The sequence below is a fragment of the Nuphar pumila genome, chromosome 9, assembly GCF_984573655.1.
Source record: "Nuphar pumila chromosome 9, dmNupPumi1.hap1.1, whole genome shotgun sequence".
NCBI lineage: Eukaryota > Viridiplantae > Streptophyta > Magnoliopsida > Nymphaeales > Nymphaeaceae > Nuphar > Nuphar pumila.
This window is the reverse complement of record NC_143257.1, coordinates 16,067,099-16,139,187: the sequence shown is the minus strand read 5'-3', so window position 1 is coordinate 16,139,187 and position 72,089 is coordinate 16,067,099. Positions and strand designations below refer to the sequence as shown.

Here is a 72,089-nt window from a genome sequence, read left to right as displayed (position 1 = left end):
AGAAGGGGCAAGAGTTTTTGCCCCTCGCCCGAGACACCTGTCTCCTTTTAAGGATACAAGCTTCTCGAGAATTCGATAAGTCGGGTCCGGGCTCGGATCCAGGTCCAACTTGGATCTGATGCGATGGGCTGACCGCGACACGTGCCTAACATATGTCTAACACGTGTCCAGTTTTTTTTTACGGGCTTTTACATGAAGTATCATGTACGGCTTCATTGTCGTAACACCTAGCCCTTGGTCGACCATAGGAGGACATGGATAACCCTAGAGACCAGCTAATCAAGTTTGACCAAGTTGGGTGGTGGCATTGTGGTAATATAAGGTAAGACTTTTCTCAGAAATGATTCTGATTGGCCATGTGGGCGGTAGCCCATGGCACTTCTGAAAGAAATTAAGTAGCTCAAAAAGGGTGCAATTTGGTTGGTTCCATGGAGCGGCAGCCCTGGGATACTTTTTAAAAAGTTTTAAAGGCATAAGGGCATTAAAGACTTTTGTCAATGGCATTTTTGAAAAGATTTTAAAAGAATTCAAATAAAAGAATCCTATAGGGGGCGTGGGAGGCACACTTGAGGAATCTCAAGTATGCCATTACATGGGTGGGTGTGAAATGCATGCCAGCCATTCTTTTGTGGAGAATTAATCTGAACCGTCCATTTGATAGACCCTACCTACTTAAGCTTAGAGAAAGAAGGGGGGGCAATTTTTGCTCTCTCCCTTTCTCTCTCTTTCTCTCTTCACCCTTCCTCTCCTCTCTTCTCTCTCCCACCGAATTCATGAACTTCTATTAGAGCCTACCTTGAGCTTGTGTGTAGGGCTGGGTACCGAAAAAGGACTCCTCTCTACACTCTAAGCCAAGAGTAGAGTTCAGTTTCCTTCGTTGCACACATCAAATGTGAGTTTTCTTCCATCTTCTATTTGCAAATCTTTTGTTTTCTTTTCAAAGAAATATATGTGACTGTATCTTCTTCCTTCATGAAACCAGATTCCACAATGCATGAATATTGAGTTGCATGTAGATTCGGTAAATTAGATTTGTGTTTCTCCTTACTTTCATTTCGTAGCTCTAGATGTGATGCATTCTATGACACACACACACCCAAGGTTTCAAAAAAAAAGGAGAAATGCGTGTATAGGCTTTCAGCCAGTTTGTCTTTATTTTTCTTTCTGGTTATGGTTGTTTGCTGACCCTGTCCAGGGTCTGAACCATTCGGTTCTGGTTCGTTAGCCCAGTTCATACTCGGTATTTTTGTCTAGAACGAGCTTCCCGATTATAGAGTTGTCAGAGACACCTATAAAGAATCAACTGTACCTCACTAGATAATGGTTAGTGTTCAGTGTTCTTGGACATTATGGAAAGCTAAGACATAGTCTTCCAACTTTGTAGTTGAGGACTTTTCCTGATTCGGTCTGCATGGTCCTTCAAATCCTTTATCAAAATGTCAAACATTCAAATTTTTTTGTTAGTCCCTATTCAGTCCAGAACGTCGTAGACAGCATCCCGTATTTTCAAACTTTCTCCTGACTCCCTCAATGAAAATTAGATTGGTTTGATTTTGTGGAAAGCTAAGAGATAACACTACAACTTTTGTGCTTGAAGTTAGGGCTGAATCTTTGCTTAAACATCTCAAAAATATTGATCTTTCTACTGTCGTAGGAAGTCATTTTTTTTATCCTGTTGGATTTTTCTCATTTTTGGATGAGTTGCGTGCAGCCCAATTGAGGTCCCTAGCATCCCAACATGCTCGAGTCTTCTCCATTGTGATGTTACCTGCAAGTGCAAAGAAAAAAAAATGTATAGGTTAAAGTACGACAGCCCCGAGTCAAACCACTTCTTCAAATAACCATAGAAACCCATGCGCTTTCGGTAGTCACTTTTTCGTTGCTCCCAGACTTTAGGGTTCAGTTGGGAGGCATGGATTGAGGTCTGAACCATGTGGTTCAAACCCGATCAATCCATTGGACAAGCCCTATACTAGTCCAAACCCATTTGGTTCAGACCAGAGCGCTTAGGCAACCAGTTTGGGCAGTTGTCCCACAACGAGTACACCATTCGGCTAGACCGAGTTGGGTGCACCAGCTTGCTGCCCCGAAGTCAGCCAAACACTTTGGAGATGTGCTCAGTCCGAAGGTCCGTCAGTGGAAGTTGGTTGTAATTGAAGTTACAAAAATATATTTATAGAGTTATGTTGTTGCAAAATGTGAGGACAAGGGAAAAATCGGGTTCACTTTGTCAAATTGGTTTGCATGCAAACCGATTTGTAGCCTCCGAGTTTTGATATTTTGATTGCGTTGGATGAGTGGGTAAGCTCAGTCCAGTGGGTTAGAACAAGGAGAGGTCTGCCCCTCCTTGTTGCGACCACTGGGTTGGTACCAAGTTGTCCTTGTACGCTACATAGATGAAGTATCGATTGACCCTTTTCCCATCGCAGTGGTAGCACCATGATGGCTGCCATACGTTGGCATTTTACCTTAGCATTTAAGATATACATTTTATTCATGCCAAAGTTCTTATTTTAGCAACTCTATGGTTATTTGTGCCCTTAGATGGATGCTATGCTTCACTCCATATTTTGGCACGACCTTGATGCGAAATACGTATGGCATACTTAGTTGGCACGATTCATTGAATACGTAAGAAATATGTCAGTGGCATGTCGATGAAATTTAGACACTTACCCAAGCTCTCGATTCATGAAATGTGTAAATGGAATTAACGCTCTTTTTACATCACACACGATTATGCCACATCACTTGGGCACATCTTGACGCGGTTGTGAATTTCTATCATATGCATGATTATTCAAACATTGTAATTTTTGAATTATGCTTAATGACGCACCTTACATGGCATAGCTACTTTATAAGCATGATGTTCAAGTTCGTAAGTCATTTAACATGTTTTATAAATGATAGTGAATGACAACATGCTTATTGATAGTTCACGTGCAATTGTCACACATTCCAACATGTTTGCAAGTATACAAAAGAACATGATGTAACATGAAAATATTAATGTTATGGCATGAATGAATACGTTCCACTTGCATATCTTGTCACCGAACTTAGACATATTGAATTAATTATGTTGATGATTCAAGTTTCTTAGCATTTAATGAATGCTTGATTGTGTTTCGTGTACGGTTGCATTGATCACACGATTCACCTTTGGCACTTGATCTGTCCCGTAAGTACAAAGGGGACTTGAAGTGCATTGTAGAAATATACTTGTCCTTGAGGCTTGATTGTATGACATACACTCCGACGATGGACCCACCTCGTGAGTTGAGCTCACTTATGTTAGAAATGTGTGTTGTTACACATACCTTCCTTCTTAGTACATCTTATGTTATATGTTTGTAGAGGTGTCATATATTGGACATATATTTAATGAAATGTTTATTGTTGAATGCTAATGTTAATTCTATAGTCATGCTAGTCGCTTGATCACAATCTTACTGCTTATCTTAATCATGATGCTAGAGTTGCATCTTCCTTGCTCACTTGCTTCAATGATTGATGTACCTGCCTAAGTAGGTTAGTGCTTGACATTGTCGCTTATTACTTAGCATAATCCTTTACTTGTTGCAGTTACACTTGTCTAATCATTTCAAATATGCTAACTGTCACACCACGATGCACATATATGTTCACTTGTACATACACATTGTTTGAGATATTTTATCTGTTTCATCATGATAAATTCACTTGTGTTGTTACCTTGGTTATTTATGCATATCATGTTATAAATGTTGTATTTTTCGTAAATGGATTATCGTGAATGATTTCTCACCAACTCGCAAGAGTACTGACTCCATTTCATGGGGATACAGGTGGTGACTTCTAGTGGTGTGATGGAGCTCGATGTGTGGCAAAGGGCTGAACCCACACTCTGGAACCTTGAGATCTTGGTAGTTGACTTTTGAAAAAGGAAAATGATGTATATTCCTCCTGTATCATTTTGTAAAATTGTAATAGTAAAATGTTTCTTCTTGTTGTTCACTCTGTAACCCGCCCAGAACTTTCAACTGATTTTCTCTCATATTTTTTTGCTTTGGGCAATGTTTTCAAAAAAAAAAATCCTAAAAATCTAAAGGATTTTCCAAGTTGGAATTCTGGGGCGTTACAATTTGAGTCTTAGCTCATTAAATTTCAAAATTAATTAAGCTAGATAAGAAAGGTGGGGGCTTTTCACCCTAGTTTGAGTTCCAATGACAAGGTAACCTTTTGGGAGGCCTACAGACCTAAAGACTCAATAAAATTTGATGTTTAAATAGTTGTTTCGGTAACCTTTGAAATGTAGATCGTTGTTGTGTCTTAGATTTAATTGTATGCACACGGATCGGCTAGAAAAATAATCTAAGCTAGAAAATTCTGATTTTTTACCAATAATTAGGCATGAACTTTGACTAACTATAGAATACTCAAATCACCACCAATTCGGGCGTATATATAGTTGATCTTGATGCCCTAGAGACGAAGAACATCAAGGTTGACTTTGATTTAATAGGTGAGCCACTGATCGACCAAATTTTTTGCCGAAACAATCATGACATTGTTTGCAACGTCCCACATTATAGGTCCAATCTATTTGAGATTGGATCAAATGACCAAATCAAGTTCCATCCAAACTCCTTAATTAAGAGTTCATACCTAAAATCTAATTCAAACCCACATTAGATATAGTTCAATTAGAGCTCTTGAATTTTGCTCAAATTTAACCTAATTCTAACCCAAATTTAACTTGAATTTTGCTCAAATTTAAAAGTTAAAATAAACAAAATTCGGTGTTCTAATAAATCTCATGTGAAAATATCATTGACTGCCAAAGAAAAACTCGATAAAAGGTTGCTCTGTCACAACATTATATGGGACATCCTGACGTGTAGAGAACTGGCAAATGCAGTGACTTGGATAATAGATTTCTTTAAAAAGAGATCAGGAAGTACCAGGGGATGATGAATCGCTCTAGAGCCTATGTAGCAATGGCGACCCAGTGTGTCCCATTTCACCAAATCAAGGGTCAAGCACTCCAAGAGCCCTCGGTGAAATCAAAGTGAATTGAAGCCTTCATGGTCTCAAACTAGGCGGTACTGAGTCTCCACTGAATCCGAATAGAGGGTAGTATAAGGCTGTTCAAACCAAAAGTGCTCAAAGAACCACAACTTGATGAAGATTTTACAACCAAAGAACTTTGGGTTACCAAGAAAAGAGAACTTGCTCATGCCCCTGTAAGTCGTCGCCAAAACAACCATGCCAAGGGTGAATCATTGTCCATTAACATACCAACTCTTCAGTATGTGTATGTATCGTAGGTCCAAGATGGTCACCATTGTGAAAGAGCAAGAGCAACAACACAAAAGGAAAAAGCCCCCAACAATTGCTTCTTTGTGTGCAAACTAGTGGTTGTGAGAAAGCGAGGTTGAAATATAAAATCTGAGATTTTATTGATAATTAAAATGAATATATTATGGAGTATTGATGTGATTATTACTATAATTGTGCATTCTTGATTTTGTTGATCTTCTTAAAATTCTTGAAATTGTGATATTCTTGATTTCCTTGAGTTTCTTGATTTTTTTTATTTCGATTAATTATGAATCCTTGTCTCAAGATATGAATAATATTTCAAGAATAATCGAAAAAAATAAATTATGAAGATTTTATGAGTTTGGTGTGGTTTGGATCTTGAACTTCGGTCTGGATCCAAGATCGCTATTTGGATCTAAGTTGGATCTAGGGTGCAGTTTGATCTGGATCCAATTCAAAATGTTATTTAGATCCAATGGATATATTTTGGACCCTCATAGGGGATGTCCAATATGAATCCCTATTTGGATCCAAGAGTCCATATGGATTAAATTATCCTCTAGTTTTAAATTTTAAAAAAATATATAATTAAACTAAATAAAAAGGGGATAATTAAGACTTTTAAATTAAACATTTTTAAAGCAATAAATAAAGGAGATGTCTCACATCTCTAGAAGAGTCCATACGAGTTGTATGGGCTGGAATTAGTTATTGAAAAATCAAGCCTAATTATCTTACTAAAATAAAATTTGAAAAAAAAATCAATGTAGTTAAGAATTAGGAGTCTAGAAGTCAAGCCTAATTTCTCTAGAATGGACTTCTCACCCCTCCACACGATTTTGGAGAGGGATGTTCTAGATTTAATCAGCCTAGGGCTGGGAAGAGGATATAAACACCCCCCTCCCACACGCCCCTCATATATTTTGAGAAAAAAAAATATTTTCTCTCTCTCTCTTCTTCTTTCTCTCCTTTTCTTTTCCTTTTCGTTTTTGTTCTTTCTCTCCTCCAAAATGTCTAGGAAGTCTGGAAAAGTCTTGTGAAGCCAGTAAACCTGCACTTACCTTATTGGTGGCAGTGGAGTAGAAGTCAGTTCACTTGATTCCCTCGTTCTACTCTAAAGACCCATCGTTTGACTGGTAAGATTTACGTAGTCGGCGCTCCTTACACACATATGAAGCATGTATGTCTAGATTTTTTTTTTCAGCAGCATATTTACATATTTTGATTTGTTCTACACATTTTCTTAGTTGAATAAATCATTTCTTGAGTTTTAAAAAGATAAATAATAAGTTTTCTATACAAACAATTTTTAGAAAACATGCAAAATTAGGGTTTCATTGTTATTTCGTATTAGATTCAATCACAATGTGATTTTAATGGTATTATTCATGTGTTAATTCATATTAAGTCGGATCAAATCTAAAATAATAAGATTATAAAGGTTTTATGATCTTAAAAAGAGTTTTTACAAAAACGGTTTCTGAGAAACCCAAAATCTGTGATGTCTGATATACTATTCTCAATTAGTTTCGGAAATAAATCGATATCTTTATGAATTACAGTCAGAAAAATCTAAATAAAATCACCATGATGATTTACACATCTTGATCTTGAACTTAGAATCTTGTTTCATCCATTTTGGATTTGTATTGATGAAGATATACCTATTTTAACAGAGCCCCGGTTTTTGGCTCTGGTTACAGGATGGTTTTGACACATCTTTGATAAAAGATGTAAACGCCTTTGAAAAATGAGTTCAAATATTTTATAAAAAAATTGAATGAAACTTAATACATAATAACAGAACGTATAAAAAGGTTTTTGTCAAAAACGCTTTATATAAATTTCAAGAAATACGTTAATCTGATAAAAATATTATAGATTACAGATTCTGGTTCAAAACTCTGTTAGAATAAGGTTCCATAAAAGATTTTTAATTATTTTTGTATTTAGTATTTTTGAGATCTGTCTATTGGGTTGTATTCTTGACAGACACTAGTAACGACGGTAAACATATCGTGATTTTATCTTAGCTCTGTTATTCTTGATAGATTTTATAAAAACTTGTCAACAAAGATCCAATTTTTTCCTGGAGACTTATGTTTGGGTTTAATTAGTAACATGTTAGAGACTTATGGTTTAATATATTCTGACATGTATAGCATATTATTAGTGTTTATTAACCCTATTGCATCAAAATTAATGTGTGAGACATGTGAGAAGACCTGAATGAAGGTTTATGCGAATTATATGCGTAAGACATAGCTCAATTCTTATTGTCTCACAAATAAATTATTTTGATTGATTTTAATGGCATACTTAAATGAGATATGAATGTTTACAAGTTTGTACAACATGAATTGAGTTAAGAAATATGTATTTATCTTATTTAAGTATGATTACAATTGAACGTAATTAAAAATATGTAAGCCTTTTCGGTTTGGGCTTATGCGGGCATGAATCGGGGAAAAAGACTTATGTGTTTTTAGTTACGGGCCAGTTGTTGTCACGGGCCTATTTCCTTCAATGGGCCAGCGCGGCGCGACGGTCCTTCCTTACCGCCGCAAGCCTACTCGTCAGCTCGCTTGCCGGTCGCGGAAGCTTATGATCAGAGTGCAAGAGAGCAAGAGAGAATAGAGGGAGAGAAGTTGCAATCACAAGAAGCAATCACAACGAGGGTGAACAAAAGAAAGCTCAACGCATTTGATTCATTCACAATTTTGCCCGCAGGCTATTACAGTTCAAGTATACGGGCTGCCCCTTCGGGGTATTAATTCACCTGAACCGGGCAGCTTACAACAAAAGCAAAACAGACTCTAATTGCAACTGTACACTGTAAGTCGCAAGGGAACATGCTCCCCCCTTCAAATCATGCGCCGTCCTCGGCGCCATCTGTTTCGTGGTAAGCCCTGACTTCAGCCGGGTAGCGGCTGTTCATTCGAAATGCAGGCTCCCACGTTGGTTCCGCTGTTTCCTCCCACTGCACCAAGTATTTCTTCGCTTGCCCCAAGTAGTTGACCTTGTGGCGAAGGATCTGACTGAGGTGCTTTTCGGCCCGTTGTGCTGCCGGGGCCCTCTGCATGATGGGAGCGCGTTGCGGCACATTGCGTTCCGGGTCTCCATCATCTGGATGGAACTGCTTGAGGTTGCACACGTGGAACACCGGGTGCACCTTGAAGTCTGGGGGCAACTCCAGCTTATAGGCTAGCTTGCCCACCTTCTTTGTGATGGTGAAGGGTCCCTCATACTTTCTGAGTAGTCCGCGGTGCCGCCCGCGGAAGATGCCTGTGCGACCAGGATATAACTTCACCAACACTTGGTCCCCAACTTGGAACCCTGCGGGCCGACGGTGTTTGTCTGCCCACTTCTTCATTCTCTTTGCCGCTTTGTGTAAGAATGCCTTCGCTAACTCATTTTGCTCGTGCCAGTCGCGAACAAACTGATAGGCGAATGATGGCCTTCCCTTTTCCTGTGTGGCAAGAGTGTGCGGGGTCAGTGGCTGCTGCCCCGTGGCTATCTCGAACGGACTGTGGCCTGAAGACTCGCTCTTCTGCAGATTATAACAAAATTGTGCCACATCAAGGAGCTTCACCCAATTTTTCTGATTGGCACTAACAAAGTGCCTAAGGTACTGCTCCAGGATCCCGTTGATGTGCTCTGTCTGCCCATCTGTCTGCGGATGGAAGCTAGTTGAAAACAGCAACTCAGAGCCCAGTAGCCGAAATACTTCACGCCAGAACTTGCCCGTGAAGCGAGCATCACGATCACTCACAATGCTCTTTGGTATGCCCCAGTGCTTCACCACATGCTTTACGAACAACTCTGCAGTCTTCTCTGCAGGGCACTCCTTAGAAGCCGGGATGAAGGTGGCATACTTTGAAAAACGATCCACCACAACTAGAATAGAACTGAGGCCCTCTACCTTTGGCAGACTAACAATAAAGTCCATGGAGATGCTATCCCATGGACGTTCTGGAATTGGTAGAGGCTCAAGGAGACCGGCAGCCTTCTGATTTGTCCCCTTATCCTGCTGGCAGATGAGGCATGTCCGCACATACCCCTCAACGTCGTCTCTCATCTGCGGCCAATAGTAGCCGCGCTCAAGGAGTGCTAAGGTCCGCTCCTGACCAGGATGGTCGGCCCATAGTGTATCATGGCACTCCTTGAGTAGCTCTCGGCGAAGGCTTCCCCACCGTGGTACAAAGATGCGTCCCCCTTTTGTTATGAGGAGGCCATCTTGTAGCCAAAATCGCCGAGTCTTCCCTGCCTGCGCTAGAGAAACAAGGTGTTGTGCGGTCGGATCCTGCTGCATACCCTCGCGGATGCGGCTCAGCAGTGCACCCTCCAAATGCACTTCAGAAGACTCCGCACGCGCAGCTGCCAGTTCAGCCCTACGGCTCAGGGCATCTGCCACAACATTGGTCTTTCCAACCTTGTACTCTAAGGCAAAGTCGAACTCAGCCAAAAACATCTGCCATCGAGCTTGCTTGGGCGTCAACTTCTTTTGCGTCTGAAAATAGCTCGTGGCCACATTGTCCGTCTTGACGACGAACTCGGCACCCAAAAGGTAGTGCCGCCAGGTCCTGAGGCAATACACAATGGCGGTCATCTCACGTTCGTGCACTGTGTACCGCCTCTCTGCATCCTTCAGCTTACGACTCTCATATGCGATCGGATGCCCGTCTTGCATAATAACTCCGCCAATGGCAAAGTCTGAGGCATCAGTGTGGACTTCGAAGGGTCTCGAATGATCAGGCAGTCGCAGTACTGGCTCTCTCACTAAGGCTTTCTTCAAGCCCTCGAAGGCATCTTGGCACGCTCCTGTCCAGAGCCATACCCGATTTTTCTTTAACAAATCTGTGAGGGGCGCAGCAATGAGGGAATAACCTTCGATGAAATGCCGATAATAATTTGCCAAGCCGAGGAATGACCGCAATTCTGGCACTTTGCTTGGCGGAACCCATTTCTGGATGGCCCTTATCTTCTGCCCATCCATACGCAGCACACCACGCCCCACAACGTGGCCAAGGAAGCTGATCTCCTCCTGCCCGAAGAGACACTTCTCTCGTTTAACACAGAGGTCATTCTCCTTCAGCACCTGAAACACTGTTCGCAAGTGCCCGACATGTTCCTCCATGTTACTGCTGTAGATCACGATATCATCCAGATAGACTACCACAAACTTGTCTAAGTAAGGGTAGAAAATCTGGTTCATTAAAGTCGTGAATGTGGCTGGAGCATTTGTCAACCCGAATGGCATTACTAGAAATTCGTAAGCACCATAGCGGGTGACACAAGTTGTTTTCGGCTCATCACCTTCGACAATCCTCACCTGCCAGTAACCCGATCGCAGATCTAGCTTGGAAAAGATACGGGCACTGCCTAGCTGATCGAACAAGTCTGCTATCAATGGCAATGGGTACTTGTTCTTCACCGTAACCTTGTTCAAGGCCCGGTAATCCACACATAACCGTTTAGAGCCATCATGTTTCATCTGAAAAAGGACCGGGGCACCAAATGGGGCTTTTGATGGACGAACAATGCCTGCGTCCAACATCTCGTCTAGCTGCCTGCGCAGCTCCTTCAACTCTGCTGGCCCCATACGGTATGGAACCATTGCGGGAGGCTTTGCTCCCGGGGTCAACTCAATCTTGTGGTCGACCTCGCGTCTTGGCGGAAGACGCTTTGGCAATTCCGGAGGCATCACCCCCCGAAACTCCTCCAATAGAGGGGCTAGGGTCGGCGGCACTGCTGCTTCTACCTTCCCTTCATCTGCACGCACTGCAACTAGGAATGTCTGCTCCCCATGCTTGACACCCTTCTTCAGTTGCATTGCTGATAACACTGAAGACTTGCCTTTCTGCGTAAGGCACTGCACTGTGTGGGACAGGTCCGATCCCATGATCGTCAACGTGTTAAACTTTGGCAGCATCATCACATTCTGGCTTCGCAGAAACTCCATACCCAGAATCACCTTGAAATCGTCCAGGGGCACCACAGAGAAATTGGCTTTGCCGACCCAACTCCCCACTTGAGTAGCCACATCTCTTGCTTCACCAAGAATGGGCTTGGCCTCAGAGTTTACTGTTTTGATAGTCCTCTGCTTTGGCCCAGTTTTCAAGCCCAACCGCTCTGCCTCTTCCCGCGAGACAAAGTTGTGTGTGGCCCCGGAGTCTACCATTGCCGAAGTAGACTTTCCATTCATGATGACTTCTACGTACATAAGTTCCTTACTGACCTGCATGTTCTTAGCTGCGCAACTTCTAGCTGCGTTAATCGATCGCATGGCGCCCATCCTCGGTTGCATGGTCTCAGCGTCACTGCCTTCAGTATCGCTGCATTCTTCTTGTGCAGCATTGGCTTGCCCGTCGTCCTTTACAAGGCGCTTTGGGCATTGTCGGGCGATATGTCTATCACCACAGAACCAACATGTCACAACCGCACCCTTGTTGCTGTTGTTATGCTTCGTGTAGTTCTGTTTCTTTTCGGGTTGATGGCGTGTCGACGCCTCACCTTTATCGTTGCGCTGCTCATCCTTCTTGCCTCCGTGGTCAGGCTTCTTCCCAACTTTAGTTGATGGGGTGAAAGGTTTGCGCTGAGTATCAACTAAGCGCTCCGCCGCCACATATGCATCCTCCAAAATACGGGGGTTGCTCCTTTCCACTTCGGACTGTGCCCATGGTTGAAGTCCCACAATGAACCAGTTGAGCATGTCGTCTTCTGGCATGTTAGGTATCTCTAGCATAAGCTTCTGGAACGTTCGGACATAGTCTTGCAACGAACCAGTATGTTTGAGTTCACGAACCATCCGGTAAGCCTGTCTCTGCGCATTTCTTGGCATGAAGTAGTTGCGCAACTCTACTTTGAAGTCGTCAAAGGTGTCTATCACACATTGACCCCTCTCCATGTCATTGCGCTTCCGCCTCCACCAAGCGATAGCATCACCATCAAGTAAGGCCACTGCAGCCTTGATCCTCAGATCTTCAAGGGTCACATTTTGGATATCCAAGTAGTCTTCTACTTGGAACAAGAAGTTCTCAATGGCCTTGCTGTCGCGAGAACCATTGAATTTTGCGGGTCTAGGTACATCAATCCTTGACGATCTCTCACCATTTCCGCCATTCAGGGTCACCGTCCGCTGTAACATACGGTTTCTCAACTCAAGATCGGCCACTGTAGTCATCAACGAAGTGACCTGCCCCATTAGTAAGTTCACCTGCTCTTGCAGGCTCGCCACCACATCATTCAATCCATTGAATGAATCACATGCACGTGAAATCGCTTCATCATGCGAAGTCACATCTTCCACCAGCTTATTAACAGTTGCAGCCAACTCTTCTTGGCCCTGAGGTGAACCCATCTCCTCAGCTTCGGCAACTGCCTTGCCTCTGGTGTTGCGCAAGTGTTGATAAGGCGCCACGATGTCTTGCTCACAAATCGCAGCCTGTCGGCGTGTCTGTCGACACCGACTCCGGAGTCCCTTCCCCAGCACGAGAACGGGCTCTGGTACCACTTGTCACGGGCCTATTTCCTTCAATGGGCCAGCGCGGCGCGACGGTCCTTCCTTACCGCCGCAAGCCTACTCGTCAGCTCGCTTGCCGATCGCGGAAGCTTATGATCAGAGTGCAAGAGATCAAGAGAGAATAGAGGGAGAGAAGTTGCAATCACAAGAAGCAATCACAACGAGGGTGAACAAAAGAAAGCTCAACGCATTTGATTCATTCACAATTTTGCCCGCAGGCTATTACAGTTCAAGTATACGGGCTGCCCCTTCGGGGTATTAATTCACCTGAACCGGGCAGCTTACATCAGACTCAACAAAAGCAAAACAGACTCTAAGCGCAACTGTACACTGTAAGTCGCAAGGGAACAGTTGTAGTGAGTTCTTTAATGTACATGCTACCATATTTATTTTGTTTAGGTTTGATATGATTTGAGAACTGAAAGGTCAAGATATTAATTAGAGTCATATCTATTTGCTCGGTGAGGGTTTATGGGAGATCTTATCGGGATAGTCGAGTTTATGGCTTTAATTATGTTTTCATATTTTCTTTAAACTTTTCATAAATTCAGTTTTGAATCATATTAGATCTGATATAAATATATGTGATAGAGTTAATGGTGAGATTGATTTATTTTGATAAGTTATGATTATGGTGTAGGGATTCCCTGTTTCTAAGGAAAGATGCTCTTATATATGATGTGATTGAGATTTGTGAATTTGTTCAATTATGCAAATTTGATTATGTGATATTATGATACATTGATTATAAGTGTTTTTATGAATGCAAAGAATAAAAAAAAATGAATATGAGCATGTTAATGTTGTTACATATTGGCCATATGTGCAGATGCAGAATGATGTATATGTAATATTACTGCATGTTTATTCCTGAATATTGGAAATGATGTGATACTACATGAATGAATTGTTAAATAACATGTTGACATGATTTCTGATTGTGAGAATGTATGTTATGATTTGATATGTGGTATTTGAATATACATGTAGGATGATAAAAAATTCATAGGGTTTATGGGCACTTGGTGTGCTTGATGAAATTAAAAAATTTTATGGTTCCATAAGAGGGAACAATGAGATGGCAATGTACTAGCCTAAATGGTAGTTGCATTTACCAATGGCCTAATTTAAAGATAACCCTGTGATAGCCCTTTCGGGTATGCCTTTTTCAAGGTATGTTGAACCGAAAGTTTTGGCTGGGTCTACCTTAGAGAAGGTAGGCGGTATGAACTCTTTAAGCTATTTGGATCTAAGATCGCTATTTGGATCTAAGTTGGATCTGAGGTGCAGTTTGGTATGGATCTAATTCAAAATGTTATTTAGATCCAGTGGATATATTTTGGACCCTCATAGGGGATGTCCAATATGGATCCCTATTTGGATCCAAGAGTCCATATGGATTAAATTATCCTCTAGTTTTAAATTTTAAAAAAATATATAATTAAGCTAAATAAAAAGGGGATAATTAAGACTTTTAAATTAAACATTTTTAAAGCAATAAATAAAGGAGATATCCCACATCTCTAGAAGAGTCCATATGAGTTGTATAGGCTGGGATTAGTTATTGAAAAGTCAAGCCTAATTATCTTACTAAAATAAAATTTGAAAAAAAAATCAATGTAGTTAAGAATTAGGAGTCTAGAAGTCAAGCCTAATTTCTCTAGAATGGACTTCTCTACACCTCAACACAATTTTGGAGAGGGATGTTCTAGATTTAATTAGCCTAGGGCTGGGAAGAAGATATAAACACCCCCCTCTCACACACCCTTCATATATTTTGAGAAAAAATTTATTTTCTCTCTCTCGCTCTCTCTCCTTTTCTTTTCCTTTTCGTTTTTGTTCTTTCTCTCCTCTAAAATGTCTAGGAAGTCTGGAGAAGTCTTGTGAAGCCAGTAAACCTGCACTTACCTTATTAGTGGCGGTGGAGTAGAAGTCAGTTCACTTGATTCCCTCGTTCTACCCTAAAGATCTATCGTTTGACTGGTAAGATTTACGTAGTCGGCACTCCTTACACACATATGAAGCATGTATGTCTAGATTTTTTTTTCAGCAGCATATTTACATATTTTGATTTGTTCTACACATTTTCTTAGTTGAATAAATCATTTCTTGAGTTTGAAAAGGATAAATAATAAGTTTTCTATACAAACAATTTTGAGAAAACATGCAAAATTAGGGTTTCATTGTTATTTTGTATTAGATTCAATCACAACGTGATTTTTATGGTATTATTCATGTGTTAATTCATATTAAGTCTGATCAAATCTAAAATAATAAGATTCTAAAGGTTTTATGATCTTAAAAAGAGTTTTTACAAAAATGGTTTCTGAGAAACCCAAAATCTGTGATGTCTGATATATTATTCTCAACTAGTTTTGGAAATAAATTGATATCTTTATGAATATCAGTCAGAAAAAACTAAATAAAATCACCATGATGATTTACACATCTTGATCTTGAACTTAGAATCTTGTTTTATCCATTTTGGATCTGTATTGATGAAGATATACCTATTTTAACAAAGCCCCAGTTTTTTGCTCTGGTTACAGGATGGTTTTGACCCATCTTTGATAAAATATGTAAACGCCTTTGAAAAATGACTTCAAATATTTTATAAAAAAATTGGATGAAACTTAATACATAATAACAGAATGCATAAAAAGGGTTTTGTCAAAAATGCTCTATATAAATTTCAAGAAATACGTTAATCTGATAAAAATATTATAGATTACAGATTCTAGTTCAAAACTCTGTTAGAATAAGGTTCCATAAAAGATTTTTAATTATTTTTGTATTTATTGTTTTTGAGATCTGTCTATTGGGTTGTATTCTTGACAGGTACTAGTAACGACGGTAAACATATCGTGATTTTATCTAAGCTCTGTTATTCTTGATAGATTTTATAAAAACTTGTCAACAAAGATCCAATTTTTTCCTGGAGACTTATGTTTGGGTTTAATTAGTAACATATTAGAGACTTATGGTTTAATATATTCTGACATGTATTGCATATTATTAGTGTTTATTAACCCTATTGCATCAAAATTAATGTGTGAGACATGTGAGAAGACCTGAATGAAGGTTTATGCGAATTGTATGCGTAAGACATAGCTCAATTCTTATTGTCTCACAAATAAATTATTTTGCTTGATTTCAATGGCATACTTAAATGAGATATGAATGTTTACAAGTTTGTACAACATGAATTGAGTTAAGCAATATGTATTTATCTTATTTAAGTATGATTACAATTGAACGTAATTAAAAATATGTAAGCCTTTTCGGTTTGGGTTTATGCGGGCCTGAATCGGGGAAAAAGACTTATGTGTTTTTAGTTATGGGCCAGTTGTAGTGAGTTCTTTAATGTACATGCTACCATATTTATTTTGTTTAGGTTTGATATGATTTGAGAACTGAAAGGTCAAGATATTAATTAGAGTCATATCTATTTGCTCGGTGAGGGTTTATGGGAGATCTTATCGGGATAGTCGAGTTTATGGCTTTAATTATGTTTTCATATTTTCTTTAAACTTTTCATAAATTCAGTTTTGAATCATATTAGATCTGATATAAATATATGTGATAGAGTTAATGGTGAGATTGATTTCTTTTGATAAGTTATGATTATGGTGTAGGGATCCCCTGTTTCTGAGGAAAAATGCTCTTATATATGATGTGATTGAAATTTGTGAATCTGTTCAATTATGGTAATTTGATTATGTGATATTATGATACACTGATTATAAGCGTGTTTATGAATGCGAAGAATAAAAAAAAATGAATATGAGCATGTTAATGTTGTTACATATTGGCCATATGTGCAGATGCAGAATGATGTATATGTAATATTACTGCATGTTTATTCCTGAATATTGGAAATGATGTGATACTACATGAATGAATTGCTAAATAACATGTTGACATGATTTCTGATTGTGAGAATGTATGTTATGCTTTGATATGTGGTATTTGAATATACATGTAGGATGATAAAAAATTCATAGGGTTTATGGGCACTTGGTGTGCTTGATGAAATTAAAAAAATTTATAGTTCCATAAGAGGGAACAATGAGATGGCAATGTACTAGCCTAAATGGTAGTTGCATTTACCTATGGCCTAATTTAAAGATAACCCTGTGATAGCCCTTTCGGGTATGCCTTTTTCAAGGTATGTTGAACCGAAAGTTTTGGCTGGGTCTACCTTAGAGAAGGTAGGCGGTATGAACTCTTTAAGCTATTTGGATCTAAGATCGCTATTTGGATCTAAGTTGGATCTGAGGTGCAGTTTGGTATGGATCTAATTCAAAATGTTATTTAGATCCAGTGGATATATTTTGGACCCTCATAGGGGATGTCCAATATGGATCCCTATTTGGATCCAAGAGTCCATATGGATTAAATTATCCTCTAGTTTTAAATTTTAAAAAAATATATAATTAAGCTAAATAAAAAGGGGATAATTAAGACTTTTAAATTAAACATTTTTAAAGCAATAAATAAAGGAGATATCCCACATCTCTAGAAGAGTCCATATGAGTTGTATAGGCTGGGATTAGTTATTGAAAAGTCAAGCCTAATTATCTTACTAAAATAAAATTTGAAAAAAAAATCAATGTAGTTAAGAATTAGGAGTCTAGAAGTCAAGCCTAATTTCTCTAGAATGGACTTCTCTACACCTCAACACAATTTTGGAGAGGGATGTTCTAGATTTAATTAGCCTAGGGCTGGGAAGAGGATATAAACACCCCCCTCTCACACACCCTTCATATATTTTGAGAAAAAATTTATTTTCTCTCTCTCGCTCTCTCTCCTTTTCTTTTCCTTTTCGTTTTTGTTCTTTCTCTCCTCTAAAATGTCTAGGAAGTCTGGAGAAGTCTTGTGAAGCCAGTAAACCGGCACTTACTTTATTAGTGGCGGTGGAGTAGAAGTCAGTTCACTTGATTCCCTCGTTCTACCCTAAAGATCTATCGTTTGACTGGTAAGATTTACGTAGTCGGCGCTCCTTACGCACATATGAAGCATGTATGTCTAGATTTTTTTTTCAGCAGCATATTTACATATTTTGATTTGTTCTACACATTTTCTTAGTTGAATAAATCATTTCTTGAGTTTGAAAAGGATAAATAATAAGTTTTCTATACAAACAATTTTGAGAAAACATGCAAAATTAGGGTTTCATTGTTATTTTGTATTAGATTCAATCACAACGTGATTTTTATGGTATTATTCATGTGTTAATTCATATTAAGTCTGATCAAATCTAAAATAATAAGATTCTAAAGGTTTTATGATCTTAAAAAGAGTTTTTACAAAAATGGTTTCTGAGAAACCCAAAATCTGTGATGTCTGATATATTATTCTCAACTAGTTTTGGAAATAAATTGATATCTTTATGAATATCAGTCAGAAAAAACTAAATAAAATCACCATGATGATTTACACATCTTGATCTTGAACTTAGAATCTTGTTTTATCCATTTTGGATCTGTATTGATGAAGATATACCTATTTTAACAAAGCCCCAGTTTTTTGCTCTGGTTACAGGATGGTTTTGACCCATCTTTGATAAAATATGTAAACGCCTTTGAAAAATGACTTCAAATATTTTATAAAAAAATTGGATGAAACTTAATACATAATAACAGAATGCATAAAAAGGGTTTTGTCAAAAATGCTCTATATAAATTTCAATAAATACGTTAATCTGATAAAAATATTATAGATTACAGATTCTAGTTCAAAACTCTGTTAGAATAAGGTTCCATAAAAGATTTTTAATTATTTTTGTATTTATTGTTTTTGAGATCTGTCTATTGGGTTGTATTCTTGACAGGTACTAGTAACGACGGTAAACATATCGTGATTTTATCTAAGCTCTGTTATTCTTGATAGATTTTATAAAAACTTGTCAACAAAGATCCAATTTTTTCCTGGAGACTTATGTTTGGGTTTAATTAGTAACATATTAGAGACTTATGGTTTAATATATTCTGACATGTATTGCATATTATTAGTGTTTATTAACCCTATTGCATCAAAATTAATGTGTGAGACATGTGAGAAGACCTGAATGAAGGTTTATGCGAATTGTATGCGTAAGACATAGCTCAATTCTTATTGTCTCACAAATAAATTATTTTGCTTGATTTCAATGGCATACTTAAATGAGATATGAATGTTTACAAGTTTGTACAACATGAATTGAGTTAAGCAATATGTATTTATCTTATTTAAGTATGATTACAATTGAACGTAATTAAAAATATGTAAGCCTTTTCGGTTTGGGTTTATGCGGGCCTGAATCGGGGAAAAAGACTTATGTGTTTTTAGTTATGGGCCAGTTGTAGTGAGTTCTTTAATGTACATGCTACCATATTTATTTTGTTTAGGTTTGATATGATTTGAGAACTGAAAGGTCAAGATATTAATTAGAGTCATATCTATTTGCTCGGTGAGGGTTTATGGGAGATCTTATCGGGATAGTCGAGTTTATGGCTTTAATTATGTTTTCATATTTTCTTTAAACTTTTCATAAATTCAGTTTTGAATTATATTAGATCTGATATAAATATATGTGATAGAGTTAATGGTGAGATTGATTTCTTTTGATAAGTTATGATTATGGTGTAGGGATGCCCTGTTTCTGAGAAAAAATGCTCTTATATATGATGTGATTGAAATTTGTGAATTTGTTCAATTATGGTAATTTGATTATGTGATATTATGATATACTGATTATAAGCGTGTTTGTGAATGTGAAGCATAAAGAAAAATGAATATGAGCATGTTAATGTTGTTACATATTGGCCATATGTGCAGATGCAAAATTATGTATATGTAATATTACTACATGTTTATTCCTGAATATTGGAAATGATGTGATACTGCATGAATGAATTGCTAAATAACATGTTGACATGATTTCTGATTGTGAGAATGTATGTTATGCTTTGATATGTGGTATTTGAATATACATGTAGGATGATAAAAAATTCATAGGGTTTATGGGCACTTGGTGTGCTTGATGAAATTAAAAAAATTTATAGTTCCATAAGAGGGAACAATGAGATGGCAATGTACTAGCCTAAATGGTAGTTGCATTTACCTATGGACTAATTTAAAGATAACCATGTGATAGCCCTTTCGGGTATGCCTTTTTCAAGGTATGTTGAACCGAAAGTTTTGGCTGGGTCTACCTTAGAGAAGGTAGGCGGTATGAACTCTTTAAGCTATTTGGATCTAAGATCGCTATTTGGATCTAAGTTGGATCTGAGGTGCAGTTTGGTATGGATCTAATTCAAAATGTTATTTAGATCCAGTGGATATATTTTGGACCCTCATAGGGGATGTCCAATATGGATCCCTATTTGGATCCAAGAGTCCATATGGATTAAATTATCCTCTAGTTTTAAATTTTAAAAAAATATATAATTAAGCTAAATAAAAAGGGGATAATTAAGACTTTTAAATTAAACATTTTTAAAGCAATAAATAAAGGAGATATCCCACATCTCTAGAAGAGTCCATATGAGTTGTATAGGCTGGGATTAGTTATTGAAAAGTCAAGCCTAATTATCTTACTAAAATAAAATTTGAAAAAAAAATCAATGTAGTTAAGAATTAGGAGTCTAGAAGTCAAGCCTAATTTCTCTAGAATGGACTTCTCTACACCTCAACACAATTTTGGAGAGGGATGTTCTAGATTTAATTAGCCTAGGGCTGGGAAGAGGATATAAACACCCCCCTCTCACACACCCTTCATATATTTTGAGAAAAAATTTATTTTCTCTCTCTCGCTCTCTCTCCTTTTCTTTTCCTTTTCGTTTTTGTTCTTTCTCTCCTCTAAAATGTCTAGGAAGTCTGGAGAAGTCTTGTGAAGCCAGTAAACCTGCACTTACCTTATTAGTGGCGGTGGAGTAGAAGTCAGTTCACTTGATTCCCTCGTTCTACCCTAAAGATCTATCGTTTGACTGGTAAGATTTACGTAGTCGGCGCTCCTTACACACATATGAAGCATGTATGTCTAGATTTTTTTTTCAGCAGCATATTTACATATTTTGATTTGTTCTACACATTTTCTTAGTTGAATAAATCATTTCTTGAGTTTGAAAAGGATAAATAATAAGTTTTCTATACAAACAATTTTGAGAAAACATGCAAAATTAGGGTTTCATTGTTATTTTGTATTAGATTCAATCACAACGTGATTTTTATGGTATTATTCATGTGTTAATTCATATTAAGTCTGATCAAATCTAAAATAATAAGATTCTAAAGGTTTTATGATCTTAAAAAGAGTTTTTACAAAAATGGTTTCTGAGAAACCCAAAATCTGTGATGTCTGATATATTATTCTCAACTAGTTTTGGAAATAAATTGATATCTTTATGAATATCAGTCAGAAAAAACTAAATAAAATCACCATGATGATTTACACATCTTGATCTTGAACTTAGAATCTTGTTTTATCCATTTTGGATCTGTATTGATGAAGATATACCTATTTTAACAAAGCCCCAGTTTTTTGCTCTGGTTACAGGATGGTTTTGACCCATCTTTGATAAAATATGTAAACGCCTTTGAAAAATGACTTCAAATATTTTATAAAAAAAATTGGATGAAACTTAATACATAATAACAGAATGCATAAAAAGGGTTTTGTCAAAAATGCTCTATATAAATTTCAAGAAATACGTTAATCTGATAAAAATATTATAGATTACAGATTCTAGTTCAAAACTCTGTTAGAATAAGGTTCCATAAAAGATTTTTAATTATTTTTGTATTTATTGTTTTTGAGATCTGTCTATTGGGTTGTATTCTTGACAGGTACTAGTAACGACGGTAAACATATCGTGATTTTATCTAAGCTCTGTTATTCTTGATAGATTTTATAAAAACTTGTCAACAAAGATCCAATTTTTTCCTGGAGACTTATGTTTGGGTTTAATTAGTAACATATTAGAGACTTATGGTTTAATATATTCTGACATGTATTGCATATTATTAGTGTTTATTAACCCTACAACAACAACAACAACAACAACTACGCCTTCATCCCAAAACAATTGGGGTCAGCGATATGAACCAAAAAAGAAATTCATTTTGGGTCTTCCACATGAATCCTTTTCCTCCAATCATTTCTATCCAACGCCATGTCCTCGGTGAGGTTCAAAGCATTCATATCCTTTCCTATCATCTCCATCCAAGTCTTCCTAGGCCTACCCCGACCTCTTTTAACTAATATATTTTCCCATTTCTCCAACCTTCTAACTGGGGAATCATTAGGCCTTCGCCGAATATGTCCAAAACACCGTAAACGATTCTCTCGCATCTTATTTTCAATGGGTGCAACACCTACCTTCTTACGTATCTCTTCGTTCCGAATCTTATCTTTTATTGTATTTCCACACATCCATCTAAGCATCCGCATCTCAGCTACACTCATTGCATCAAAATTAATGTGTGAGACATGTGAGAAGACCTGAATGAAGGTTTATGCGAATTGTATGCGTAAGACATAGCTCAATTCTTATTGTCTCACAAATAAATTATTTTGCTTGATTTCAATGGCATACTTAAATGAGATATGAATGTTTACAAGTTTGTACAACATGAATTGAGTTAAGCAATATGTATTTATCTTATTTAAGTATGATTACAATTGAACGTAATTAAAAATATGTAAGCCTTTTCGGTTTGGGTTTATGCGGGCCTGAATCGGGGAAAAAGACTTATGTGTTTTTAGTTATGGGCCAGTTGTAGTGAGTTCTTTAATGTACATGCTACCATATTTATTTTGTTTAGGTTTGATATGATTTGAGAACTGAAAGGTCAAGATATTAATTAGAGTCATATCTATTTGCTCGGTGAGGGTTTATGGGAGATCTTATCGGGATAGTCGAGTTTATGGCTTTAATTATGTTTTCATATTTTCTTTAAACTTTTCATAAATTCAGTTTTGAATCATATTAGATCTGATATAAATATATGTGATAGAGTTAATGGTGAGATTGATTTCTTTTGATAAGTTATGATTATGGTGTAGGGATCCCCTGTTTCTGAGGAAAAATGCTCTTATATATGATGTGATTGAAATTTGTGAATCTGTTCAATTATGGTAATTTGATTATGTGATATTATGATACACTGATTATAAGCGTGTTTATGAATGCGAAGAATAAAAAAAAATGAATATGAGCATGTTAATGTTGTTACATATTGGCCATATGTGCAGATGCAGAATGATGTATATGTAATATTACTGCATGTTTATTCCTGAATATTGGAAATGATGTGATACTACATGAATGAATTGCTAAATAACATGTTGACATGATTTCTGATTGTGAGAATGTATGTTATGCTTTGATATGTGGTATTTGAATATACATGTAGGATAATAAAAAATTCATAGGGTTTATGGGCACTTGGTGTGCTTGATGAAATTAAAAAAATTTATAGTTCCATAAGAGGGAACAATGAGATGGCAATGTACTAGCCTAAATGGTAGTTGCATTTACCTATGGCCTAATTTAAAGATAACCCTGTGATAGCCCTTTCGGGTATGCCTTTTTCAAGGTATGTTGAACCGAAAGTTTTGGCTGGGTCTACCTTAGAGAAGGTAGGCGGTATGAACTCTTTAAGCTATTTGGATCTAAGATCGCTATTTGGATCTAAGTTGGATCTGAGGTTCAGTTTGGTATGGATCTAATTCAAAATGTTATTTAGATCCAGTGGATATATTTTGGACCCTCATAGGGGATGTCCAATATGGATCCCTATTTGGATCCAAGAGTCCATATGGATTAAATTATCCTCTAGTTTTAAATTTTAAAAAAATATATAATTAAGCTAAATAAAAAGGGGATAATTAAGACTTTTAAATTAAACATTTTTAAAGCAATAAATAAAGGAGATATCCCACATCTCTAGAAGAGTCCATATGAGTTGTATAGGCTGGGATTAGTTATTGAAAAGTCAAGCCTAATTATCTTACTAAAATAAAATTTGAAAAAAAAATCAATGTAGTTAAGAATTAGGAGTCTAGAAGTCAAGCCTAATTTCTCTAGAATGGACTTCTCTACACCTCAACACAATTTTGGAGAGGGATGTTCTAGATTTAATTAGCCTAGGGCTGGGAAGAGGATATAAACACCCCCCTCTCACACACCCTTCATATATTTTGAGAAAAAATTTATTTTCTCTCTCTCGCTCTCTCTCCTTTTCTTTTCCTTTTCGTTTTTGTTCTTTCTCTCCTCTAAAATGTCTAGGAAGTCTGGAGAAGTCTTGTGAAGCCAGTAAACCTGCACTTACCTTATTAGTGGCGGTGGAGTAGAAGTCAGTTCACTTGATTCCCTCGTTCTACCCTAAAGATCTATCGTTTGACTGGTAAGATTTACGTAGTCGGCGCTCCTTACACACATATGAAGCATGTATGTCTAGATTTTTTTTTCAGCAGCATATTTACATATTTTGATTTGTTCTACACATTTTCTTAGTTGAATAAATCATTTCTTGAGTTTGAAAAGGATAAATAATAAGTTTTCTATACAAACAATTTTGAGAAAACATGCAAAATTAGGGTTTCATTGTTATTTTGTATTAGATTCAATCACAACGTGATTTTTATGGTATTATTCATGTGTTAATTCATATTAAGTCTGATCAAATCTAAAATAATAAGATTCTAAAGGTTTTATGATCTTAAAAAGAGTTTTTACAAAAATGGTTTCTGAGAAACCCAAAATCTGTGATGTCTGATATATTATTCTCAACTAGTTTTGGAAATAAATTGATATCTTTATGAATATCAGTCAGAAAAAACTAAATAAAATCACCATGATGATTTACACATCTTGATCTTGAACTTAGAATCTTGTTTTATCCATTTTGGATCTGTATTGATGAAGATATACCTATTTTAACAAAGCCCCAGTTTTTTGCTCTGGTTACAGGATGGTTTTGACCCATCTTTGATAAAATATGTAAACGCCTTTGAAAAATGACTTCAAATATTTTATAAAAAAAATTGGATGAAACTTAATACATAATAACAGAATGCATAAAAAGGGTTTTGTCAAAAATGCTCTATATAAATTTCAAGAAATACGTTAATCTGATAAAAATATTATAGATTACAGATTCTAGTTCAAAACTCTGTTAGAATAAGGTTCCATAAAAGATTTTTAATTATTTTTGTATTTATTGTTTTTGAGATCTGTCTATTGGGTTGTATTCTTGACAGGTACTAGTAACGACGGTAAACATATCGTGATTTTATCTAAGCTCTGTTATTCTTGATAGATTTTATAAAAACTTGTCAACAAAGATCCAATTTTTTCCTGGAGACTTATGTTTGGGTTTAATTAGTAACATATTAGAGACTTATGGTTTAATATATTCTGACATGTATTGCATATTATTAGTGTTTATTAACCCTATTGCATCAAAATTAATGTGTGAGACATGTGAGAAGACCTGAATGAAGGTTTATGCGAATTGTATGCGTAAGACATAGCTCAATTCTTATTGTCTCACAAATAAATTATTTTGCTTGATTTCAATGGCATACTTAAATGAGATATGAATGTTTACAAGTTTGTACAACATGAATTGAGTTAAGCAATATGTATTTATCTTATTTAAGTATGATTACAATTGAACGTAATTAAAAATATGTAAGCCTTTTCGGTTTGGGTTTATGCGGGCCTGAATCGGGGAAAAAGACTTATGTGTTTTTAGTTATGGGCCAGTTGTAGTGAGTTCTTTAATGTACATGCTACCATATTTATTTTGTTTAGGTTTGATATGATTTGAGAACTGAAAGGTCAAGATATTAATTAGAGTCATATCTATTTGCTCGGTGAGGGTTTATGGGAGATCTTATCGGGATAGTCGAGTTTATGGCTTTAATTATGTTTTCATATTTTCTTTAAACTTTTCATAAATTCAGTTTTGAATCATATTAGATCTGATATAAATATATGTGATAGAGTTAATGGTGAGATTGATTTCTTTTGATAAGTTATGATTATGGTGTAGGGATCCCCTGTTTCTGAGGAAAAATGCTCTTATATATGATGTGTTTGAAATTTGTGAATCTGTTCAATTATGGTAATTTGATTATGTGATATTATGATACACTGATTATAAGCGTGTTTATGAATGCGAAGAATAAAAAAAAATGAATATGAGCATGTTAATGTTGTTACATATTGGCCATATGTGCAGATGCAGAATGATGTATATGTAATATTACTGCATGTTTATTCCTGAATATTGGAAATGATGTGATACTACATGAATGAATTGCTAAATAACATGTTGACATGATTTCTGATTGTGAGAATGTATGTTATGCTTTGATATGTGGTATTTGAATATACATGTAGGATGATAAAAAATTCATAGGGTTTATGGGCACTTGCTGTGCTTGATGAAATTAAAAAAATTTATAGTTCCATAAGAGGGAACAATGAGATGGCAATGTACTAGCCTAAATGGTAGTTGCATTTACCTATGGCCTAATTTAAAGATAACCCTGTGATAGCCCTTTCGGGTATGCCTTTTTCAAGGTATGTTGAACCGAAAGTTTTGGCTGGGTCTACCTTAGAGAAGGTAGGCGGTATGAACTCTTTAAGCTATTTGGATCTAAGATCGCTATTTGGATCTAAGTTGGATCTGAGGTGCAGTTTGGTATGGATCTAATTCAAAATGTTATTTAGATCCAGTGGATATATTTTGGACCCTCATAGGGGATGTCCAATATGGATCCCTATTTGGATCCAAGAGTCCATATGGATTAAATTATCCTCTAGTTTTAAATTTTAAAAAAATATATAATTAAGCTAAATAAAAAGGGGATAATTAAGACTTTTAAATTAAACATTTTTAAAGCAATAAATAAAGGAGATATCCCACATCTCTAGAAGAGTCCATATGAGTTGTATAGGCTGGGATTAGTTATTGAAAAGTCAAGCCTAATTATCTTACTAAAATAAAATTTGAAAAAAAAATCAATGTAGTTAAGAATTAGGAGTCTAGAAGTCAAGCCTAATTTCTCTAGAATGGACTTCTCTACACCTCAACACAATTTTGGAGAGGGATGTTCTAGATTTAATTAGCCTAGGGCTGGGAAGAGGATATAAACACCCCCCTCTCACACACCCTTCATATATTTTGAGAAAAAAATTATTTTCTCTCTCTCGCTCTCTCTCCTTTTCTTTTCCTTTTCGTTTTTGTTCTTTCTCTCCTCTAAAATGTCTAGGAAGTCTGGAGAAGTCTTGTGAAGCCAGTAAACCTGCACTTACCTTATTAGTGGCGGTGGAGTAGAAGTCAGTTCACTTGATTCCCTCGTTCTACCCTAAAGATCTATCGTTTGACTGGTAAGATTTACGTAGTCGGCGCTCCTTACACACATATGAAGCATGTATGTCTAGATTTTTTTTTCAGCAGCATATTTACATATTTTGATTTGTTCTACACATTTTCTTAGTTGAATAAATCATTTCTTGAGTTTGAAAAGGATAAATAATAAGTTTTCTATACAAACAATTTTGAGAAAACATGCAAAATTAGGGTTTCATTGTTATTTTGTATTAGATTCAATCACAACGTGATTTTTATGGTATTATTCATGTGTTAATTCATATTAAGTCTGATCAAATCTAAAATAATAAGATTCTAAAGGTTTTATGATCTTAAAAAGAGTTTTTACAAAAATGGTTTCTGAGAAACCCAAAATCTGTGATGTCTGATATATTATTCTCAACTAGTTTTGGAAATAAATTGATATCTTTATGAATATCAGTCAGAAAAAACTAAATAAAATCACCATGATGATTTACACATCTTGATCTTGAACTTAGAATCTTGTTTTATCCATTTTGGATCTGTATTGATGAAGATATACCTATTTTAACAAAGCCCCAGTTTTTTGCTCTGGTTACAGGATGGTTTTGACCCATCTTTGATAAAATATGTAAACGCCTTTGAAAAATGACTTCAAATATTTTATAAAAAAAATTGGATGAAACTTAATACATAATAACAGAATGCATAAAAAGGGTTTTGTCAAAAATGCTCTATATAAATTTCAAGAAATACGTTAATCTGATAAAAATATTATAGATTACAGATTCTAGTTCAAAACTCTGTTAGAATAAGGTTCCATAAAAGATTTTTAATTATTTTTGTATTTATTGTTTTTGAGATCTGTCTATTGGGTTGTATTCTTGACAGGTACTAGTAACGACGGTAAACATATCGTGATTTTATCTAAGCTCTGTTATTCTTGATAGATTTTATAAAAACTTGTCAACAAAGATCCAATTTTTTCCTGGAGACTTATGTTTGGGTTTAATTAGTAACATATTAGAGACTTATGGTTTAATATATTCTGACATGTATTGCATATTATTAGTGTTTATTAACCCTATTGCATCAAAATTAATGTGTGAGACATGTGAGAAGACCTGAATGAAGGTTTATGCGAATTGTATGCGTAAGACATAGCTCAATTCTTATTGTCTCACAAATAAATTATTTTGCTTGATTTCAATGGCATACTTAAATGAGATATGAATGTTTACAAGTTTGTACAACATGAATTGAGTTAAGCAATATGTATTTATCTTATTTAAGTATGATTACAATTGAACGTAATTAAAAATATGTAAGCCTTTTCGGTTTGGGTTTATGCGGGCCTGAATCGGGGAAAAAGACTTATGTGTTTTTAGTTATGGGCCAGTTGTAGTGAGTTCTTTAATGTACATGCTACCATATTTATTTTGTTTAGGTTTGATATGATTTGAGAACTGAAAGGTCAAGATATTAATTAGAGTCATATCTATTTGCTCGGTGAGGGTTTATGGGAGATCTTATCGGGATAGTCGAGTTTATGGCTTTAATTATGTTTTCATATTTTATTTAAACTTTTCATAAATTCAGTTTTGAATCATATTAGATCTGATATAAATATATGTGATAGAGTTAATGGTGAGATTGATTTCTTTTGATAAGTTATGATTATGGTGTAGGGATCCCCTGTTTCTGAGGAAAAATGCTCTTATATATGATGTGTTTGAAATTTGTGAATCTGTTCAATTATGGTAATTTGATTATGTGATATTATGATACACTGATTATAAGCGTGTTTATGAATGCGAAGAATAAAAAAAAATGAATATGAGCATGTTAATGTTGTTACATATTGGCCATATGTGCAGATGCAGAATGATGTATATGTAATATTACTGCATGTTTATTCCTGAATATTGGAAATGATGTGATACTACATGAATGAATTGCTAAATAACATGTTGACATGATTTCTGATTGTGAGAATGTATGTTATGCTTTGATATGTGGTATTTGAATATACATGTAGGATGATAAAAAATTCATAGGGTTTATGGGCACTTGCTGTGCTTGATGAAATTAAAAAAATTTATAGTTCCATAAGAGGGAACAATGAGATGGCAATGTACTAGCCTAAATGGTAGTTGCATTTACCTATGGCCTAATTTAAAGATAACCCTGTGATAGCCCTTTCGGGTATGCCTTTTTCAAGGTATGTTGAACCGAAAGTTTTGGCTGGGTCTACCTTAGAGAAGGTAGGCGGTATGAACTCTTTAAGCTATTTGGATCTAAGATCGCTATTTGGATCTATGTTGGATCTGAGGTGCAGTTTGGTATGGATCTAATTCAAAATGTTATTTAGATCCAGTGGATATATTTTGGACCCTCATAGGGGATGTCCAATATGGATCCCTATTTGGATCCAAGAGTCCATATGGATTAAATTATCCTCTAGTTTTAAATTTTAAAAAAATATATAATTAAGCTAAATAAAAAGGGGATAATTAAGACTTTTAAATTAAACATTTTTAAAGCAATAAATAAAGGAGATATCCCACATCTCTAGAAGAGTCCATATGAGTTGTATAGGCTGGGATTAGTTATTGAAAAGTCAAGCCTAATTATCTTACTAAAATAAAATTTGAAAAAAAAATCAATGTAGTTAAGAATTAGGAGTCTAGAAGTCAAGCCTAATTTCTCTAGAATGGACTTCTCTACACCTCAACACAATTTTGGAGAGGGATGTTCTAGATTTAATTAGCCTAGGGCTGGGAAGAGGATATAAACACCCCCCTCTCACACACCCTTCATATATTTTGAGAAAAAATTTATTTTCTCTCTCTCGCTCTCTCTCCTTTTCTTTTCCTTTTCGTTTTTGTTCTTTCTCTCCTCTAAAATGTCTAGGAAGTCTGGAGAAGTCTTGTGAAGCCAGTAAACCTGCACTTACCTTATTAGTGGCGGTGGAGTAGAAGTCAGTTCACTTGATTCCCTCGTTCTACCCTAAAGATCTATCGTTTGACTGGTAAGATTTACGTAGTCGGCGCTCCTTACACACATATGAAGCATGTATGTCTAGATTTTTTTTTCAGCAGCATATTTACATATTTTGATTTGTTCTACACATTTTCTTAGTTGAATAAATCATTTCTTGAGTTTGAAAAGGATAAATAATAAGTTTTCTATACAAACAATTTTGAGAAAACATGCAAAATTAGGGTTTCATTGTTATTTTGTATTAGATTCAATCACAACGTGATTTTTATGGTATTATTCATGTGTTAATTCATATTAAGTCTGATCAAATCTAAAATAATAAGATTCTAAAGGTTTTATGATCTTAAAAAGAGTTTTTACAAAAATGGTTTCTGAGAAACCCAAAATCTGTGATGTCTGATATATTATTCTCAACTAGTTTTGGAAATAAATTGATATCTTTATGAATATCAGTCAGAAAAAACTAAATAAAATCACCATGATGATTTACACATCTTGATCTTGAACTTAGATTCTTGTTTTATCCATTTTGGATCTGTATTGATGAAGATATACCTATTTTAACAAAGCCCCAGTTTTTTGCTCTGGTTACAGGATGGTTTTGACCCATCTTTGATAAAATATGTAAACGCCTTTGAAAAATGACTTCAAATATTTTATAAAAAAAATTGGATGAAACTTAATACATAATAACAGAATGCATAAAAAGGGTTTTGTCAAAAATGCTCTATATAAATTTCAAGAAATACGTTAATCTGATAAAAATATTATAGATTACAGATTCTAGTTCAAAACTCTGTTAGAATAAGGTTCCATAAAAGATTTTTAATTATTTTTGTATTTATTGTTTTTGAGATCTGTCTATTGGGTTGTATTCTTGACAGGTACTAGTAACGACGGTAAACATATCGTGATTTTATCTAAGCTCTGTTATTCTTGATAGATTTTATAAAAACTTGTCAACAAAGATCCAATTTTTTCCTGGAGACTTATGTTTGGGTTTAATTAGTAACATATTAGAGACTTATGGTTTAATATATTCTGACATGTATTGCATATTATTAGTGTTTATTAACCCTATTGCATCAAAATTAATGTGTGAGACATGTGAGAAGACCTGAATGAAGGTTTATGCGAATTGTATGCGTAAGACATAGCTCAATTCTTATTGTCTCACAAATAAATTATTTTGCTTGATTTCAATGGCATACTTAAATGAGATATGAATGTTTACAAGTTTGTACAACATGAATTGAGTTAAGCAATATGTATTTATCTTATTTAAGTATGATTACAATTGAACGTAATTAAAAATATGTAAGCCTTTTCGGTTTGGGTTTATGCGGGCCTGAATCGAGGAAAAAGACTTATGTGTTTTTAGTTATGGGCCAGTTGTAGTGAGTTCTTTAATGTACATGCTACCATATTTATTTTGTTTAGGTTTGATATGATTTGAGAACTGAAAGGTCAAGATATTAATTAGAGTCATATCTATTTGCTCGGTGAGGGTTTATGGGAGATCTTATCGGGATAGTCGAGTTTATGGCTTTAATTATGTTTTCATATTTTATTTAAACTTTTCATAAATTCAGTTTTGAATTATATTAGATCTGATATAAATATATGTGATAGAGTTAATGGTGAGATTGATTTCTTTTGATAAGTTATGATTATGGTGTAGGGATGCCCTGTTTCTGAGGAAAAATGCTCTTATATATGATGTGATTGAAATTTGTGAATCTGTTCAATTATGGTAATTTGATTATGTGATATTATGATACACTGATTATAAGCGTGTTTATGAATGCGAAGAATAAAAAAAAATGAATATGAGCATGTTAATGTTGTTACATATTGGCCATATGTGCAGATGCAGAATGATGTATATGTAATATTACTGCATGTTTATTCCTGAATATTGGAAATGATGTGATACTACATGAATGAATTGCTAAATAACATGTTGACATGATTTCTGATTGTGAGAATCTATGTTATGCTTTGATATGTGGTATTTGAATATACATGTAGGATGATAAAAAATTCACAGGGTTTATGGGCACTTGGTGTGCTTGATTTAATTAAAAAAATTTATGGTTACATATGAGGGAACAATGAGATGGCAATGTACTAGCCTAAATGGTAGTTGCATTTACCTATGGACTAATTTAAAGATAACCCTGTGATAGCTCTTTCGGGTATGCCTTTTTCAAGGTATGTTGAACCGAAAGTTTTGGTCTGGGTCTACCTTAGAGAGGGTAGGCGGTATAAATTTTGTAAGTCTTGTTTATTTTGAGTTGTGAGGGACAATACCTTGACGGTCCCCCAAGCTTAGAGAATTTGGGGGGACCAGGACTGCTACTTTATCCTAGGTGGGCAGATCCTGGTGTACTTTTGCAGAAGTGAGTGATCATGATCGTGTGGCATGAATGCCACTCCCCCCAGTAGAATTCTCTCAGAGCAGCCTGCTTCCTCTCACGGTCTAGGCTCCGTCCTTTGGGGGTACAACTCAGGGGGCTACTCGAGAATAATAAAGTACATAGTATAATAAATACTGAGTTAGTCAGTCTGTTTTGGGTTGGTCTACGCCATACCCAGGTAAACCGAATAATCAAGTGAAACATAAAATACTTGTTCACTTTACTGCATTTTATTTATATTCCTGAAAGTTGGTAAATTCATGCTCATTGATATATAGATCTTATTGTCATTTGGATTTGATGTTAAATGCTTGAGATTGTTATTTCATACTTGCTTGTGAATTATGGATGCATGAATAGCTTATGAAAATCTTATATCTGTCTTGCTGATAGTGATACAAATTTTGAATATTTATTTCATTCAAGCTTTATGTGTTGTATTTTGTATTAGCTGTGTGAATTTTACTGGGACTTTCCAAAGTCTCATTCTTTCAAAATAATAATGTTTTTCAGGAGATATGTGATGGTTAGAGCGAGTGTATAATGCTGGAGGGGGTGTGCATACTGATGTTTTTGATGATCTCAAGGGCTCCTTGTTTCATTTAAAGTTTAATACTTTTTTATTATTTGAATGACTATTTAATTGAACAATTGATTTATTGGTTCAATTCTGAAATGCAATTATTTATGCTTAGTCAAATTCTATTTGTGGTATGTGATGGTAGTAATTCTTGAAATGTAATGTGTCCAGGAGATTTAACCAAGAAACCAGTCTATGAAATTGATTTCCAAAATCAATATTTTTTTATTGTATTTACTCACATAATAAACAACATGAAGATTTTGTCATTCGGATGCTTTAATTTCAAATTATGTTCTACGAATCTATTAAACGCTAGTGCATGCGCAGGTTGACTCCCTAGAGCTTAATTCAATTAAGGCAACGCCAATAATGAAAAACTTGGTTAAATAATTTATGTTGTGTAATGGTTCAATCAGATTCGTTGACGGTGGTTCCGTACTGGATCTGGTACTTGGAGGCTAAGACATGCTCGCGCTTGTGCTCAGGTAGGCGGTCTAGTATTTGGTACGGTTGGGACGAGTCTGTTGATGAGACCGTTGCATTATTACATTTTATAAAAAAAATAAAACCAATATTTTGTAAACTTAAGAAGAAGAAAAAATTGTTATTTTTGCGTTTATATCTGTCGAGTTGTTACATGAAAGACCGATTTCAAATCTTCAAGCATGATATGAGGATGGTGATTTTGTTTGTCTCAAGAGGGGTGAATCAGATCTCAGTGCGAATGTTTGAACAAAGAAGACAAGAGTTTTGTTATGTTCATAGTGTTTTGGCTCACCATGAACCCATCCATGGGATGCACACTGCGCGAATTAACCAATCCTAAAAGGTGAATCGTCTCATCGAGAGTAATAGTCATCTCTTCAAAGGGTGACCAAAAAGTATCCATACGAGGATTTCAACGGTCCATGATGTAATAAAGAAGGGCATCGTTTATTAGCTTCTTTCGCAGTCGACAGACATGATAGATCCCAAAGTTCTTAAAAAAGTGGTAGTGAACAATCCAAAGTTCAGTGTACCACTCATTGAACCAGCAAGAGGCAATGACTTTCCCCTCATATCCATGATTAGTCTAAAAAAGAAAACACGTGAGGTGAAAAGCTATAAGGCGATAAATAAGCATAAAGAAAGGAAAGATTCTTACCAATCACCCAAGGCGGATGTAGTGATAGACATGGACTTGGTGAGAATTAATAAGGAAAACATTATTCTTCTCAAGGGTAATGATGACGGCAAGTGAGTCCATTGCTGAATCTAGAGCACAACCAAGCTAGGCAAGAAGCAGAAGAGTTGGAATTTTGATGCAAAATCGGATGCACAAAGCATATTTATAAGGTACAAAACTCAATCATTGTGGGAGTTAAACTCTTGGTTGGGTCCTACGTGGCAAAAACCATAATTTCACATGGGACGACAAACTAGTTTGTCATCCACCACTTAGACGACAATCATCTTTGCCATCCATATAGGGATGACAAACACCTATGTCGTCCACCCATGGGAAAACAATCATCTTTGTTGTCCATCACATGGATGGCATACATCTTTATCGTCCATCACAGGGACATCATAGTGTCTTGTCCCCTCCATAAGCATTGTTATTTGTCGCACTTGTCATGGTTCCTCTTCAAACTGACCCGATCTTGTTCAACAAGACCCAAATGGTTTCGGCAACTCAGTTGTGCCTAAATTGACCCAACCTCATTCGATGAGACCCAAACAGTCTTGACAAACCAGTTATCCTTAAACTGACCCAACCTCATTCGATGAGACCCAAACAGTCTCGACAACTCAGCTGTCCTTAAACTGACCCAACATCGTTCGATGAGATTCAAATAGTCTCGACAACCCAATTGTCCCAAAACTGGCTTAACCTCGTTCGGCAAGACCCAAATGGTCTCAGTAACCCAATTGTCTCAAAATTGGTCCAACCTCATTCGGTGAGACCCAAACAGTCTTATTAACCCAGTTGTCCTAAAACTAGCTTGACCTCATTCAACGAGATTCAAACGATCTTGACAACTTAGTTGTCCTAAATTTGGCCCGACCTCGTCCGGCGAGACCCAAACGGCCTTGGCAACCCAGTTGCCTTTAAACAGACCCCACAACAAAACTCAAACAGTCTTGACAACCTAGTTGTTTTTAAAATTGGCTCAACTTTGTTTAGCGAGACCAAAACAGTCTCGGTAACCCAATTGCTTCCAAAATTGGTTGATCCCATATGAGGGTATCAATTTCTTTGTTATAAATTGAATTTTGTTCAATTAATGACAAAGAGGGGCATTTATAGATGTAAAACCTATAATTTTTAAGAATTATTAATAAATAAAGAACTCATTTTTTATCCTCAAATTAGAAATGTGTTTTTAGCTTTTGAATTTTATTTATTGATATAGTACATGTTCATTTATTAATTTCTAGCCAATCAGGTCATAATTTGCATTTATAAAACTATTTTGAGCTATAAATCACTATATATATATATATATTATTATATTTAAATATATTTTTTATGAAGTTTGTAAATTATTAGAGTGTATTTGTGTGTTATATGGCTCTTGGTAATGGTTTGTAGGGTAATTTGTCATTTTTGGCTAATCTTGGTATAATTGGCATTTTTAGAGTTTTTGGCATTTGCGATCACACACGAAGAGTTCATTGTATTGCTTGGGTAGCGATCTTTGCAGACTTTGAAACTCCTCGGTCTTTTGGGTTTTGATTCATTGTTTTTCACATTATTAAGGTAAGATACCTTAACTGAACTTGTAGAGAGCATGTTTAGGCACTAATTATGTAAGCATGATGTTGTTGCGCTAAATATTTAAATGAATTACAAATACAAGTTATGCTACCACACTGTACTTAGTTATGGATATCTAAAGTTGTTATATATGCATAAGTTGCCCTATATGTTTAACTAATTTGAGTGCAGGATATACCAAAAATGTGATACTTATGATAAGTATCAAAACGGCTATAAGCCAGTGTACATTAAATGCAATGCAATGCGAAATGCAAATCGGGTAAATTCTATAGTAAGTACGTGGTGCAAATGCATCACCCAACAAATTTATTTTATAGTATGCAACACCTTCATGCTCACACACTTCACTTAGTTATGAATATCTAGGACTCTTTTGATTGTAGTTCAGCGATCATGCTTGTCATGATTATAGTTAGCAGAATATGGAGTGTGTTTGCTGCAGGTACACCTGCCTGTGGATTTGAATGTCTGTGCACTTATGAATGTATAATATGTACACAATGTGTGTCATCATACTTTGGTTTGTACATACTATGTTGCTTTTTGTGTTTGTATGAATTTGATACATGGTGCACATATAACTACTATGGATATATGTAAGTCGTGTTCGATGCATACTGTGAATGTTATATATATTGTCTTGTCATATGATGGTTTCATTTATTTTTGTATAGAAGAATGCATGCGAATGTTATAAATTATTTTGAACTTGTATGTCTTGTTTGCTTGAGAAACATGTGTGTATGATGTACGGTGTGATGGTTAATGAGATTTTGACCTACCTTTCTTACACAATTATATCTAAGGTGATATATTGATTCATGTAATGAAAAATATATATATAACTTGAATCCTGTGTGCATAACTCGAACTACGTAGGAGCTGTGTATGTTGAGGTTTAGTTGTTTCATATTATAAAATGTGCATGTTCACATATGCATACATAGAACTTATGTTTTGTTTATGCAAGATTTGAGGTTCAATTTATGAAATAAAATATTTCTGGTGGCGATGATATGATGTGTAGGATAATATGCTTTTGTATGATATGATTTAAATGCTATGTTATATGAAATTATGAATGAATGTGATAAATGTTTAAGTTCAATAGTGAACTATGGTTCATGGAGCCTTATTGGTTAAATGTGTAATTTTATGATTTAAGTATCATATAAAGTGGTGTATGATGTGATGCATATTGATTGTATACATGCTTATGCTTGTGTTGGTGGCTATCGACCCTGAGAGTGGTCAATTGTATTAATGCATGTATCACAATAGTTTTCACTAGATATGGTACCCGTTGAAGAACTGTTCTCAAAGGATTCTTTGTGAGGGTGTGCATAACCATAACAAGTAATCTGGCTAGAACGGTAAGTTTCTGTGAGAAAGTGCACTATCCAAGAGCAGGTAGCCTGCGAAGATAATATATTCCTGTGAGAAAGTGCATTGTTCAAGACCAGGCAGACCATCCGTCTAAGGTGGTAACTCCTTGTGAGGTTGTATATTTTCCAAACTAAGCAATCCGGCATGGATCTTATGAATATTTATATGAGTTGATTGAGATAGCCAGTTATGAATCTATAGATTTGGCTTTTCTGTTATAGCATGATTATATATTGAACTCAGATATGAGAATCAGATCCTTATTGATTTTAGATCTTGATATAATGTTATGATTGTAACGCTTATGTTAGCATATAGGTGAATGACATGTCATGCCTACAAATTATTAGTTTTGACTTATTAGGTGAATGATACATTACACCTACATAGTTTCATTGCAAATGTTTGCATTATGATTGTCTGGATGAATATATCACGCCTATGTATTATGATTGATGTGTATCATGAATATCTAACTAAATTACTTAGAAGGTATGTACGTGTGTTTCATGCTGGAATAGTTAAATGTAATTTGACTTATTATTTATAAGAATTATGAATGTATATGAAAATGATGCAATGATCTGAATGTCTTATATATATATGTTATGTGATAACTTGTATAACTTGAATGCATATAGATTATGCTTTATTATGTGAGTTAAGGTTGAATAGAATATTAAGTGATAAAATGCTTTTAAATACTTTATGTTCGAATGTTTGAAATGAATGACTCATAAGACGTTGTTTTCTTGTCTATGACTTGACGATTGATGAATAATATATCATGTATGTACCTTTAAATGCTTGATATGTTAGCTTTAAGTTTGAGTTTGGGTTGCTTTACCAGACTTTAGCGAATCTGACTCCATTTTATGGGGGACATGTAATGTAGGTAAAGTATGATGAGTAGTTGGAGCGAAGGATTGGCCGAGTTGCATCCTCAAAGGTCCACTCTTACCTTGCGATCTTGGTAGACATGATCTTTTCATTTTAAATACTTGATCATGTAGAGACTGAACTATTATTTTTATACTCTAATTTGAAATAAAATTAAAACTTTTCATATTTCAGTCTTATATTGTACGTGGTTTGAAATGTGTATATCTCGTACATTTTGATTTAATTGTTATCTTTAGTGTAACCCCGCTCAAAGTCTTAACCATTTTTTAAAATCGTTTCTGCATTATAAGATTTGATTTACTTATACATATAAAAAAAATGGTCTCAAAATTTTAATATTTGAACAATAATTAAGGTTAAAATTTTGAGGGTGTTACAATAGACACTTAATTTTTTATGATATTTGAATGATAATCTCTTTTGAAAAATATGCTCTCAGGTTTTAAGGCAAAGATTTCAGAAGAAATATCATAATACCTTATTTTTTTATGGGACAACAAAGACCCTTGACCTAGGATGGCAAAGATCTTTGTCATCTGACCCTGAGACAACAAAGACCATTGTCGTTTGACCCAAGAATGATAAAGCTCTTTGTCATCAGCCAACAGGATGGCAATAAACTTTGTCATCATGATTAGGATGTCATAACACTATGTTGTTTGAGCCTTGGGACAATAGACAACTGAGACAACAAACAACTTTAGCGCTTGTCTGGTAAAAGATAAAGATAAGGCTCAAAAGAGGTGTATCACAATCAAACTCAAACTCTTCCTACGAGTTTCCAAACAGGACTTTTTTTGTATGAGCCTCATCCCTGATTGGGATAAGAAATAATCTATTTGGGTTGAATTCAAATTCAGAACACCCTTGATCTGTATCTCATCCATTATTCTTATAAATAAGGGTTGACTTTTAGAGCTTAGCATATCTGAAAAACTTGTCTGAGTGATGGCCTTAGAGAGAATACATACCCTAGCATTTTCTTTACTTTGTCCATTTTTTGTCTCAAACCCTAAACTGTCATACTACATGGAGGTGCTATGGAAGTCATTACAACAACCATCGTAACCATGCCGAGGTGTTGTTGGACGGGAGAGGAGCCTAAAAGACTAACGGACCTCTAAGTTCAAAAAAGGTTATTCTAAGATCCGTTCATTTGTTTATTCATTTTATTTTAGTTTTTATATTCATTTTCTTATTTGTTTCATAAGTGCTTACACATCCCCTATTGAATTGAATTGCATATTTCGTGTCGTCGAGAGTTTGAGCTTCAAAATCGGATTTTCTGATAGTGAGCTTCCAATTGCAGAGATAAAAAAAACCTTCTTTTGCATTACCTTCTTGTAGAGAAAAATGATTGAGGCCTGAACCAAGAGTCCCACATCTTTGAAAGATTTTGAAAAGAGTTTTGTGAATCAGGGTAAGTCCTATTTCTTTTACCGTAAAATTTTTGTTAATAAATGTAAAATAAACAATTGAAGCGTTTGGCACTAAACAAGCCAGTTCAATCTCTAGATCAAACCCTGTTACATCTATCCTTGAAATATTGCATTTTTTGGAATTCGACTAGTTTAGCTCGAGCTCATCATGAGCTCTAACTGCACTCGACACACCACAAAACAAAAACCGAGCTGAGCTTGAAACGGAAATAGAAAACCACGTATCGGCTTGTAGGATCTACAAAACCGAGTCGATTCGTAGAGAGTCCGAGTGCGATTTCAGATGAGGGAGGAAGAGCTCGACCGTCGTCATCGGCGCATCTGGTGCCTCAGAGAGAGAGAGAGAACGATGTCCGCTCGACTCGACTCCTTCTTCCTCTCGCCTCTCCGGTCGTCGACGGCACCGCCTCTACCCCCCTTGTCGGCTCCTTCCACTGGTGATGGCACCGGAGAGACTAGCTCTCTGCCCATGCCCCTTACTAAACCAGGCGAGCTCGCTCTCCTCCTCCACCTTCTCACTTAACTTGAAACGTTCCTTTCGGTCGAAAGTGTCATTCGTTAACCAAAACCCGTGGGGTGTTGATCCCTTCTTCCTTCCTTGCCGTCCTTACCAATCCCTTATCATATTCTCGTTTTTGGTTTGTTTACTGACTTTCCCTTTTTTTTCTTTTCTATTGGTGGGTTGGGGTCATATCTTCTCTTTTTGGGGTTCTGCAGTTTTGCTCAGTTCTAACGTTTCTCGGGGGAGAAGACGGTTTGTTTACACGACGGTGCTGCCTCTTCTGCTTCCACTTCTACATGACCCTCCTTCAAAAACAGGCGCCCATGCGTTAGAGTGAGTCCTTGCTTGCAAATTTGACTCGTTAAGTACTTTACAGATGCCTTTCTGACATGTAATCACAAGAACAATGGTTGCTTTACATCGTGGTTGGTTTTGTATGAGTTGACCAATCATGAATTCTGAAGCACAAGTGATTAAAAACTAACAACATGATTGTGTTCCTCGATGAAACTCATATTTGATACTTGGCCGAAGATAGATTCCCTGTAATCCCTGTTTTCCAAATTGGGTTTTTTGGCCTACTGTCGCAAAGTAATTCTTCATTCACTATATATATATATATATATATATATATATATATATATATATATATATATATATATATATATATATATATATATATATATATAACTTTTTCTTCACAATGGATTGATGGATGTGTTCTTGAGTTTCTTTTCTGTAGTTATTTCATATATTTCCATGGCCATGACGTTATGATGCTGATTCTTGCTTTACACAATGGATGATGGAAGGGTGGTAGATAACTATTCTTCAATTGCAAGGAGTGAAATAAGGAGGGTAATGACCAAAACGAAGGCTGCTGGTGTTCTTCGCCTGGCTTTTCATGATGCCGGAACGTTTGAAGCGCAAGACAATTTGGGTAATTATTTTTTTGTCTTTCGACAGCTGTTAATCTCTGTTTGTAGCTTTTCTTCTCCTTGGTTTAAATTCTTCTTTATTTTGATTCTGTGTAGCCACATTAAGTCCTGCTTGTTATGAGCAAAACTCCCATAGATTTAGAGCATAACCACTGATATGTAAACATGTTGCCTTATTTGGCTGCACTACATGCTTTGTACAACTTGCGCTTCATAGTGTAGTAATACAATGATTTGTACGACTTCAGGTGGCATGAATGGATCCATTGTTTATGAGCTTGACAGACCTGAAAACTCTGGTCTCAGAAAATCTTTGAAGGTGTGCATTTCCTGAACATCAAGCTTGCTATAAGGTGTTTGGTTGGAACCAATGTTATCAGTAGCCGATACTCATCGTATCAACAGAAAATCGATAGGCTTTCACCCTTGAATCGGCCATTTTTTAATAAATGCAAAAATTACTAAAAAAATGTATTTTAATATTATTTTAATGGTTTTAACACTTGTCACACTATGATTGACACGTAATATTTTTTTATTATTTTCTGGCCGATACAGAACGAATCACTTATAGGTGTCGGCTGATACAGCTGAATCGGTGGCCCAACGATTCAGTGCCGATACCGATATTGAAAACATTGGTTGGAACCACATAACCAGAAATCTGTGCAAAGTTATGATGTTTATTATGGAGGATGATACAATAACTCAGATTATCCTATTTTTTCTGGATACATGGGTACCCTAATGTGCAATGATTTTTTTTAAGACATCAAAGCAAGAATGATGGCTGTTGAGGTGCCTTCACCCTTTCTATATATGCCAATCTCGTATTTGGTTGTGTAACTAGCTAAATGTTCTATTACATGATTTTGCTATTTCAGGTATTGGGCAAGGCAAAGGTGGAAGTAGATAAATTGTTTCCCAGTATGTCAATGGAAACCTTACCATGCTTGTTTTATAAGCTCAGATGGTTATGACATGTAATGCTTATGGTGTGATCTTTGGTTCTTTTGTATCTATTAGTATCTTGGGCTGACATGATCTCTTTAGCGGGAGCAGAGGCAGTTTTGGTTTGTGGAGGACCTGTAATTCCTGTCAAACTAGGCAGGGTAGATGCAGGGTATGGATATTCATAAGGACCATTTGTATAATTCTAGACTCCAATCGGGTTATGAATCATAGTTTTGATGCATGTGTTTTAAAGCTATTTTATGCTTCATGCAGGGTGCCTGATCCTGAAGGGAGGCTTCCTGAAGAATCTTTGGATGCTTCTGGTTTAAAAAAATGCTTTATGAGAAAAGGATTATCGTGAGTTCACCTCAACTGCATAAATTCATATTTTGTTCTGTGCCCATCCATAGGCATCCATCACATATGTCTCATAAAAACACAATGACCTTTTTTAATCATGTTAGTTATGTGTTTTCTATTTTAAGTTCATAGTTTTTCTTTGAATCCATATGTGAAAACAAAGCACATTTCACATATGCATGCATAAATTCATATCTGATGCCAATATAATTTAATTGTGTATATCACTGTACAATTTACATGTGTATACGTTTGTATTCTGTATTTATGTGACACCAACACGGTGGCCTGCAAGCAGCCTGGCCTGCTGCCCACCTCTAATTGAAATACTAATTCCCTGTATGTATTTCGTGAATAGAAATTCCCTTGTCTTCTTTCTGGGCAATTTGTATTTTCCCCTGTTAGCTTAATGCTAATTGGATGAGACCAATGTCTTAGGACATGTATTTACTTGTTTCATTTCTTTTTTCTAAAAATCTAATCGGACACAAGTGGTGTGATTTGCTTTTTGCTTCTCTAAATTTTTTCTAGATATATATGACAATTTTCTTTTAATCTCTGGTTGCAGGACACGCGATCTTGTTGTGTTGTCAGGAGCACACACTCTTGGGGGTAAAGGTTTTGGGAATCCTAATGCTTTCGACAATTCATACTTCAAGATATTGCTGCAGAAACCATGGAAGTCTTCAGGTAATGAGATAAATAGGCACATTTACCACCATGTTGCACAATCCTCCTGCATTGACCTGATTGAGGTCTGACTTTTCTGGAGAGACATTTTCTGTGACATTTTATTATGCAATATTTTTACTCATTTATTTTGCTTTTCTTTTTATTTGGCATCCAGATCGCATGTCCAGCATGATTGGGCTTCCATCAGACCATGCACTAGTTGAAGATGATGACTGCTTAAGGTTTCCATATATTGCTTAAACTGTTGATGTTAAAATTTTATGATTTGTATTAAGATTCTATTCATCCCTGTAGGTGGATCACGATGTATGCAAACGAGGAAAAAAAGTTCTTTGAAGATTTCAAGGAATCATATATCAAGCTTGTGAACATTGGAGCACATTGGCAAAGTTCATAATGACATTATAACACATTCACATAAGTTCCCTATGTCATTATAAAATCACTATGAAGTTGTATCATCAATTGTAATATCCAAATTTATCTTTTTATGTGTGATTCTTTTTGCTTCCTGATGATTGAGTTAAAAGCATCCTTGGCATACGTTGGGATGATCTTTTATATATTGTATTGCTTTATTTTTCATTTTTCTCCAAGTGGGTTCCTATATGGCCCTTTTGCTTATCCTCAACCAGGCTAAAGGTACTTCATAAGTTCATATTTTCTCTTCTTCACTATGAACCATGGATGTTTTCTACTTGTCATGGATTTCAGATTCTTTTGTGGCAGTTACCATCCTTTTTTTTGGATTTTTGAAGATAAAACAGGTTTTTCTGATGCCCTGCAAGAAAAGTGTTGCAGAGTTTAATTCAGGGAATGTTTGGTTACATATGAAAAAATAACTTGTTTCGTTATCTCAGGTTTGGTGTGAACTTGGGTACTACATTAACATCAGTAAAAACCTTGTCTGCCGAAGAAGTTGGTTTTCTAGACTTTTCATGCCGTGTGTGAATGTCAAGTGAATGTTTTATTGCTTTGAGTTATCTTCATGTGTAGGTGCAGTGATGCCTTTTACTTCTTGTCATTATTGATGAGCAAAGGCTATTTCTTCCTGTAAATGCCAAATGCCAGCAATACTGGATGGTAGTGTCTTTAAAATGACAAGGGATGTACTTTCAAGAGTTACAGCCACTCTTCTCTCTCTCTATCTCTGACTATATATATATATAGATAAGGTGGTAGTTGCTTACCGCCAACCTAGCAGGTTTTTGAAGGGTTTTTCTATGTTTTTCTTAAATCTGACCATACAAATGTGTTCTACATGCTTGATTTGATGGGGATCGACTCTTGGATCACCCCATTCCAACAAACAGGTAGGTTTTTATAAGGTTTAAAAATAGATGGTGTAGGATTTACATAAATATTTAAGGCTTAATAAATCATATATTTTTTGTCAGAAAACATGATCCAAGTGTTGTTTCTTAGTAAATTGATCATGCAGAGTACATCTGCAGGGTCAAATTTGTAAAAAACACCCGTTTGCATGTGGTAGGTTGGCAGTAGGCTAGAAAAGTGATAGGCAGCTACCATTTTTCTTATATATATATTTATACCTGGCAGGCATCTCTCGGTGAATATATAAAGTTGGTAGGCATGAATTGGTCACTTTTTTTTAAATTTAACCAGACATGTTTTACATGATTGATTTGAAGAAACTGACTTTTGGATTGTCTGAATAGGACATGTGAGCAAGATTTTTTAGCGCTTTGAAATTAATGACTTACAACTTTTGTAAAATTTTACGGATCAACAAGTCACATTTTTCATTTAAAAACAAAATTCAAATGTTTTCTTAACAAATAGACCATGCCAAACATATTTGGGGTTGGTTTTGTACCTGTCGATTTGTATATATGAGTTGGTGGGTAGGAACTGGACATTTTTGCAGTTTTATATTTTTCTTTTAAATTTGACCTCTGAAGAGCCAGTTCCTACAAAATCAAGTTCCTCAGATGACCACCCACCTAATAGGAACTGGCTCTTGGGAGATCTCATTGCAATTTGTGAGCAAGTTTCTTTAGGCCTTTAAAATCAGCTGTACAATTTTTGTAAATTCCAAAGCTCAAAAAGTCATATTTTTAATTCAAAAAACATGATCCTAGAGTACCTTGTCAAAAAAAAAAACATGATCCTAGAGTTGATCTCTAAGGACGTGTTTGGCTAATTGTCCAAGTTTGGATAGAACACATGTCCAACACTGACAGAGAGAATGTCCGGTCTCGAGCAGGAAAAATTGTACTTGTCCAGTGTTTGCTTCGATTGGACAAGGATGTGTTCTTTGTTTGATTTACGTTGTGCAGACAACATGGACACATGTAAAATAGGTCCATTTCAGATTGTACGACCGGATCCGCCACCATATTACTGTTTGATCATGTTTGGATTGAATGTGAACCCCAAATATAGATCCCGGATTGGATCCAAATGACAAAAAATGTTTAAAATTTGGGTAATTTGAGGCATAAAATAAGAATTAATATTTTTGGATATTCAACTGATTTTAATGGGCATCTATTAGATGCAATTATAATAGTATATAAAAATTTTATGGATTTTAACCTGGATATGGATCTTGGATTGGATTCAAATACTAAAAACATGTTTAAAATTTTGGTAATTTGAGGGAAAACAATAGGAATTCATATTCTTTGATATACAAATACTTTAATGGGTATCATATTGAATCTAACTATGAAAGTTTGTCAAAAAATTATGGATTTTAGCCCCAGTATGAATCTCAAACTGAATCCAAATACCAAAAATGTTTAAATTTTGGGTAATTTGAAAAAATATGAATTTATATTTTTTATATACAAATGTAAAAATCATAAATAAACCATAACCCCAAATTTAAAAAAAAATAAACCATAAGATAAAAAAAACCATAAAATAATAAACCTATAATTAAATATTAAATAATCCATAAAATCAAAGAAAAAAAGAATCATTCAAAAACCCCATATTTAGGCTCTAGAATCAGTCATATTCTATTCACAACAATCAAAGACTCCCACACTCGTTAGAGAGGGGTTGGAAGTCGATCGTGAGAGAGCAGGGTGGGGGTGGGGTGTTATGCTTTTGAAGCATCCCTAGGGATGCACGGGCAAGATTGGTCTGCGTGTTCCCAATTTGACTATGCTTATCTCCCATGCGACGTGCAGTCAAACACACCCTAAATGGATCATGCCGAACACATATAGTTCATACCTACCAATCTCTCTCCCTCCATATATATATAGGCTACTAATGAAGGTACAAAACTAATGAGTAAAAATCACTTTTTTATTCAAAAATTTCTGATTTTTTGTAAATCAAATGTTTCATATGTGATCTGCATGGTTTGTTTAGTAGAAAACTTGTTTTGAATCATGTGAAATGACAATTTTTAAAGGAGTCAAAAAGTCAATGACCACAATGTGTCAAAATTTCATTACTCAAAAGATCACATTTTTACATAAGAAAAGCACGATCCAATGCTTGATTCTTAGCAAACAAACCTAGCTGAACACATCTATCTGGTTAGATTGAGTCAATACAACTTGCCCTATATATATAGGTGTGTGTGTTAATTATATTATATTAAATTAACAAGATTCTACTAAATAAAATGACTAAACATGCTAAAAATAAGTGTCAAACATTAGAGTGAAAAAAAAACAGGCACTTTTCAGATTAAACTACAAATGATGTGGTTCATTACTTTTTGAAAATGGTGTTTTAATTTTTTTTTTCAAAATAAAAGACCTAATCTACCACTAAAAGTTTCCTTGATGCGGCACTATTTTGAGATTGTTTCGTGACTAAACATATGTATTTACATTGAAAGCACTTAAATCGATGTGTAATCGGTAATAACCAAATTATGTTAAGTTCATCTTTGGATCATATTGATCATACAAATCTTGTGCCTGCGAGTTTTTGCTGGAGAGGACGATACAATCAACGAGTTAAACATAACTTATGCATGGTTGTTAATCGCTCTTTCTGTTAATAACTTTTCAAAATAATGCCTAAAATTATCCAATAAGAAACACCCGAATTCTGCATGCGAGCTGAGCAAGAAAATAAAGAAGCTGTGGGCTTCTCATTTTCCAAAGTCAAGGCCTCAAGAGTACTTAGCTCCAAAGACTGGCTTAGTGGGATGGGACCTAGGCCACTAGATGGGTGGTTGATGTAAACGTGAAGAGCCTAATTTACGAAGAAAACTACCCAACTACCAATTATCTAAAAGAAACAGGAAATTCAAGAAAATTGTTGAAAAATAAATCCTATCTCTACTAAACTACTAAAATAGTATATAGATTAATTATTAATATCCAATATCTATTATATAATGATTCAAAACAAAAATATCCAAGCTAAAATAATATGAATATCAAATAATCCAATAGACCATGTGGATCTGAATATGTGTTGCTCCGCTCTTGCATCACTCTCCACAGGTTGGAGAAGACTTGCCCTTAAGTAATTTGGATCCCGCTTATACTTCTTTCACTTGCATTCTAATCGCAAGATATATGATGAACCGTTAAAACTTCTAGAAGCCATAGATCTACTAACACTAGTGCAATATGTTCTGAAGAATGTTCAACGAAGTACAAACTGATGAACTGATCATCTAACTGGTGTAGCATGTTACCAAATGGATCTTCATACAAAATGTGAGTCAAACTAGCGAGATCCATTTGGCGATGCACTTGGATCTAATTAGAATTTAGTGGGGTCCAAGTTTGTGCCACCTGGGTCAAATGAAAACTTCAAGGGTAGTTTATGTGGTCAATGGACTTGAACAAGTATTGATGGGTTTAGGGTGGTGTTTAGATGGATTTGGATTGGGTTTGGGTCCAGAAGAGAAGAGCATAAGATATGAAGGACTAGAATTAGTGAGTTTGGGCCCAGAACCAGTTGGTTTCGAAGGACTAGAACTGTAACGCCCCAAAATCTTGAACTTTTAAACTTTTTAAAAAAAATTTGAAGCTTTGCAATCAATCTTTTTTCAGATTTTAAAATTGTAGTTCAGCAAAAAATAATGTTTAAAAGAACAAAGTCAACGGACCTTGGGCGCATTACAGACGAACTTTTCTTTACACGATGGATTTGTATCTCCATACAATCATTGAAACCACATAAATTCAAAACAAAGTGTTTGATAATTAAAGTTTACATAAAAAAGAGAAATTTTAAAAGAAACCCTTATACAAAATTACAAAACATGCTCAGGAGCGAAACAAAAGAAAAAGAGTGAGATCTTGATATCATCACATCATCGCTTCATCGCCTGTTGCATCAACCTAATCATCATCCATATCTCATAAAATGGGCCAGACTTATGAAAGCCTGGTAGGTGCATAGATATCAAAAATCGAAACAAGACTAACATGTGCATTTTTCCTTTCGCAATGTGTAATTTCAAAATAAATAAAATAAGCATGGTAATCTTGTTTCAATAATTAACTGACCTGAGGGTATGCACAGGATAAACGTTGAAACAACTAATACTATCCAGAGGTTTGTTATTCTATGTATTTTGATACCCCAGACAACTAGTTGAGTCCACTCCTAAGGGGATAACCTATGACCGAGAGAGAATTCCTTAGAGGCATAGTAAGGAATGCATCTGAACTTTTGCAGAAGCCAATGGGATCTACTACCTAGGATAAATTTGGTAGCCTAGTCTCCTAACTTCAATGACTGATGACACCGAGTCATTGCTACTCGAAGTGCATAGTTGTTAATAACTTGTCCATTAGAGTTTTTGTACCATTCCATCCTCTCTCTTAACGAAACCAAAGAGACAAATATGTATGTCAGGTCTTATTTTAACTGATGACCCATTCTACATGCTCTGGTCTTTTAAACCAAATCGAGCATCTTGTAGGCGATCATTTTCATTTATGTGATTTTTTTTTAATCATGGTGCATTATCGCACTACGAGGTTACCATAAACCTCTAGTCCAACCATTATAGTACTAATATGCCATGCATATCTGATTGTACCACTATGATGAGAAAGACATTAGTTTCTTAGAAAGAAACCTAGACATTATTTAAAAATTTGAATATCCCGTGCTTTTGGCCAGAAAACATTTGAGTCATTTCGGATACAGAAAAGAAAGACCTGACATATGTACCACCAAAGGCTACATAGTCGAGGCCTTTTTATTATGTTGGTTCAAGGATAAACTCAGTTGTGAATATGCAAACTCAAAACACTTGTTTTTCTTTTCGAGACATCGGGCAATGCGAGCTTGAAATCTCGCATTTGAAATCTTTTAAAAATTGAGATTTGGCGAGGATGCCTTGTTACGACAATGAAGCCGTACATGATACTTCAAGTACAAGGTTTTGATGATGAGCAAGTGAAATCAACTGCATTTCAGCTAAGGCAATGAAGAAATTGAAGAATTCGATGAAGAATCTTTGAAGACTAGTGTGCAAATGTTAAATTCATTAAAAGTCTTAGATTCTTGTAAGAGCCTTACTTAGAGTGTATATTTAGGTTGCATTTTACCTAAAAAGTCTTTAGAAAAACTTTTCTAAAAGAACCCTTCATGAAAATCTTTTTAGAAAACTCTTTTCTTAAATTTTTGTGTTTATTAGTCGACCAATAGACTCACCAATCGACTAATCCTTTCGCGCCATATTTTCTAAAAAGTCATTTTTGTCAAATTAGTCGATCGAAGGTTTTATCAGTCGACTGGACAAAATGTCTGTTTTCTGGAAAATTTAGCAGCAGTCGACTAATGCTTTTATCAGTCGACCAGACAGAATGTATGTTTTTCAGAAGATTTTAGCAGCAGTCGACTGAAAGGTTTTTCAGTCTACTGATGATATTATCAGTCGACTAATTTTATCTCTAGTCGACTAAGTTTCAAAAGTTCAGATTTTCAAACGGCTCGATAAACAGATCAGTCGACCAACGATAACTGTCAGTCTACTAATAACTAACTATTAGTTGACTAACTGCTGTTTCAGTCGACTAATTTTGTCATTTTTCCTAAAACTTTAAAAAGGTGTGTCTTTTCATTTTTCAAACGTTTTGATCGTTCAAAATGGACTGTTTTGACACCCTTTCGTACCCTCAACATATGAAAACTTTCAACTATAAATATGAGTGCATTTTACACTCAAAAGCACTTTAATTCAATCAATTTGAATCAATTACTCTTTGTTTTTCACTCATATTCATTTTCTCACTCACTTAAAATTTTCACTTCAGTTTTTCACTCAAATTCTTTTGAGAAATAGTGAATTCGTGAGTAGAGTATTCCAACAACCTCAAAAGCCAATTGCATCTCATTTGCATTCAAAAGAAGGGATCATAGGTTGTATTGTAAGTTGTTACTTATTTCATTTTTCTGTAAAAAGGACTCCTTGGTTTAAAGGAGTTGTTTGCTTTCAGTAGGTGTGTTACTGAAAGTGGGACCGAATTTGGTCTGTATGATCTTGTAGTTACACAAGGTTGATAGTGGATATCTCAAGCGAGTTTTGCTTGGGGATTGGATGTAGGTCGGGAAAGACCGAACCAGGATAAATTACTGTGTTCTTTGTGTGTTTGTTTTTCAAATTACAAAATCCGTCAATATTCCGCAGACAATTTTTTAAAAGCACTATTCACCCCTCCTTTAGTGCTTGTTGTCTCAATCCTACTGCACTTTCATTTGGTATCAGAGTGAGGTTTGCTATTATTTTGATTTGATCATCATCTAGCATGGCAACTATAATATCTCAACACAAAGAAGGATGCTCCTTTGTTCGTCCTCCTCTCTTTGACGGAACAAACTATGGACACTGGAAAATGAGAATGACAATATTCTTGCAATCCATGGATCTCGATATTTGGAGAGTTGTTTCAGATAAATACCAAACTCCATCAACTGATTTCAGACGATGGGCCGATGAAGAAAAGAAGACTGTTTCACTTAATGCCAAGGCAATAAATGCATTGTATTGTGTCGTTGACAAGGTAGAGTTCAATCGCATCTCTCAATACTCTACAGCAAATGAAATCTGGCATACTCTTCTCGTGACTCACGAAGGTACGTCAAAGGTAAACGAATCTAAAATCGCTTCTTTGGTTCATAAATTTGAATTGTTTAAAATGAAGCAAATTGAATCTATATCGGACATAGTAACAAGAATGACCGATATAACTAACAATCTGAAATCCCTTGGAAAAGAATATTCACAAGTGGATTTAGTCAGAAAGATCTTAAGGTGTTTAACTCCTGAATAGGAGAGAAAAACCACTGCTATTGAAGAGGAAAATGATTTAAACACTCTCACTCTTGAAGATTTGGTTGGTAACCTAATGGCATATGAGGTCCAACTTCAAGACAGATAAGAAGAAGAACCCAAGAAGAAATCTCTTGCTTTTAAGGTTACTTCTGACTCTGAAAATTCAGAAGAAGATGAAGATGAAGATATTGCCCTCATTACAAGGCAATTCAGAAGATTCATCAAAAAGGGAAGATTTCAAAGAAAGGTAAAAAATGCAGATTCTTTCAATTCAAATGAAGTCAAGTGTTTTAATTGCAAAAAGGCTGGACATATCAATAAAGATTGTTCTTTTCTCAAAATCAAGCCCAAGGACCAATTCAAGAAGAAAAAGGCATTCCAAGCATGTTGGGATGATAGTGACTCCTCTTCCGATGAAGAATCAAATGAAGAAGTCGCCAACATGTGTTTTGTAGCACAAGAAGATTTGGTAAGTCAATTTGACTATGATGATTTATTAGAAACATTCAATGATTTATATGCTAAATTTAAGAGTCTAAGTTCTAAAACCAAAGAGTTAAAAACTGAAAATTTAACTCTTGACTCTCAAAATAAAGTGTTACTTCAAGAGATAGAAGATCTTAAGAAGGAAAACTTTTGTCAAGCATTTGAGATAAAAGAAATTGAAATTAGAACCAATCTTTTGCAAAAAGAAATAACGAGTCTAAAAGAAAAATCAAATGATCTTCTTTCTATAGTGACCAAATTCACAAATGGTCAAGAGAATCTAGAAAGACTTCTTGGTTCTCAAAGATGCTCGGTTAATAAAACCGGATTGGGATATAGCTTCTTTGATACTCAAAATAGACCAAACTATGTGGTAAAGAATCAAAGACAATATTCTCAACCATTTATTCATAGAACTAAATTTTCCAGTTCTAATAGAAATGCATATAATCATGAAACTTATAATGCTTATAAGCCTAGACATGATTACTCTAGAAATGCTAAATCTTTTTATAGAAAGAATATTTATTATCAAAGGAAACCAAAATCCAAATGGATATGGGTTCCTAAGACTAACTCTCATGGACCCGAAAATAGAAAGGGGTTAAATGCTTTGTCGTCTAATTTTGTTGTAGGTACACAAAATAAGGAGCAAATGGATATTGGACAGCGGTTGTTCCAAACATATGACTGGAAGGCCGGAGTTATTTTCCACCCTTCAAAATAAGGATGGAGGAACCGTCACCTTTGGTGACAATAACAAGGGAAAAGTAATAGGTATTGGTAATATTAGTAATCCAAAATTTCTCTTGATAGAAAATGTTCTTTTAGTAGATGGTTTAATGCATAATTTATTATCTATTAGTCAATTATGTGATAAAGGTTTTCATGTTTTTTTTTAAAATGATTTATGCTTAATTTTTTATTTTCAATCTAAAAAGATCATTTTTAAAGGTAAAAGAAGGAACAATGTGTATGAACTATATCTAGATGAGTTACTCACTTTTAATGAAAAATGTCTTATTGTTTCAAATGAAATTCAATGGTTATGGCACAAGAGACTTGGACATGTTAACTTTAAAATTATTTTAAAGTTATCCAAGAATGATCTTGTAAGAGGCCTACCTAGAATACCATATAAGAAAGATCACTTATGTGATGCTTGCCAAAGGGGTAAACAAATCAAGAGTTCTTTTAAAACAAAAGATATAGTTTCAACAAAACATCCTCTTGAACTTTTATATTTAGATCTATTTGGACCATCTAGAATTCAAAGTTTGAATGGTAGCAAGTATGCTTTTGTTATAGTAGATGATTATTCTCGGTTTACATGGGTTATTTTTCTAAAAAGCAAAAATGATGCTTTTTCGGAATTTTCCAAACTTTGTAGAAGAATTACAAATGAAAAATCTACATCTATAATTAAAATTCGTAGTGATCATGGTGGTGAATTTGAAAATAAATATTTTCTAAAGTTTTGTGATTTACATGGTATATCTCACAACTTTGCTTTTCCTAGAGCGGCTCCACAAAATGGAGTTGTTGAAAGAAAGAATAGAACTTTGCAAGAATGTGCTAGAACCATGCTTCAAGATAAAAATTTACCAAAATACTTTTGGGCTGAAACAATAAATACAACATGTTATGTTTTAAACAATGTTCTTATTCGACCAATCTTACATAAAACATGTTTTGAATTATATTATGATCGTATACCAAAGATCTCATATTTCAAAAATTTTGGTAGTAAATGTTTCTTGTTAAATACTAAAGATAATCTTGATAAGTTTGATTCAAAATCAGATGAATCAATATTTCTTGGATATTCTTCTAGAAGTAAAGCTTATCGTATTTTTAATAAAAAAACATCTTGCATTGAAGAATCTTTACATGTTGCATTTGATGAGAATTGTGAGCAGGTTATACCTCTAAGCGAAGGATAAGAAGTAATACTTCAAGAAGAACCCTTGATAGAGAGTACTTCTCAAGAAAATATTCATCTTCAACCAGTTTGGAAAGAAGATCCTAATCATCCACATGAACAAGTTATTGGAGAAATAAAGAGTGGTGTTCAAACTAGAAGGCAATTAGAAAAATATATTGCAAATGTTGCTTTCATATCTAAAATAGAACCAAAGAATATCAATGAGGCTTGTGATGATGAATTTTGGCTTTTGTCCATGTCTGAAGAACTTAACCAATTTACTAGGAATGATGTTTGGGATCTAGTTGATAGACCAAAGGATCATCCAGTAATTGGAACAAGATGGGTCTTCCGAAATAAGCTGGACGAAAATGGCGAAGTCATTCGTAACAAAGCAAGGCTAGTAGCACAAGGCTATAATCATGAAGAAGGCATAAATTTTGATGAAACCTATGCACCAGTGGCTCGATTAGAGTCAATTCGTATGATGTTTGCTTTTGCTAGTTACATGAACTTCAAGTTATATCAAATTGATGTTAAGAATGCATTTTTAAATGGACACATCAATGAAGAAGTTTATGCAAGGCAACCTCCAGGCTTTGAAAATAAGAAATATCCAGAAAAAGTCTACAAATTAAAAAGAGCTTTGTATGGACTTAAACAAGCACCAAGAGTGTGGTATGAAAGACTACGAAATTTTCTAGAACAATCTGGTTTTTCCATTGGTCGGGTAGACTCCACTTTATTTATTAAAAACCTTAATTCAGATATTCTTATTGTGCAAATTTATGTTGATGACATAATATTTGGTTCTACTAATGATTCTCTTTGTAAAGAATTTGCTAAAGCTATGTAGAAAGAGTTTGAAATGAGCTTGATGGGCGAATTAAACTACTTCCTTGGACTTCAAATAAAGCAAATTGAAGAAAGAATCTTCATCAATTAGGCTAAGTATACAAAAGAACTTCTCAAGAGATTTGGGATGGATTCATCGAAATCAAGAAGAAATCCTATGAGTACAACTACTTCTCTTGATAAAGATGAAAATGGTAAAAGTGTAGATACTAAGCTCTACAAAGGTATGATCGGATCTCTATTATACTTAACTGCTAGTCGACCTAATATAATGTTTAGTGTTTGTATGTGTGCAAGATTTCAAGCTAATCCAAAGGAATCTCATTTAACTGCAGTAAAACAAATTCTTCGTTATTTGAAAGATATTTCAAATTTCGATTTGTTTTACCCAAAATCATCTTCCTTTGATTTAGTTTCATATAGTGATGCAGATTTTGCAGAAAGTAAATCTGATCGCAAGAGTACTAGTGGAACTTGTTATTTTTAGGAAATTCCTTAGTCTCTTGGTTTAGTAAAAAGCAAAATTCAGTGTCACTCTCAACAACTGAAGCAGAATATATAGCGGCTAGTTTAGCGTGTTCACAAGTACTATGGATGAAACAGACCTTAAAAGATTTTGGTTTGAATTACTCCACAACAACCATTTATTGTGATAACACTAGTGCTATAAATCTTTCGAAAAATCCTGTTCAGCACTCAAGAACTAAGCATATTGAAGTTAGACATCATTTCTTAAGAGATCATGTGTTAAAAGGAGATATTTCGTTAAATTTTATTTCCACTAAAGAAAAACATGTCGATATCTTCACTAAACTACTTAAAAATGAAGATTTTATGAGAATTAGGAGAGAACTAGGCATTTGCTCCTTTTTGGATTTATAAAAATGCTGATTTTTTAACAAAATCTCAAAATCGCATTATATTAGTCAACCGATAAATTTCTAGTCGACTGATGTTTTAAAAAAAAAAATTAGAATGAGTCGCACATTCTTAGTCGACCGATAAAATTTTAGTCGACTAAAATTTTTTTAAAAAAATTTAACTGAAGGGACCCGATACCCCTTGGATTTTTTAACACCCATTTTTTTTGGCATCGTTTCATTTTTGTACCTTTTCATTTTTTTAAAAGGAACACAACCCTTAAAACGAAACCCTCTCTCTCTCTCTTTCCTCTCTCTCTTCCGAAAAACCCTTGGAGTGTCGTTTGAACCTATCCTCGCCGAAATTTTCTGGCCATGACAGGGAAACGCCGGAATCCTCTTGCAGTAACTGGTGCATCTTCAGATCTCGCCGGAATCCTCTTGCAGTAACTGGCGCATCTTCAGATCTCGCTGGAATCCTCTTGCCGTGATGGTGTATCTTCAGTCCTCATCGGAATCCCCTTGTGGCAGCCTTTTCACCCGCCGTCAGCCACCGTATCCTCCTCTATTTCTGTTTGACGACGCACGACAACATCTTCCTCTCGCCGAACACCATTTGGAAGTCAACATCATTCTTTGCAACTATTTTTTGAGGTGATATTTTTTTAACCATGCCTCGTTCGAAGACTGCATCTGCAAAAGGTTTAGGTTCTCCTCCTCCTACACCTTCTTCAAGACATGGATTTTCTCTCAGATTATTCTGAAATCCTCTTTTATATGATACTTTTGGATCGATTTCTGTACTACCTATTTTACCAGGCACTTGTTTTCTCGTTACAAAATAAGAGAATTATTTTCAGAAATTTCACATCTTTTTGATGCTTGTGCAGATACCCTTCATTATCCTTTTCTGATTCACTTGTTTTATACGAATTTACATTTTGATCATGAAACTGGAGTTCTTTCCTCTCTTGTTCGTGATGTTGAAATCGAGTTTGATTCTAAACTACTTGGAGAAATCCTAGAAATTCCATCTTCAGACACTCTTTTCAATACTGTTGAACTGAATAATGAGAGAATTTTTGAACAAATTCTTCTTCCAGGTGCACCACACTACCCTCCTTTCAAAAATACTAATCTTTAAACTCGTGCACGCATTGCTGGACGAATCCTTGCCCATAATGTTCTACCTAAAACTGGTTCTTTTGATTACTATTCCACAGATCTATCTACGACTCTTTATGTTTTATTTGGAAATATTTCTGTAAATTGGGGCAATGTGTATTTTACAAATTTATGGAAACAAAAATCATTTCTTCCTTATGGATGTCTTCTAACTCGTATTTTCAGACATTTCAAAGTTCCCTTAACTAATAAAAAATATATTAAGCAAAAGGAGCTCTTTGAACAAACTATTTTTAAAAGGATGAAAATCAAATATCTGCCTCCTTTAAATGTTGATCAAACTGAACCATCTGATCCTACTGAACCATCAATTTCTGAACCCTCACCATCTTCTGCGACACCTTCATCTCAAGCAAAAAGAAAGAAATTTTCTACAAGTCAAGACAATGATGAAGTTTTGCAGCGACTGGAAGCTTTGGAGCTGCATCAACGCACTTTTCGTGAAGATGTGACTCAACAACTTTCTTTGATTCAGAAAGATGTGACTGCAATCAAGGACTTGCTCAACTCACTTTTCTGATTTTTATTTTTTGTCTTTACTGAACTTTAATACTTTATGGGTTGTAATATTTTTAAACTTGTATTTACATTTTGCTTATGCTATTTCTGCCCTTACTCTTTTTTATTATGACAAAGGGGGAGAAAAATATAGAAAAAAGATAGCATTTTGCATGAGAAATGCGAAATTAAGAGAAAAAGATAGAAATTGCATATTTCATTATGACATGGAAATTACATCACGTGAAAACACTGAAAATTTCATTTATGAAAAAGATTTAAAAATGCATGAAGTAATGATGGAAATGCAAATCAATCAATATGTGATATATGAGCTTTGAATGGACTAACTTTTAATGTTTTGCAGCATATTGATAGGGGGAGTAAAATCTCCATCTATGCATCTAAATGCTTCATCTTTGATTAAGTTTGTCATCATTAAAAAGGGGGAGATTGTTACGACAATGAAGCCGTACATGATACTTCAAGTACAAGGTTTTGATGATGAGCAAGTGAAATCAACTGCATTTCAGCTAAGGCAATGAAGAAATTGAAGAATTCGATGAAGAATCTTTGAAGACTAGTGTGCAAATGTTAAATTCATTAAAAGTCTTAGATTCTTGTAAGAGCCTTACTTAGAGTGCATATTTAGGTTGCATTTTACCTAAAAAGTCTTTAGAAAAACTTTTCTAAAAGAAGCCTTCATGAAAATCATTTTAGAAAACTCTTTTCTTAAATTTTTGTGTTTATTAGTCGACCAATAGACTCACCAATCGACTAATCCTTTCGCGCCATATTTTCTAAAAAGTCATTTTTATCAAATTAGTCGATCGAAGGTTTTATCAGTCGACTGGACAAAATGTCTGTTTTCTGGAAAATTTAGCAGCAGTTGACTAATGCTTTTATCAGTCGACCGGACAAAATGTATGTTTTTCAGAAGATTTTAGCAGCAGTCGACTGAAAGGTTTTTCAGTCTACTGATGATATTATCAATCAACTAATTTTATCTCTAGTCGACTAAGTTTCAAAAGTTCAGATTTTCAAACAGCTCGATAAACAAATCAGTCGACCGACGATAACTGTCAGTCTACTAATAACTAACTATTAGTCGACTAACTACTGTTTCAGTCGACTAATTTTACCGGTTTTCCTGAAACTTTAAAAAGGCGTGTCTTTTCATTTTTCAAACGTTTTGATTGTTCAAAATGGACTTTTTGACACTCTTTCATACCCTCAACTTATGGAAACTTTCAACTATAAATATGAGTGCATTTTACACTCAAAAGCACTTCAATTCAATCAATTTGAATCAATTACTCTTTGCTTTTCACTATATTCATTTTCTCACTCACTTGATATTTTCACTTCAGTTTTTCACTCAAATTCTTTTGAGAAATAGTGAATTTGTGAGTAGAGTATTCCAACAACCTCAAAAGTCAATTGCATCTCATTTGCATTCAAAAGAAGGGCTCATAGGTTGTATTGTAAGTTGTTACTTATTTCATTTTTCTGTAAAAAGGACTCCTTGGTTTAAAGGAGTTGCTTGCTTTCAGTAGGTGTGTTACTGAAAGTGGGACCAGATTTGGTCTGTATGATCTTGTAGTTACACAAGGTTGATAGTGGATATCTCAAGTGGGTTTTGCTTGGGGACTGGATGTAGGTCGGGAAAGACCGAACCAGGATAAATTACTGTGTTCTTTGTGTGTTTGCTTTTCAAATTGCAAAATCCGTCAATATTCCGCAGACAATTTTTTAAAAGCACTATTCACCCCCCCTCTAGTGCTCATTACCTCGATTCTACTGCACTTTCATGCCTAAATTTGTATCTTTAAATACATAGTAGCATAATCTAAACTAGACAGGAATACGCAAAATTGCATACTTTATAAAATTATATATGTATATAGAATACATATATAGTAAAGTATAAGCTTGTGCACATTACAACACGTCGGCAAAGTAAATAACATAAAGCAAGGCTCGATGTGTGAAACCACACATCGAGCTAAATAAATTACATAAGTGATGTCCGATGTACGAAATTGTACATTGGGCTAAATAAATTGTGTAAACAGGAGTCTATGTATATTATAGAGTTGTGGCAAATTAAATGACATAAAACAAGGCTCGATGTATGAAACCACATATCGATCTAAATAAATTACAGAAAGCTCGAGCCTGTGCACATTACAACGCGATGGCAAAGTAAATGATGTAATTTAAAATGGACAAGAATACACAAAACTGCATCCTTGAGTTAAAAGCATATATATATATATATATATATATATATATATATATATATATATATAAGTTAGAAGTATTTTGACATTGTTCTTGTATGCAACTTTCCCCTACCTCATTGATGGTCCAAATCTCTGACAGTTTCGAGTATAGGTTCTTAAAGGCTCGTGCCTCAGTAAGCGTGTCTCGTCCATTATGCCGGTGTAGAGCGCTAAAAATGATTTTATTGTGTTGCATAAAAAATGATGTTAAGACCTTATTTTAGCGGTTGAGGCGACAATTGTGTCACAGAGGTCAAACCCGAACCCAGTTTGAGTTGACCGGACTGTATCGGGCTTGGTACAAGAAATCAAGCCAACTTTGCAGTAAGTCGAGCCAAGCGTAATGAGGCATAAGAAGTTGGTTTGGTAAGGAACCGAGCTGACTAGGTTTGATCGATCTGAACTCGGTTTGATCTAATCAGACTTGGTACCGAAAAAGATAGATTAAGCTAAGTTCGGCCCTTGTCGAACTCAGCTTGTCTGAGCCAAGTAAGAGGCAACCCTAAGCTGCCTCTTGAACGATCCGGGTTCAGGCTAAGAGGGGGGTCAAGCACGACCAAGCCAGGCTCAGTTTACCAACTGAGCTGGCTCGGTCTGAAAGCATGGATCAAGTTGAGCTCAGTTCCAGCCGAGCTCAGCTCGGCAAGCTAGGCAAACCAAGGGAGGGGGTGGGCTCGGTGTCGAGCCTAGCCTGGTCCCATCCCTATGACAAGACGTTGCAGGTTCAAACTTAGAGGTTTGTCAAAGAAAGAAAAAAAAAGAGGAGGCAGGTGTAGGTAGTGTTTGCCCTCTTTTCAGTTAGAGGAGCAAGAGGGAGGGGCATCAGACCCTCCCTCCGGGTTTTGGAAAGAAGGCAGCAGCCTCTGGCTGCTGACGATCTTGCCAAAAAAGGAAGAGGGTACTCGACACCCTCTCTCTTGGCGAGCCAAAGCCACCGACATTGGTGGCTCTCGGATTGCCTGCTAGAAGAAAGAAAAAAGAAAAGAAAAGAAAAGGAAGAGGGAGGACTTACCTGCGAGAGGGGCTCCGACGAGGTAAAGAGACAGGGGGCTCCAACGGAGAGAGACATGAAAGGATGAGAGTCGTGGGGCTCCGGCGAGAGAGAGGGGGGGGGGGGGGGTCCAGTGAGAGAGAGATGGGAGGGCTCGAGTTTTTCATTAAAAAGAACCCCACCTGTGGGGTTTATATAGACTAAACGGGGGGAGCTCGACTAGTAAGTCGACATCCCACCCAGATTCAGTCGGTTCCAACCTGGATCCAAACAATTTTTTTTTAGGAACCCAAGAAGAGATTTTACAGGAATCAGTAGAGTTATGGTCCAAACCGAACCTAAAACAATCAATTATGCTCGAGACTGAGTTTTGAGATCGAGCCAGTTTAGAAAACCGGTTTAGAAGCAGGCCTAACTCATTGAAACAGGGGAGAACTGGTTCACCAGTGAACCGGCTCCACCCATCTCATCAGGTGGAGGTTCCCCACACCTGGTAGGGCAACAAAAGAGGGGGAAACTGTGAGGGATGGAGGAGCCCAATCCCACCTTCGCTTTTAAATGGCTTGGGTTAGAATTTTGTCGACCTACCTTGTCCAACACCAAGTGTCTAGACGGTGACCAGCCGGTGAGAGCTCCATCCCTCGCTTGCTTGTGATGAGAAAGGCAGACAAGGGCGATGAGCCACAACTCACCACCAATTGGTCAGGCCTCCGTTGATCGGTGGGAGGTCATCAGACATATTGATGCTGACGGCTAGGTCCTGGCCTATCAGAAATAGAGAAAAAGAGGAAGGGGGAGGGGTGCATGGTACCCTCCCTTCCTCCCCAAATCCGTCCAACGGGTCGGGCTGCCACTGGGTGCCCCCGTCTGGTGGTGGGTCAGTAGTGATTTTGCCATTGTTCGCTGAAGTCAGTAGAGGAAAAGAGAGAAGAGGGGTAGCTAACCCCTCAGGCTGAGTTGTCATTGACAACTAGGGGGTCTACCTTGCCGATAGGTTGGCTAGTGCGATGGTGGGTCATCAGGCTAGATGCCGCCAATAGTTTTGCTTGTGTTTGCCAAAATAGGAAGAGAGAGGGAGGGAAGAGGGAAGGTCATGGCATAGGTTATTGCTTGTCTGGCCGATGAAGGTGTCATTGGGTCGGCTGGTGGCAAAGGAAGGATCGACAATGGCTAAAAGGTGGATATAGGAGAAACATTGAATGATGATGCAAGATAGGATGGCAAAGGAGGAGGTGGTGGTGGTGGAGCGGTTGAGGTGGATCGTGAGGTAGTCGCTGCTTGGTAGAGATCCTGTTAGTCTGCTTCTCCATGCATTGCTCGAAATCATTGAGTCACTATTCCATCGCTTCAAATTGATGATCCATGTTATTCAATGTATTAGTGATCAACGAGTAACTAGCACTTAGTAGGGAGAAACCACATTCCAATCAAGAAAAAGGCACCTCTCAGGACAAAGCATCTTTTGTTGGATCTTTGCTTTCCACCACGATTCCTCTCATGTGTTTTTTGCTTTCCCACATCGTAAACATGATCAAGATTTTTTGTTCTTATACCAAATTAATGTAAACTAGGACTCAATTTACTAAAAAAACTACCAAATTATGAATTATCTAGAAGAAATAGGAAATTCAATGAAATTACTAGAAAACAATAAGAAATTACAAAAAAATAAATATGAATAACTAAAATACATTGAAAATAACAATTTGCTTTCTGGACTCGCAACTCTGAACTGCCTGTAATCCTAGATCTTTCCTTTATTTATAGGAGAAGAGCTTTAATCCTAACAAACCTAAACTATCATATTTGATAAACATCAATTAAGAAAGCAAATCCTATTTCTACTAAACTATTAAAATAAAAAATGAATTAATTACTAATATCCAATATCCATTATAATGATCCAAAATAAAAATATCCAAGCTAAAATAATATGGATCTCAAATGATCCAATAGACTGCGTGGACCCGGATATGTGTTGCTCTGCATCAATGGTCTAGGTTCAAATCTCACTTGTCACCTTCTTGTGGAAGTCAAAGCTAGTGGTTCTTTGGGGGTGAGGGGTGTGGCATGGTTTTACACTGTTGGAGAAGCAACCGTAGATATGGCAGTCATAGTCTACCATAACCATGTCTCTTACTCCCAACATTGTATCTAATCCATGAAAAAAAAAGGTCTAAGGGTACTTTCATAATTTACTCAGCGAGGGTGGATTTGGGTAGGGGTGTAACAAGGTTGGGTATACCTGAATCTAACTGACACCACAAACTGTTTCAACCCAAACCAACATGATTTTGATGGACTTTGGATTCGGATCATGTCTAAAATCTATAACCATTGAAAAATGGGTAAGGTTTGAATATAGAAAATAAAAAGTGTTAGGTTACACCCGACCATATGAGTTTTATGTAATTTATGCTTGAATCAACTTGAACTCAAACCTGGCATGTACACAAAATTGTTTCATAGTCGATCCATTTACATGCTGACCAAAACATTTTCATATAACATTTACTTGAAACAACCTGAACCTAAATTAATCTTGGACTCGACACTCAAAGAGATCCTAACCCAAACCTAGTATATACACTGGTCGCTTGAGCGGTTGTGAGGAACTCGCCCTTCCCTAAGGTCTAAGGGATTTGCCTAGCTGGTCCTTCTTGGTCGAGTGCTCACCCATCACAACCTTTGTAAGAGAAGCTTTTACATGGTTAGTGTTTATTGTATGTATGGCAAGGCTATTGAGACGTCCTTCCATCTCTTATGGGATTGTGATTTTCTCCAACATCTCTTTCAAGCTTCATGTTCAGTGAATGACTTGCTTGTTCAAGACATTTCTTTCGCTTTAGACCTTCTTGTCTGGCCTAAATCTCTTGGATCTTGGACATATTGGTTTTTGTTTGAAGGTGTTGACTACTTGTATCTTGGTGGGCCCTTTCAAAGGAATAAAATACAACAATCTTCAATGAAAAATGATTATATTGTACAACAAAAATAATGTGTTTTAAAAAATGGCCCACAATTTTCCAAATTCATCAAAAAGACAAAATTGCAGGTTCTCAATTTTTTCTTGTCGCTTTTACTCCTCGCAAGTGCGAATTTTTTATTTTTTCATGTCATGACACTAAAATAATACACCTACAAAACTCCTCAACAAAATTGCATTCAAGGTTGTGAAAATTCTAAAAAAGATTGCAAAATTCCAAATAATTTACAAAACTCGCCACGAGTTTCACAATGCATTTTACAAAAATCCTTTCTAGTGTTGCAGAAGTTCATATTTTACAAAATTCAAAACAATTATCTCACTAGTATTGCGAAATTCCTTTTTGTTGCAAACTTTCCTACGAATAGTATAAAAGCAAAACTAGGGTTTTATAAGAAACTATACTTTTTGTGGTATCCAACCAATGAGAAATTATAGTCATTTTTTCATGGCCAAGCATTGATGGTGAGAAGAACGACAATGCTTCATCAACATTTGACAACGAGATTTTCGAGTAAGGGCATCTTATGGTATGGGTGGAATATGAAATAAAATTTATAGTCAGCGCTCAATCACATGGTAGGGGTGGGATATCCAACATTCTTGAGGCCATCCTCTCTAACGAACTGTCATAGCTGGATAGATGTGTTTTCTCTCTATAAACACAAAGTTAACGTATCTCATAGTCAGCACTCAATCACGCGGTATGGATGAGATGCTTTGTTTTCTCTCAATCAAAGATACAGTAAGAACCATCATTCTTGTAAAAAAATATAATGAATGCAATGTATGAGTGACTTCATTTTATGAAAGAATAAAATAAATGCAATATTGTTATCATCGCAAAATTTTACTTTTGCAAGTCAAACAGACCTTTTAAAAAGATTTTGAAAATAACTCGCCTCTGTTTTAAAATGTGGGATAATTTCGAAGAATGGGACTCGTTTGTCGGTACGAGGTTCAACCATTCCTTGCGCCTTTACCAGGGGTAATTGAACCAAGGATCAAAAGTGTACTTAGCTTTGCTCAACTTGTCTAAATCGTGTTCTATTTCCTAAATGCACAAAGAATCATGCACGTGCTATGAATTTTCTGAAAATGCAGATTTGAAAACATGATGTTTGCTTCTGAGATTTGAAATACTTGGAAAATTCTTGGAAAAGATGTCACTTGGAAAATTGTGAATCATGGTGAAAGAATATTTCTAAGGAAAATCAAAATCGATTTATGAAGAAATCTTGAAGTTTTGTGAAAATCGATTCTGGAAAAACTTGGATAATTCTGAGAAAAGTTTAAATTTTGAACTTTGGAATTGAAGATATTAGGATTTGGAAAATCATGAGTTTGAACTTGATAAATACTTGAAATACCAATTGAAAGCTCAGAGTTTTGAGAAAATCAATTTCTGAGTAAGACTTAGAAAATTTTGAGAAAATCGATTTCTCTGAATTGGAATTGGAGTTTGCAAATTGAATAAAATGAATGGATATGGATTTAAAAAATATTTCTTTGAGGAATTGAGAAAATCCTTTTGAGTTTTAAAAAATGCAGTGCATTTTGAAGTTAGCCTAAGAGTGTAGGCTAAATGTGGCTAATACGAAGATCACAAATCTAGGTCTCATTCGTATTCTGACTATGGCCATAAATACGAATTCCACCGAGTTTGTCAACTCCCTAAGCGCTTGTGCATGTGCCATTCGTGTAGACCATAGTGGATTTGTAGAAATATGCATATGAATGACAAGCATAACAGTTATATATCAAAGTTCAAACTATATGCAATGCAAATCTTAATCTAAGCAGAAATTGAAATTCTTATTCCAAATTTAACCATAATTTACATCACTAATTGAATTTAAATAACTAAAAATAAAGTCTTCAATATTCTTGCAAAACTAGCAAACTTGTTAGTAAAGAAATGTCGGCTTTTCTAGATTTATCTAGTAATATCTGAAAATTACTGGATTTTGCTAGATATAAGCCTTTTTCCATGATTCACTGAGATAAACATAATGAAATAAAAAATAAAATTGAAGAAATATGAAAATGATATTTGAAAATTTGAAATTGGGGTCAAAATGACCAAAATACCCCTGATAGCAAGACTATGGCCTTGAAACCAGAGTTTTTCAGAAAGATATTTTATAAAAATGAGATTTTAAAATTCAAATGAAAATAAATCAAACATAAAGTGTTGTGATATGATCAAAAATAAGAAAATCTAGGTTAGGGATTTCGAAATTGAGGTCAAATGACCATGAAGTATCCTAACATGATTATAAACATGAACAAACCTTAAAATCATGAACTTATGCATAAAGAACCAAAAATATCACAAAAATCATGATTTTGGCAGTGTTTCGGGATCCTGCGGGCACCCTGTTTTGCAATTTAATTCATTCAAGCATCAAATGGATTCTAAAATTCATAAAAATAGGTACATGCAGTTTTTATCACCCTAAAATCATATTGGAATCATAAAAATATATTTTTGACATTATTCCAATTCAAAAATTACATTAAAACCCTAAAATATGCTATTTTTACCCATGGTCACATACCAGTTTCAGTGTTAGACCCGAATCAGGGGTCAATCCACCATAGGAATTTTTAAAATTTTACAAAGACAAACTATACATAAAAACAGAGAATCTACTTTTTACAGATCAGAAAAATCATCTCCGGTTAGGGAGATATTGTTTCGGCAATCTGAACTTAAATTTAATGAATATAAAATTGATTAAAACAAGTACTTCCGGTTGAAAATACAGAAACAAATGTCAGATTTCATCAAAAATTTCTGAAATTTCATCAGTGAATAGTAGATAGAAAAATAATGAACTTTATTGTTTATAGATCATGAATCGGATCTACAGTTAAAGATCTATGATCAATACAAGTCAGATTAGGGTTTTGGTAAACCCTAACGAGTTTTAAAATCTGAATCCGACTTTCTGACAAAGTAAAAATACCAAATAGAGGCAAAAAATTATGAAAATTTTACAGTAAATAGCCTACATCAGCATAAAGCCATTTCACTTTACGGATCTCGAATCAAATATAAGATGAAAGAAATAATGCATCTGCAAGTTATGCTTGAATTTAAACAATGATTTTAATCAACAAAAATCCCAATTTGACTTTATATTTTATTAACAGGGTTTCCGAATCGCAAAATGTCTGGTTTTTTTACAGAAGATTACTTATATATCAGTGTGTCACATATAAAAAAATCAGAAATTTATAATGAATATTTCAATATGAACTAGCATGCTTTCTAGAGATCTAAGATCAAAACATACGAAAATCTAATAAAACCCTAAAAAGATATGATTTAATAATGAAAAACAATAAAAAATTATTAAAATAGAAAATCAAAATTTATTTTAATGCTGAAACACATATAATAAACACTAATATGCTAAAAACTAAAAAGAAAATAGGGAATCCATGGTTGAAATTAATTTTACCTTTGAAAACATGGATTTAACCCATTTAATGGGTAAATCTCATGTTTCATCGGTTAAGAACATGAAAAACAACAAGGTAAACGATTCTAATGGATTAAAATCTCAAAAAATAGTACCAAATAAGAATAAATCATCTTCTTGGGTCGACCTTGGGCTTCTTGGATGAGAATCCATGGTTAAATCCATAAACACAAGGGGTTTCATGGTGAAATCTAATATAAAATCATAAAAAACTAATAAAAAATAATGAAATAATATTAAATAACTCACCTTGGGGCTGCAACTGCAATGGCGGAAGGTGGAGGTGCTGGAGAGGAGAGAGAGACCATGAAATTGGGAGAGAAAAAGAGCCTTTTTTGACCCTTTTAAAGACCTCTTTTTATAGTTTTTCAAAACCTCCTTAATTAGGGTTAATTAAGGAGTTTTCTTTTTTTAGAACTCTTTCCAATTAATCAAATAAAGGGGGCAACCATTTTTTGGAGAATTATAGCCTAAATGAACTATAACTAAACCCTAATTAATACCTAATTAAACCCTAGAAAGTCCAAATGTGGCACCACCTAGTGTGGGCCCACATTTGGTTTTTAAAACTTGAATTTAAAACCTTTAAAAACCAATGCTTTAAAACTTAAATAAAATGGATTTTTAAAATTATTTTTGACTCTTTTAAACCTCTAAACTAACTAGGACACCGACTAACCCTGGTTTAACCTTGACTTCTTCAAATGTGGTGCCACCCCGAGTGGGCCCCACTTGAATTTTCAAAAATGATTTTAAAGCTTAAAAATGAGAGGTTTTTCAAAAGAGATTCAAAAGTAGACTTTGAGATTAAAAGTTTTGAAATGGTACAGAGTCTTGACTGAGTCAGAAATCCTGTGGATATGGCGCCAATTAAAGGGGGGGGCATCGAAGTTTTGAAAATTTTGAAATAAATATTAAAAATGGCTTTAAAAAAAGCTTAAAATCAACAGTTGAAATTCAAAGTTTTAAAAATAGAGTTCTAAGCGAACTAGAACTCTGGGCTAGAGTCCTAAAATTTTAGAACTCTGAGATTTTAGATTTTAAAATCCAATTGAAGGAGTTTTTGAAAGATTTTATGAGAACTGGTAAAAAAATAAGTCAAAAACCCAGTCAGGGTTAGAGTCCTAACTCAACTGAAACTTCAAAATAGAGTCCTGAATTAACTGGACTCTGCAAAAATGACCTAATTTTTGAAAAACAAATGGAAATAAATGAAAATAGAAGTAAAAACAGACTTCAAAACAAACTCTTGACTGGATTAGGACTCTGGGACAGAGTCCTGACCGGATTGAAACTCTAGATTTTTTTTGGTATTTTTTGAAAAATAAATGAAAAAACTTGTAAAAACAGTGAAAATAATGACAAATATTGAAATCAGAATAGAGTTCTAATCCAACTGGGACTCTTGGGATAGAGTCCTAATTGAAGTAGGACTCTTAGAATCTTGGATTTTCTGAGAAAACAAATGAGAGGATTTTGAAAAACAAGTGAAAACAAGATCGAATTGAAGCTTGGTTCAAAGTCCTGATCTGATTAGGACTCTCAAAAAGAGTCCTAATTTGACTAGGACTCTAAAAATTTTTGGTTTTCTGAGAAACAAATGATGAGATTTAAACAAAGCTTTTGAAAACCAGTGAAAATGAAGTGCGAAAACACACCTTGGATAGAGTTTTGATTCGATCAAGACTCTTGGATAGAGTCCTGATTCGATCAGGACTCTGGGATAAAACCTCACAATTTTGAAATTTTGTGATAAATGTATAACAATTTTGATTCCTAAAGAGATAAATAGAAGAATTTTTTAAAGATTCTCTCAAAATTGAAATCAGGGTCAGAGTCCTGATCCAACTAGGACTCTGAGTCCTGGTTCAGCTAAAACTCTAAGTTTTTTACTTCTCTTTGAGAGATTTTGAAAGATTTGATTAAAAACAGGTAAGAATAACGATGAAAGATAGAGTCTTGATCTGACTGCAACTCTGAGGAAGAGTCTTAATCCGACTAAAACTCTAAAGTTTTGGGTAAAATGGAAGATTTTGAAAATCAGATTAAAAGGTTTTGAAATCAAGTGAAGAACAAGAATAAAGGATGAAATCGGGGTAGAGTCCTGATTCGATTAGGACTCTGAGAAATAGTCTTAATTCGACTGAGACTCTAGGATTTTGGCCAAAAACAAAGGATTTTGATAGGTTTTCTCAAAAATAGGTAAAAAGTGTAGTAAAAGGTAGAGTTTTGACCCGACTAGGACTCTGAAAAAAGAGTCTTGATTCAACTAGGATTCTGGAAAAGAGTCCTGATTGGACTGGGATTCTGAAATTTTGCCCAAAAATGACAAGAATGGGCAAGAATATGACCACAACTGGTTTAAAATCAGAATGGGGTCTTAAAAAGATTCAAAATTATGAAAATACAGAGTCCTGATCCAACTAGGACTCTGAATTTTTTTAAGATTTTTGATAAATAAACGAATCCAAAAGCGACACCACTTACATGGGTCTCATTTGAGAATTAAAATAAATTGAAATTGAGTTTCAAATAAATCTAGATTGTTTTCTGAGAAAAATACTTCAAAATATAAGATCCTGGAGGTTGACAAATGGTAGAATATCGATTCAAAACCCAAGTTTTGAAATTGACTTTGAAAGAAAAGTTTTTAAAAGCTCGAATCTGAATTTAATATTTTGAAAACAGGAGTTTTGGATCTCGATAATGAGATGCAATGACATGCAATGCTATGCAATGTAATGAAATGATATGTAGAATGCATGCGATGATATGTAGTGACATTAAATGTAAACACTAGATGAGGGTGAAAATTTGGGGTGTTTACAAATATATAAGCAACTTCATTTTGTGAAAGAATGAAATAAATGCAATGTATGAGCGACTTTATTTTGTAAAAGAATAAAATGAATGTAATGTATGAGCGACTTCATTGTGTAAAAGAACAAAATGAATGCAATATATGAGCGACTTCATCTTATAAAAAATAGAATGAATGCAATGTATGAGCGACTTCATTTTGTTAATGTGCATGCTTTGTTTCTCAACCCCTTTTTTGCATCATGATGTCCTGTTTTCGCAAACCCCAAATTTTGGCCCCCTCCAGCGATACTTTCAAAGAATCTCCTGTAAAAGGAATTTTGGGATTTCGCAAGAAAAAGAATTTTCACAATATTGGCGTGATGCAATTAAGAAATTTTGCAATACCGGAGCCAAATTCTTTTCTGATTTAAAAAAAAAGTAAATTAAAATTCACATATATCTAGCAAAATTCCTTTCTGATTTTAAAAAAAAATAAATTGAAATCTGCATATACCTTGCAAAATTTCTTACAAATGCACAAATCACTAGTTATATAACATATTTATTCCCTATTACATACACATTATACACATTTGATTTTAATAAATAATTCAATCAATGTTACATAAACAATGCATATCAAACAAAAAACAAGATCAAACAACTTCATTCCCTATTACATACACAATTCATTCTCCTTTTATATACACAATTCATTCTCCTTAAAAAATAAAAATCAAACAACTTCAACTTTCATTGTTGCAATCGCAATGGTCGTCTTCATCAAATTTCATCCACAGGCTCAAGTGCATCATCTGGCTTGAACTCTTCATTATCATAAATTAACTTGCAACACAACATTAAACTGAATGAGTACTTGAATAAAAGAAGCACAATAGTGAAAAAATATTATGTAAACTACAAATGAGCATGTCATAGACTACTCTGTAACTGCATCAAATACTCATACATTACTTCATAATCATGTTTTTGCTTAATGTGATCAATCTCGTGACATACACTGCACTTATATAGTACCACCTCCTTATAGTCTGTCCTTTGTCTCTTCACTTTAGGTCATCCTGCTTTCTTAATTGACACTAATAGTAAGACAAAAATAAGGGTCGAAGGAGCGATATGTGAGTCATCGGATGAAATAGATAAGTATCATATGCAGCTCAATACGATTTAGTTATATAGAACTTGTTGTATTAATCATTTGAAAGATTGCCTTCATACAAAATGCATGCGATGGCATGATCGTAAGGAATCATGCTAACCTGTCACTCTTCACAAGAGCATTACATACTCTCAAGATCAACATAGTAGTCATGCTTCTAGTCATGGTTTTCGTAACAATGGTGGAGGCAATGCACTACTACCATGCATAACTTTTGTGCTTCTATCTGATGCTCTTTAATCTTTATAATTACCTCAGGCATCACAATGCTAGTCATTTTCTCCTTGTTAGTCCTTTGCTCATTAAGTTTCATCAACATTTGATGAAGCTTCTCAATAAGTGATATTAAGGGCTTGCCACATATGGAGATAATCTACAAATTAAAGTACTCTGATATATTAGAAGTTAAACACATGTACCTTTTAGTGAGAAAATAATTATTAGCTTAATGTATTGGTTTTATCTTATCAACAATATATTTATATGCTTTTTCACTTTGCTCACAGATCTTTAAAATATAAAAACGACAATTGTCATCTCGTGGGTGCTTTGGCGACACACCACCAGTATGCACTAAGTCGTGCACCAAATTTCTTCAAAAACTTTCCAGTCAGGTGCTTCATGTAATATTCATAATGACAATTATGCCATGTGTGAGAGACAACATACAAAATCCCTTTGTGCCCATCTGAGATAACTATCAATTGTTGTTTATCCTTGGGGTTATCATCGTCATAGATTTTTATTTGGTTCTTCAAATGCCTCAAAAACCATTTTTATGACTTCTTTGACTTCTTATCTATCACTTCAAATGCTATAAGAAACATATCACCGAAAGCATCAATAGTGTGGGTAGACAATAAAATGCACATGCATCTTTCTTTTAATCTACCATAAGAAGTGGAGGGCATCTTTTGACAAACTCATCAATGCAATGATCAAAAGGATATGAACATGTACATAAATCTACTATCTGTATCGGTCTCAATGAATACTACTAATCCAGGGTTAGCCGTCATCAAATGATGATAATAAGTAGAAAATATCTTGAATGACTCCTCGAATGAACCATATAGCATTAGCCTAGTCAATTCACATCCACGCCATGCTTGTTTATAAGAAACCTTCACACCTACATCGTGACTAAGGTCATTCATGATTTCTCTTGGAGTCATCTTCGA

At 35.1% G+C, this 72,089-nt stretch overlaps 1 protein-coding gene across 1 annotated transcript; it reads left to right on the top strand.

Moving 5' to 3' along the window:
- The first annotated feature begins 39,974 nt into the window (after window positions 1–39,974).
- Window positions 39,975–43,637, top strand: APX6 (ascorbate peroxidase 6). The gene is made up of 10 exons (XM_090017597.1): window positions 39,975–40,167; window positions 40,397–40,514; window positions 40,994–41,121; window positions 41,368–41,438; window positions 42,004–42,046; window positions 42,146–42,242; window positions 42,347–42,430; window positions 43,002–43,123; window positions 43,281–43,347; window positions 43,421–43,637. Exons 1-10 carry the CDS (start codon window positions 40,029–40,031, stop codon window positions 43,521–43,523), a joined length of 972 nt encoding a protein of 323 aa, XP_089873723.1. The 5' UTR covers window positions 39,975–40,028; the 3' UTR covers window positions 43,524–43,637.
- The last annotated feature ends 28,452 nt before the right edge of the window (window positions 43,638–72,089 follow it).

Coding starts and splice junctions, on each gene's coding strand:
- APX6 (XM_090017597.1), top strand. CDS start 40,029: ATGTCCGCTCGACTCGACTCCTTCTTCCTCTCGCCTCTCCGGTCGTCG. Junction 42,047..42,145: donor AGTAGATAAATTGTTTCCCA/GTATGTCAATGG, acceptor TGTATCTATTAG/TATCTTGGGCTGACATGATC. Junction 43,348..43,420: donor GAAGATGATGACTGCTTAAG/GTTTCCATATAT, acceptor TCATCCCTGTAG/GTGGATCACGATGTATGCAA.